This window comes from Bidens hawaiensis, unplaced genomic scaffold (genome assembly GCF_021521415.1).
Source record: "Bidens hawaiensis isolate Kalapana, Puna unplaced genomic scaffold, B.hawaiensis_p1.1 tig00006296_1, whole genome shotgun sequence".
In the NCBI taxonomy this organism is placed as follows: domain Eukaryota; kingdom Viridiplantae; phylum Streptophyta; class Magnoliopsida; order Asterales; family Asteraceae; genus Bidens; species Bidens hawaiensis.
In genome coordinates, this window is record NW_027504967.1 from 24,021 (window position 1) to 87,937 (window position 63,917).

The 63,917-nt window shown below is 34.5% G+C and overlaps 6 protein-coding genes across 6 annotated transcripts; 1 reads left to right on the forward strand and 5 right to left on the reverse strand.

Moving 5' to 3' along the window:
- Nucleotides 1-10,573: 10,573 nt before the first annotated feature.
- On the reverse strand, nucleotides 10,574-13,620 carry LOC143609609 (F-box protein PP2-B13-like). Its single transcript, XM_077084318.1, has 6 exons — nucleotides 13,159-13,620; nucleotides 12,788-12,928; nucleotides 12,491-12,603; nucleotides 11,463-12,037; nucleotides 11,245-11,357; nucleotides 10,574-11,144 (listed from the first exon to the last, which is right to left on the reverse strand). Exons 1-4 carry the CDS (start codon nucleotides 13,507-13,509, stop codon nucleotides 11,650-11,652), a joined length of 993 nt encoding a protein of 330 aa, XP_076940433.1. The 5' UTR covers nucleotides 13,510-13,620; the 3' UTR covers nucleotides 10,574-11,144; nucleotides 11,245-11,357; nucleotides 11,463-11,649.
- LOC143609602 (F-box protein At2g02240-like) lies at nucleotides 10,730-11,191 on the reverse strand. The gene has a single exon (XM_077084312.1). The coding sequence runs from the start codon at nucleotides 11,189-11,191 to the stop codon at nucleotides 10,730-10,732; it is 462 nt and encodes a 153-aa protein (XP_076940427.1).
- A 10-nt stretch (nucleotides 13,621-13,630) lies between the features above and the next one.
- LOC143609603 (cysteine-rich receptor-like protein kinase 5) lies at nucleotides 13,631-14,546 on the reverse strand. Its single transcript, XM_077084313.1, has 2 exons — nucleotides 14,502-14,546; nucleotides 13,631-14,017 (listed from the first exon to the last, which is right to left on the reverse strand). The coding sequence occupies exons 1-2, from the start codon at nucleotides 14,544-14,546 to the stop codon at nucleotides 13,631-13,633; spliced, it is 432 nt and encodes a 143-aa protein (XP_076940428.1).
- Nucleotides 14,547-36,790: 22,244 nt separating this feature from the next.
- On the reverse strand, nucleotides 36,791-44,044 carry LOC143609604 (uncharacterized). Its single transcript, XM_077084314.1, has 8 exons — nucleotides 41,730-44,044; nucleotides 40,484-41,359; nucleotides 40,252-40,401; nucleotides 39,997-40,103; nucleotides 39,558-39,922; nucleotides 39,420-39,460; nucleotides 39,208-39,320; nucleotides 36,791-37,199 (listed from the first exon to the last, which is right to left on the reverse strand). Exons 1-8 carry the CDS (start codon nucleotides 42,720-42,722, stop codon nucleotides 36,791-36,793), a joined length of 3,054 nt encoding a protein of 1,017 aa, XP_076940429.1. The 5' UTR covers nucleotides 42,723-44,044.
- LOC143609605 (uncharacterized) lies at nucleotides 43,232-47,930 on the reverse strand. The gene is made up of 5 exons (XM_077084315.1): nucleotides 47,016-47,930; nucleotides 46,887-46,940; nucleotides 44,861-45,664; nucleotides 44,687-44,734; nucleotides 43,232-44,272 (listed from the first exon to the last, which is right to left on the reverse strand). The coding sequence occupies exons 1-5, from the start codon at nucleotides 47,928-47,930 to the stop codon at nucleotides 43,232-43,234; spliced, it is 2,862 nt and encodes a 953-aa protein (XP_076940430.1).
- Nucleotides 47,931-49,718: 1,788 nt separating this feature from the next.
- LOC143609607 (CHD3-type chromatin-remodeling factor PICKLE-like) lies at nucleotides 49,719-59,536 on the forward strand. The gene is made up of 30 exons (XM_077084316.1): nucleotides 49,719-49,836; nucleotides 50,365-50,510; nucleotides 50,592-50,729; nucleotides 50,817-50,971; nucleotides 51,062-51,223; nucleotides 51,308-51,552; nucleotides 51,622-51,717; nucleotides 51,794-51,930; nucleotides 52,024-52,230; nucleotides 52,306-52,413; nucleotides 52,502-52,552; nucleotides 53,146-53,245; nucleotides 53,338-53,480; nucleotides 53,572-53,669; nucleotides 54,228-54,366; nucleotides 54,440-54,676; nucleotides 55,605-55,727; nucleotides 55,805-55,914; nucleotides 56,266-56,347; nucleotides 56,448-56,645; nucleotides 56,738-56,882; nucleotides 56,986-57,091; nucleotides 57,164-57,238; nucleotides 57,341-57,402; nucleotides 57,482-57,558; nucleotides 57,638-57,768; nucleotides 57,859-58,174; nucleotides 58,251-58,383; nucleotides 59,011-59,084; nucleotides 59,162-59,536. Exons 2-30 carry the CDS (start codon nucleotides 50,367-50,369, stop codon nucleotides 59,420-59,422), a joined length of 4,053 nt encoding a protein of 1,350 aa, XP_076940431.1. The 5' UTR covers nucleotides 49,719-49,836; nucleotides 50,365-50,366; the 3' UTR covers nucleotides 59,423-59,536.
- Nucleotides 59,537-63,917: the final 4,381 nt, after the last annotated feature.

A 63,917-nucleotide genomic window follows, 5' to 3' on the forward strand; every position in this document is an offset into this window, starting at 1 on the left:
CAATCTTTTGAGATGAACACGTTGCCTACACATATTCAATAATTATTTATTCAAATATTAATATGTTTTCCTTCTTACAATTTATACTAGTGACTGATGCATGTGTTTAAATTCTGGCGAAGAAATGCATTCTTCACATCTAACTGATATATAGGCCAAGATTTGGAAACCGTAATGCAAAGAACGCTCCGTGTTGTAAATATATGTTTCACCACAATCCAGACCAACCAGCCAGGATCGGCCGTCAAAAACTAAACAAACCTTGTACTATTTTAAAGAGCCATCTAAAACACGTCTTCTGACGGAAAAATTCACATACTTCTAACAATATTCAGTGTGTACACAATTATACATCATTTGCATCTCGTTTTTAATTGTTTCTACAAGGATTCGAGTGGATTTTGTATTTGTTAGGTTTACTTTGAATTTTCTGGAACAAATAACCTCTGGATGATCAAATGAAGAAATAAACAACCAAGATTGAAGAAGATTCTTGTGACATAGGCCAAGCACGGGTCATGCCCCATCATACCACGCCCCTGTGCCCCATCACTAGAGGACAAAAAATCATTTCCACTCACACTGTCATGTCTGAAGTTCAGTAGGCCTACATCACAACCTCTATCCATAGATTGTGCACCGATTGACGAAAAGTGCTCACTTTCTCGTTTGAGAAGTTAGCATAACTATTTATCCACGAAATTGTGGCAAGGCACGGGGTGCCATTGTCCATTGAGTCAGATCGGGATACACGTTTTACTTCAGGATCTGGAAGAAGTTCTATGATTTAATGGGAACAATACTAAACCCTGCATATCATCCTCAAAGAGACTAGACCGGTAGTCTAAAAGGACCATCCAAACCCATGAGGATATACTTCGTGCCTGTATATTAGACTTCCATGGTAGTTGGGATGATCACTTGAGTTTTCATACAATAGCAGCTACCATGCAAGTATTGGTATTTCGTCGTTTGAAATGTTATACGGTTAGTTCCATAGAACTCATTTTTGTTGAGGAGAAATTGGTCAGAAAGAGCTAGCTTAGAAGCTTAGAAGTCGTTCAGGAGACAACAAGGTTTTATCAGATTAAGGCCAAGGTTAGAATGAAAGCAGCTCAACACCAGCAAAAGTCTTACGTTGATAAACAACGACGACTGGTCAAGTTTAGCATTGGTGACATCGTGATGCTGAAGGTTTTGCCATGGAAAGGAACCATTCAATTCAGAAAACTAGGAAAGCTGACCGTTCAAGATGGTGGAACGTACATGTGAGGTGACTTACCAGTTAGAGCTACCTGCAGAGTTGGATGGGATCCACTCTACCTTTCACATTTCTCACTTACGAATATGTCTTGCCGATGACACAACCCATGTGCCGTTAGAGGACATCGAGGTCAATGAAAAATTGAACTATGTAGAATTTTTTTATTACATATAGTGTTAAAGAAAGAATTATGTAGTTAAGTATGGGCTTAATATGGGCTTAATGGAGTTTATGAGTACAAATACCCATGCACATATATATAATCAATGTGTGTGTATATAATAATAAAGTGAAAATTATTTTTTAAGATACATATAATTTTTAATTTTTAAAAGATATATAAATTTTATTTTATTTTTTAATTCCGCCTCAGGCTTACGCCTAATTTCGCCTTGAGGCTTACACCTCGTGAGGCTAAGGGAAACGTCTCGAGGCGCAATTCCGTTCTTTTAACCTTGACCCTAATAACCCTTTTATCACCCCTAATTACACCATAATTTTCACACACAAACACTCTCAATCCAAGATCCAAGATAACAAGACTATATCTCATTTCATTTGTGCTAGAAATCCATCAAAAGAAGCTACATCTACAACTCTTAAACCGGTTGTAGATCTAGAACGCCAAAAGGTAAGAAATGGATTAAAGGTTGTGTTTTGGGATTGATCTTTGGCTTGTTAAGCCTTAGAATGGTAGATCGGATAAAACCGATGGCTCAGTTTTATATTTTGCTATCAAATGAAAACCAATTTTAAGTAGTTTATAGGAAATTAATAAACTGTATACCCATTTTTTGGTCAATTTTTTATAAGAAATTAATAATCTGTGTACCCATTTTTTGGTCCCAAATGTGTAATATCAGTTAAACTATATATTAACATAAATAACTATAGTTTCAAGTGTAAGCTCATTATTTTGGGCCCAAAATTTTCAAGACCAGACGGTAAAGGCGAAAAAACTTGAAACCGAGCCGACCCAATTGTGAAAATCGAAAACCAATAACTGAACAAACCGTAACCAATTAAGCGGTTTTCAAACAACCAAATATTTAGTTTTTGAATCATATTTTGCTAAGGGTTTGGGTCGAGATGAGTTGACTTTTGACCAACAAACTATTTTTTTCGATTTTAAGAAAAGGTCAATTTCACAGTATCATGTTTACGCGTCATTTCAAACAGACAATTGGAAATATCATATCTATTCTTCATAGTAAAATAAAATTAAACCAGATAATTATAACTTGTATGACTACAAGAGTTTGTTATACTGAACATACAAATAGGGGAAAATATGTTTCTATTAGTTTATTCAGCAAAACACGATTTTACTAAGTAAACAATTTTAATATTTAGTGTTCTTATTTCTTAAAGAGAAAATGTGTTATTATGAAGCCGTGGGCTTGTAAAAGGGTATATATGAAACTTGCGCTTTAAAAAAAATTAATAACTAATGTGTTAACTACTACTACGAAACAATAATAAGTAAATTTTGAATAAAAACTTGTATCTATTAGAAAAATATATTTTGGTCAACTTTCAACTACCTTTACAACTAAACTATTTATACGTACTATTAGACAATTAAGTTTATTATATGCATGTATTATATTAGAGGGGCTAGAGTGTAAATGTATTCAGTATTTATACTCCTATTGTAATCAGTTATTGACATACAATATACAAATACGTTTACCAAGTTTATCTTGTAAGTTGTTTGGCTAAGCTTTTTGTTTTTGCTTTTTTGCTTTTGGAGGGGTAAAATGTCTAAAATGCCTCTTCAAAAAGCAAAAAAGCTTTAATTTGGTGCTTTTGGAGGGGCATTTTGGACATTTTACCCCTATAAAAGCAAAAAAGCAAAAAGAAAAAGCTTAGCCAAACACCCCCTTGGTATCAAAGCCTCCTAGGTTCTAACCCTAATTCTGCCGCACCACCCCTCCTCTTTGCCAGAAATCAAACCACCAGCCATAAATCGATCCAATGGCTCTTCTTTGCTGCCTTTACTACCACCGAGAAAACTTCACACAATTCCCCACAAATTCAGTTTTACCTTGTCTCCTACAAACTATGGATATTGGAAGGCTATGATTCAGCCTTTTCTTGTTACAAATAATTTATTTGGCTATATAGACGGAACCATTCCTTGTCCATCAAAACTATCCAGCAAACAACTCAAAAAGCCAAGGAGGGCACTTCTGCAGAGCCGCAGCCAAACCCTAACTATACAACATGGGTGGCTAATGATGATCATGTCCGATACTGTTGATATCAACCATCTCAGAAGCTTCGTTTCAACACGTTCAAGGTACTACCTCTCGAGATTTATGGCATTCTCTTGAGAATGCTTATGCACCCCACACTTCCTCAAGGGAGTTTACCCTTAAAACACAACTCCTTAAGATTGCCATGAAGGGTGATGAGACTATGTCAGCCTATCTTGCTAGGGCACATGAGTATGCAGATGCCCTAGACAATATTGGTGAACCAATGAAAGAAAAAGATTTGGTCATGCTTGTTATCCCAGGTTTTCGGGACGAATACAACAGTTTAAAAACCAATATCCTTGCAAGGCAATTTCCCACAACCTTTCTTGAACTTCAGGGATTGCGATTGCTATCTGATCTTGACTTCATGGTCAAGAAGAATATTCCAGATATTTCACCCGTTCAAGCATTCACAGATGTTACAACCAGCAATAGCTCCACTGCTACCTCTGGTTCAATAGTTCCTCCACCTGAAACAATGCAGGCTCTTCAACAATTGGTTTCTCAACTCGGACTCCAACTTCAGCCCGCTTCACAGAACTCCCCACAGGCCTTTTATTAAAATCGGCCAAGTAATACTCATGGGCGGGGGCAAAACAACCGTCGTGGAGGACATGGTAACTACAACAATAATCGTAATCAAGGAGGAAACAGAAGTCAATTTAGTTGGGCCTCAAACCAAAACACCATTTATGGAACGTGCAACAGATGTGGTATTGGTCACCTTAAATAACTTACAGTTTCAAAGAACTTAATGCCATATTCATTAGCAAGTGCTTGCCCCTTGGCAGTAGGTACAACCTATAAATAAAAGATATTATTTAAGTGTCATAAATTCCAATTTCACAGTTTAAAAACTAATAATAATAATAATTATTATTATTATTATTACTATAATAAATATACCCGTTTGCTTTCATCCATATCAGCCTTGTTTCCCACCAAAATCTTGTTAACATCGTAAGAAGCATGCTGTACGACGTTATGAATCCAGTTTCTTATGTCTGATTAAAGAGACGGGGAATAATGAGATCGTCAAACTAAATCACTTTATCCAAAATATTAAATCGTTATAGTAATAACAAATTTATTGTGTTTATATTAAGAAGAAATCATTAATAGCTTTATTTAATGAGGAAACAGCAGCCGTAATGATAAACGAACGAACAAGAAACAGTTAAATGAATAGATTTTCTTATTCATGTTTGTGACTCTGTTCTTTAAGAAAACGAACGTGTTCGTTAATATTCTAAACAAACGGTTCACAAACATACACGAACACATATGAACATAAATGAACGAATACCTAGCAAAAGTAAACGTATTCCCAAATTAATTAAAGTCTAAAATAGTGGGGTAATTACATCCAAACTTTTAAAAGTAAACAAGGATATCTGATAAAGGTTCCTATAATATGAACTTCCAATTGATTTAAATTAGTATTAGTAACAAAAAAATTCGAATAAATATTTAAACCAACATAAACAAACAACTATAAATAAACGAATGTTTACAAATGTAAATGAACGAGCAGAACCTGTGCCATGTCCGTACATTAATGTAAATGAGCAAAAATAGGTGTTCAAGTTCGTTCGTTTGTTTACAGGCCTGCCTTTATCCATCAGTGATGATTAATAACAAATTGAAGAATTAGTTATAAAGCAAATAGGAGCAGAAGGAGGAAAAGCTTACTACTGAAAGATGACTCGTCTGTAACATCATACACCAACAATATACCCATGACTCCTTTGTAGTAAGCTAAAATTCCCAACAAAAAATGTGTAAATTGCATACTACTTAAATACTAAACACATGACATTAAAAATTAAAGATACTATAAGCACAAGATAAAACAATATCTGCGGGGTAGAAGTGTAGAAACTTCTTTACAGCCAGTTTACTTATTTTCAGTCGTTTCAAGATATGTTTTCCATCTGACGGGTCAAGCAAAAATAGTTTAAAAGGGAAAGGTTGGTAAGTCATCCAAGGTGTGTTTTTAAGCATAAACCTCCTGAATCAAATTTACTGAAAAAGCTGGATTATTATCAAAATAATAAGCTTGTTTAACAAGCAAGCCCAAGCTAGAGCCGGCTGTCGACCCTAAACGAGTCTATTGTTTATATACTTTTATTTAACATATTAACTATATATTTATCTAATAATTATTCTTATATATAGAATCATGATAAAAACAAACAAATTATAGATATTATGTTATATATAAATATTATAAATAAATAAAAACCTATAAATAATATAAATTAACTAACAAGTAGAAACAAGCCAAGTCCAAGCCATGCTCGAGCTTGAAAAACCACTCACGAGTCAAGCTCGAGCTTTAGAACTAGAGCTCAAACTGAGCCCATCTTGAGCTAGAGCTCTCATAAGTTAAACGAGCTCAGGCTCAACTCGTTTACACCCCACGGCTGCACCCATTCCCCAACCCACCTAACTAGTAGTGAAAGAACCATCAGCAAAACGCAGAAGAAAACAGCTCTTTCCCACACCTGCAAGGAAATCAAAATATGCTCGTGAAATAAAGAAATAGAATAGAAATGCAAATCGGTAAAAAATTACTAATTAAGATTTCAAAAATTGAAAGCGATACGTCAATGTCTAACCGTTTTTATGGTGATTGCCTTACATGATGCTGTAACGTGAACTTAACGTAAAAGATTTGACATAACGTTAATATTATTAGAAAAAGAGCCATACACGGTGATGCAATAATGTTAATCTATATACGTTATAAATTTTAAATGATAAAGACTTTATCATATTACCATCTTGTCGTTTGTCAAAACTAGTATTAGACAAGTATCAACTCCTAATCCACGCACCATAACTACATAAATGTTGGAAAATGTTTGCAATGTTCATGCCAATGTGGAATCTTTAATAATATTTCAAAACTAAAGAAGTCGCGCTCCGGTTTCTAAAATGAAATATCATAGTGAACAACATATATATTTATGTAAACACAATTACACATCAAAACAATTGGCATATACTTTGTACTGCAAATATTTGTGAAACGTGAGCTTGTCATCAACCATTTATTAGAATGATATGCATGATTTCATTCCATTTCCAAATACTAATATGCTAGCTAGAATGGCCACTTTTGTTGTACAAGTTCAACCTTTTTAATTTTCGATGAAAAATATAAGACTCCCTCTTTTAACATCATTTTCTTATGAATTGCATATAAACAATGAGAGTATCATAAACACTATCTTTCACTAAAGAATCAGCCACTGGTTCTAAGTTCTAACATTAAGAAGACATACATCAGACTAAACATTCCATTATTTGCTTAAACACAGTAAACAACAATCAAACACACAACAAATTAAACAATAAACTAGATTCATACCGAAACCACAATCTAAAGCCCTAACACTTGTAAACATTAACAAAAATTTTGTGTAGACAATCATCATACACCTCTGAATTCATTAAATTCAAATCTACAACATCAACAAGGTCGTCTCCAAGAAACACTAAAAATTTTTGGGCAGAATGCGATTATAAATTCGGGCCTTTAAGTAAAATATAAATTCGAGAACTTACATATCAAAAGTAAATGATACGATATTGATAATTGGGCAATAAAGTTGATGATTTGAGCTTAATGCAGTTTTTTTTTAATATAAACGAGTTAATAGGTTTACTAGCAATTTTTTAAAAAACTTTAGGGCCTCTGAAATGATTGAGTCGACCTCCCTGTCTCCCCATCCCAGGCGGCCCTGCATGAATAACACGCGATCCATATAACAACAATTAACACTAAACAAAACACTTACTGATATCGCCAATCAAAAACAACTTAATCGTAATTTGCTGATCCAGCCCTATTCGGTGGTGGAGCGGCCATTGATTAATCGAACAAAAGGCCCTAAAAATACACACACTTACACCTGTTCACATATCAAAATGAAAGTCACAAGTTTAATTAACGGATGTATGTAACTGATCGGAAGTAATAGAAGATAAAGAGAAAGATATTATTATTATTATTATTATTATTATTATTATTATTATTATTACCGTTAGGGATGTATGTAACTGATCGGAAGTAATAAGATGCCTGTGGTTTGTTAGTGGAACGAATGAGTGTTGACGCCCGCGCAGAGTCAAAGATTAACTGGTAATTAAGACTTTTGTTTGTCGGTTTCTGAAGAAGGAAAACAAGTGGCGGACCGTAGGAAGTGGCGGGTGGACCAGGGAGATATTGATTTGATTTGATTGGATATTGTTTTATGTAAACATTTTATTTATAAATTTACATGTCTTTTTATTTTTATTTTTATTTTTAGGCCGATCAGTATAGTTCAGTGGGGATCACGGACTAGTTCTATATGGAACACCGCCCCGGGTGATAGGAGGCGCATTTCTCTCAAATGTTTTATGAAAATGGAGGAAAATGAAAAATTGAAGGTTGAAGGTGATTGATGATGATAATGAAGATGTGGGTCAAGTTATTTTATAGAGGGGAAAATGAAAAAGATGAGAAGTATTTGTAGCCACACAAAAAAAACCTTTAAAAAATTTGAATAAAAAAATCATAACTCAAAATTTAATAAAAAAACGAAAATAGTAAAAACATTTTTTTACTATATTTTGTTTGGCACTATGTTAAAATTTGCAATCTATTGTGTCTTTTTTTAGTTATAATTATGTCTTTTGATCATTTTCGTCATTGTGTCTTTTCTTCAATTTTTTTTTATTTTTTTGTATTTTTTTTAACCGGAATGATGTCGGAGACATTTTAGTTTTTTAACTTTTTTCGATTTTTATTTATAATTGATTTTTTTATGTATTTACCATTGTGTCTTACGTTTCTTGCCATTGTGTTATATGTATTTGCCATTGTGTCTTACGTTTCAGGTCATTGTGTTATATTATTTACCATCGTGTCTTACGTTTTTAGCCATTGTGTTATATGTGTTTACCATTGTGTCTTATGTTTCAGGTCATTGTGTTGTTATATGTATTCATTATTGTGTTTTACATTTCAGGTTATTGTGTAATATGCATTCATCATTGTGTTTTATGCATTAGATAATTTATTGGTATTTTTCATTATATATATATATACTATTACACAACGGTGTTATTAGTATTTAAAAAAAACACAATGATTAGATGAAAGACACAATGGCGAAAAAACACAATAACAAACAGAAAGACACAATGGTACACAAAAAGACACAATGACGTAAATTACTTTTTATTATTATATAACAAAATTATACTCATATTAAAGGTAAAAAAACGATTGTTATTATGGTGAATTTTTTTTTTAAATATCATATGAAAAAGTTATAGACGTTTAAAAATGATGGGGGAATCAACATGTGACTTGCATGTGGAGAGAGAAAATGTGTAATATTACTTTTATACCATTTTTCTTTTATCCCTACTTGACACATGTCAATAAATTATGGCTTCTCATCCTTCTCATTTTTGTTCCCCTTTGTAGAATAACTTGACCCTACTTTTATATACTTAAAACATACTTTGAATTAAGTTTGAAAAATTTTATTGTCTTTTTAGTGTTTTCAAAAAGCCAATAAGTTAAAATGTGTGGCAATCACAATTTTTTTTTTATCTTTTTGAAAATGGTTAAAAAACAGTTTTATAAAAACCGCAAATACTGGTTTTTCAAAATGGCTTTTTAAAAAAGTCAATAAGACAATAAGCATTTTTCAAGCTCAATCTCAAACGTAACCTTAATCATGAGTTGAAATTATGTTGCCTTAACTATTTGAAGCAATTAATTTTACTTGTTTTTTTTATCCTTTATCCATACTGGTTTGTTCTAACCAAATTGTTGTTTCAAAAGAAGTATTTCAAATGGTGGTCTTAAATTTAATTGCCAATGTGCCATATATGTGAATAAGAAAACAAGCCAAAATTCGTGATGAATACTTATTCTCCGACTTCATAAAATGGGAGATGAATATAAGAATATGATGGTGTACGTATGCCGGTCAGTTACGAAGCTTGAATGCATTTTAATTAACATTTACATTTGCTTGAATGCATTTTAATTTTAACATTTTCCTTTGCGGTAGTAGGACAAATTTCCATTTCTCCCTTTATCACCACTCACACATTTTTATGGTTTTGTATTAAAAAGGGGTAACAAAAAGAAGTAATTATAGTTTTTTACTGTTCATCCAGATTGAAATTATCCGTAGTAATTTTTCTATCGTGTTATTAGTGTTGATTGGTTAGGAAGAGTCTCTTTAAAAGTTACTCATACAGTGTTAATTAAAATATGATCAACAATCTTTAATTATATTTGACATGATGTTTTGACTTTTTACAATAATCCTTGATCCAATTTTGCTTATATGAACAATGATGAGGTTTAGTTCTTTCCAACGAGTTATCCAAAAGACCAATATTATACGAACATGCGTGACTTCAAATTAACGGACGCAACCACTAAGAAGAGGTCTAAGGGTGCGCATGGCTAACCATTGGCACCATTGGCAAACACCAAACTTACTACCATGTTGTTTATTTATTTAGAAAATCATGAATTGTATATTTATTTACCCATGTTATATTGAATTTACTGTTATATATATCATTTTTCCCATTTATTACTTTGTATTTCTTAATATTAGTGGTATGAATCAAAATTTGTAATGTTATATATTTTTTTGTTACCATCTCGTATGATAGATGGGTTCTAACCTATGGGAGTTATATATGACGGGTGTTTCTGCATGTCTAGTCAAGTAATATAAATATATTTCTGTTAATAAAACAATGTTAAATATAATTTGTATTTATCTATCGTAAGTTATTTTTAATTTCAAAATATTTGATACCCAACCCCGTTCACTACAAGGGTTAAAACCTAGTTATTCTAATAGTTCAAACCTTAAGTGAGATATGGTTAGTTAGATAAGCAAATTAACTCAGAGGACTAATATTGCCAATATTCAATGTCAGAGCGTGCTAGTAGCTGTTACGGATAAAGAAAACCTGAATTAGGGTTTAATATGTTTTCTTTCAATTCGTTCACAAATCTTGCTATAATCATTTCATTAGTTCAATTCATAATAACATGAGTTAATCGTTTGATTCAGTCATCTTAATTCAATTCATTGGTGTTCAGTTCATAACAATTCAAACACTGATACAATACAAAAACAACATATTAATTAGTTTGTTACATATTCCTCTACGTTGGTCGAAACTCTAAGCCACATATAATAAGCCCTGACATAGTTCCCTCGTAGGTTATGAGTTTCAAATTCATAGGAATAACATCCTTTCCGAGATTATTATTATCAAACTTTGAGTTGAACTTCCAGATCCTAACCTCCATCCATCCATCTTTCCGCTGCTCCGGAACCCAAAAGGGATCATGATGATTCACACGGGTTGGAGATCTAAAATAAACAATTTGGTTTACTTTATTTTTACGACATAGTAGATCTCGTACTTTCACTGGACAATGCAGCCCTTGACATTTTTCGGAAAGCTTGAACACAAGGTAACATGTGTATTCCATGAATGGTGACAACATTTGAGTTTCAATTTTGTACTTGATTCTAAATACTTGTTGCGGTAGAAGCTCCATCACATTTTGAAATCTGCATTTACGATATTGGTTACATACTTCTTGAAGACAAAGTACCATCTTTTTAATCAGACTTTACAATTTAATCAATTGAGCTTAATTAAAAGGCAAACCTTGAGTCTGCTGACGATTTAGAACGAAAAAACTCCCATTTTTTAGAGTTGTACAAAATCTCCGTGGCAGACAGCATAAGATGTTTCTTCCCGTTCAATTCCCTTAGAAACAACTGTTCGACAAATGACAGAATTTAGTACCAAGATCACAAGGAATATTTTGAGTCTTCAAAAAATAATATTCATTATTAATTATATGCATATAAGCCAAAAAGAACCTTTTCATTGTTAACTAGTTCATGTTTCAAGTCCTCCAAGTTAGGTTTTGATTTTTGAACTTGTTGGGCCTCCTTTAGATTCTTGTTATCTTCATGTGCCACCTGTGTATACAAATTGTAACATCATATTCTCTACATGCAGTAATGTACGGTATAAAAAATAAAAGCATTATAATCCAGAATGAGATCAAAAGAGTATTTTTTGACTTGCTTTTTTAATGGCTCGAAACTCAATGCCTTCAACATAGATGGCACCATTTGTGCAATAGTATCTTGAAAAGCTCTCTAGTAGAAATGTAAATGAAACACCTTCCTTGTGATTCGAAAAACGGTGCAATTCAATCATCATCCACTCTTCGTCCCTCCATGTTGCAAAATATGAATTCAAAGTATCAGTCCCGTTCTTGTACTTTAGGTTCACGTACAAACGTTGTTTATGAGAAAATATTCTTGGATCAGAAAATTTGAAGATCAAATAAATCCCATATATGAAATCCGGAGATAAAAAACGGTTGTCTATTGTAACTTGGATCTTTAAATTTGAAATATCCAACATCTTTGCCACTTTCCAAAACCTGTACATGTTACGAGTGGTCAGTCTAGAAAATTCAAACATATATAGTTATTCATAAAGCTATGTAGTCCGCACTCCAATTCACTAACCTTGTTCGGTCAAACAATGTACTACTTGTTTTGATTTTAAAGTAGACAATATTATATTTGGTTAGGTTTATTACTTTTTTTTTTCACAGTGAACACACATCCTTAAAAGTTTACTCCTACAATCCTCACGAGTCACGCCTACATAGTTTTATTAGTTGCATGAAGAAATCCTAGAAAACCAAATAACTTTGTTAATTAAAGGGTGTCCACTAGCTAGCAGACCGTTTCGGATCATCCATAAACAATGATTAACCAATCAACATTGATCATAAATTATTGCAGTTGAAGATAAACAGTTAGTATTTGCTACAAAAATTTCAAAGTGAAAATGTGTGTGTGTGACTGAGGGAGAGACAGGAGAGAACCTTGATATATGAATAGATCTGCACTTATGTGATTCTCGGTTTTTATAAGAAAAGTTTGCTGCTGTCGCTGATACCATTTTATTTAATTCTCCATTATCACTTAGTATGAACCACTGATACACAAAACAAACAAAACAAATCAAATAAGTCTGATTTCTCTTAAGTTGATTATTTTCAAATGAGCAATTTAATCACAAGGAAAAGTTGAATGAAAAGAGATAAATGAATAGTCCTAAATAGTATATATGTATTAAATAGCAAAAATACATGAAGTTATGATAGAAACAAGCTAATTACCATTTTGTCCTTTGGAAGGTGGATTCCTTCAGAGAGCTTGACGTAAATGTCCTTTTTATTGTAGATTTCAGAGGTTCCCGACAACCGTATTATTTCTTTGTAGGCTCTAGGTAGTTTGGGCTCCCATATTTCAGAGTCCTCCTACATACTCGTACAAATTAAACAGTTAAATAAAAAATAATAACAAATTCGTTTTCAGTTTCTCATGATCTATTTTTATAGTTAAAAGTAATACAAAAATTCTCACCTAAATATGTTTCCTAGATATTAATGGTTATATATTCTCTTTTTATTAATAAGTACTTGTTTATGCACTTTCATGATACATGCATTGAAAGGAGGCCAACATTTGTATAAACATGAAAGCTTACTTGAAATTCCAATGCTTTCTTTAGTTGTATCACCACCTCACTAGCCTGGGGCCGCATATGCTCATCTTCGTCTAAGCATTGATAGGCAATATCCGCAAATGTAGTCAATGATTGTTCCACAATTTGTTTCTTCATATCCTCAAACACCATTTGATCAAGTTTTCCTTGATCGTAGTGTTGTTTAGCCAAAGAACCTAAAAATTGACTGTTATCTTCATGCCCCTCTACACGTGCCAATCTTCCGCTCAAGATTTCAACTAAAACCACACCAAGCGAATATATATCTGATTTTTCAGTTAAACCTTGTTTGTACTGTGGGTCAAGGTAAGCATCATCGGTAATATGTTCCATCTCCTGGTTTGATGAATCAAATGTGGACAACTCAAAATTAGAAATTTTAGCATCCCAGTTATCATTTAGTAATATTCCATGGCTTTTGATATCCCTATGTACCACCTTCTTCAGTGTTACATCACCTCCGAAGGAACTCCAACGCACTTGCAACATCAATGCATATCTTGAGTCGTTTAATCCATCTAAGATTAGAATCTTTTAAATATATATTAAGACTTCCTTTAGACATGTGCTCGTAAACAATGATCTTTTCATTGGTCTCATTACAGAAGCCTACAAGACTGATAATATTCTTATGCTTACGCTTGAAAAGGATATCAAGTTCTGTCCGAAATCGATCATTAAACTTGCTATCCCACCGGTTTGCAACAATGACAGCATGTGGTAGCTTTCCTTTATATGCCTTCCAGTATCTCCCACTTCCACAGTAATTCTTTTGACTGAATTTTTCTGTGGCCAATTCAATGTCTTTTAGAGAAATTTGGAGGCTTTTCATGAGATTTTCCTGTGAATCATAAAGCATTATATCGATATAGTAACTCAAAATAATACACAAAAGCATTGAAAATACTGATAATTAAATCGTAACTCATGATCATTGATCGACTCAGTTTTCCACATCTGATATGTCCAATATCAGAAGAAATTCACGAAATAAAGCTAAATCTATTGATGGGTATATAACATTTATGCATTGTTTAAATGTTTGAACTCATGTCATTAGCTTTTTTGTTATAATAGGCCATTTTTTTAATAAATCCACAAACTTAAAATTCAAAGGTACGTGTAGCGAGCTTTTAATTAATTTACTTAACGCAATATACATGATAAATCTAAGGTTCTAGCTAGTTTGCGCTTAATGTATTCCAATTTAACTTGAAAATAAATCCCATGTTTCCGTTTGACTGATAATGGTTAAGCATGATACTTTATATGATTGGCCAAGTATATGAAGAAAACAAGTATATACTTCGAAAATACAGACTTACTTGAAAGTTTAATGCTGTCTCAAGTTCCAGGATGACGATTTCCATTGTTGGACGCTTTGTTTGAGCTTCTTCCAAACATTGATATGCAATTTTTAAAAATGCACCAAAGAATCTTGATTTGGTCCTCTATTTGAAGTAAAAATGTCATCATTCGTTACTTCCTTTAGCTTAGGATCTAGCAATATCTTTATTTTTCCATCATTGAAGTGGTTGCGTGCAACATGTGGAAGCCCTTTTTGATTATTATCTATGTAAACGGGATCATATGCTAACCTTCCACAAAAGATCTCAGATAGTATAACTCCAAAAGAGTAAATGTCCGACTCTTTCTTCATTACACGTGTTTTTTCAAATTCGGGATCCCTATAGACTTGCGTGCTAATGAGGGTGCTTGCCTCTTGATTTGGTAAGTGGAATCTCGAGATCCCAAAGTAAGCAATCTTTGGCTCCAAGTTCTTCTCTAACATAATGTTGGCACTCGTTATATCTCCATGTATTATCCCTTCTTGGCTATTCATCTTGGTGTGAAGGTGATTGAGTCCACGTGCAATACCAAGGCACATGTGTAGACGTTGCGTCCATGTAAGATTATCCAAGCCATCAACATTTTTCAAATAGTCATCGAGGCTTTTGTTATTAGCATGCTCGTAAACAAGGATAATCTCATCACGTTCATCACAAAAGCCTAGAATAGAGACTATATTGGGATGGTTATAACCGGCACGCATTTCAATTTCTTTAAAGAACCTTTGTTTCACATCCCTGCTACTAGAAATGTGCTTTATAGCTACAGTGATGCGCGTCTTTGGCCATGTCTTTGGCCATTCACTATCACTTTTCTCTTTAAATGCCAACAAACTTTTGTTCTCAAAATCATCAATTTCTGCTTCATACACCTTAACAGACTCATGCAACCCAATACAACATGTTTCAGAGAAGTTTTCAGTAGCCAGCAATATATCATTGAGCCGAAACCTTGAGAGTACCACGGTTCCCCCCTGTACCATTGTTAATTAGTAATGAAGGTTAGTGTCTTTGTAGTAAATATACATGCTTTTTTTTTACTATGATAATGATATTACAAGGAAACTGTCCTATATCCTCTCTTTGTGTCAATTCTTAATTCAAAATTGTATGTGTCACTAAAAAGTAGACTTCTTGAGCATGTGAGATTTGAATGCATCTACATATGATATTCTCACATTACTTACCACATTATTAGTTCTTTTACATACAGTTTAACTTGTGATGCTTCAATAAATAAACAAAAAGATGGGTATTACGCATATATCTTACGTACCCAAACTTGCCCTATATCATTTTCTTAATCCCCACTCTCTCGTATGAAATTCAGAGTTTGTGCCTTCTCTATTTTGAAATAGACAGATATAAACTTTTCTTTAGCGGAAAAAGTCATCATGATTCACATTCATAAATCGTATATTTCTTTAAAATATTAATGATGAACATAGTAATTACTAAAAGGGATATAAAAAAATTATTAATATTTGTAAAGAGTTCTTACTTGCAAGTTCAAAGCATTCTCAAGTTCCTTGATGATAGTTTCCATTTTTGGATGCTTGGCTTGAGTTTCCGCCAAACATTGATATGCGATTCCTGAAAATGCGTCAAAAGACTCTTGATTGGGTCCTCTATTTAAAGTAACAATGTGTTCACCAACTTCATCTATCATTTTAGGATCTATCAATTCCTTTAGTGTTTTCTCATTTGAAGCGCCGCCTTGCAATGGGTGCAAGCCCTTTGTCATTTTCCTCTATGCAAATTTGTTTATAGGCCAACCTTCCGGATAGCATCTCAAATAAAACCACTCCAAAGGAATAAATATCTGACTCCTTTTTATACTTTGCTGAAGTCACGTACTCTGGATCCACATAAAAGTTTGTGCCTGCAATATGTTTTGTATGAATAGTGCTTGCTTGTTGACTTCTGGAGTGAAATTTTGAAAGCCCAAAGTCAGCAATCTTTGCTTTTAGATTTTCATCCAACAAGATGTTCTCGCTTTTTATATCTCGATGTATTATCCTAGGTTTTCCCTCCATACTGGTGTGAAGGTAATTTATTCCACGTGCAATATCAAGGCAAATTTCTAATCTTTTTCCCCAAGTAAGATTAATATTTTTACGAGTGCTTCCCAAATAATCACTCAGGCTTCCTTTAGAAGCATACTCGTACACGAGAATTATGTCATTAGCTTCCATATACAAGCCAAGAAGAGAGATAACGTTTTGATGCTTACAACTTGTAAGCAATTCAATTTCTGTTAAAAACCCTTCTTTGCTGGCCACGTCTTGCCTATTCTTGATGCATTTTATAGCTACAGATGTTTTAGTTCTTTGTTTTTTCCGTTCATTTTCAATTGATGGTGAATTTTGGATACCTAAAAGATCAAGTTCTCCTTTATACACTAAGCCGAACCCGCCACCAGCTACAAAGTGTGCTTCATCAAAACCATTTGTTGCCGCTTTTATTTCACTTAGTGGAATCTTCAGTCGTTCCAACTACAAAATAACGGGTTAAGATATAAGGGGAGTGTCAGCTTGTATGTACATGATAGCACGGGTGATTAAGAGTTATAGAAGTTGTTAGGCAGTCAGACATTGGGATACTGACTAGCTATTAACATGGGTTAATCGAATTGGAAATTTATAAGTAATTATAAATCTCCAAATCGATTAACCCATGTTAATAGCTAGTCAGCATCCCACTGCTTGACTGCCTAGCGATTTTATATATGTACGAAGAATTACATATAAAAGCCGCATAAACAATTAGAAACATGATCAAATACATTTTATTCTTAACATAAAAACGATGAGAACCAATTTGCTGTTATTATTAGCTTTATTTTTATATGTGTTTGTCGTTATTTTTTGTTCGAATTTGCTAATTTTCCATTATGAGACGCTATAACTATTTGCTTATTTATATTTTGTTGTTATTATTAGATGTTTTCTTTTGTTGTTATAAGTATTTGTTGGTATTTGTTATTATTGTTTTGTTCTTAATTTTGATTTTGTTGTTGTAATTTTTAGGTTCTTTTCTTTGTTATTATAAATCATTGTTTATGTAGATTGATATTGTAGTTGGTATTGTTTCTTACGTTTTCATTTTTTTATAAATTGGTATTATTTCCTACGTTCTCATGTTAAGATGAAAATGTACATGAACCTTCCCCTAAACAATTAAACATAAACATAACAAATCATGAAAAGAAAACCTGAGTTCCGATTGCCTTTCAAAAAATAAATAAAATAAACTAAATCACTAAATAAGGTCAGATCTGGCCGACTACCGATTTATGGTCCGATTATGTGAACTAACGATTAGTAATTACTCACAATTTTCACAACAATTATTAGAAGTGAAAACTGGACCTTCATGCTACATATGTTCAAACCCATACCTATCTAAAATCACAAGGATATCTTAAAATAACAAACTGAAAAAAAATGTATAAAATACGAAAAGGCTAGACTATAAAGGGAAAAAAATGACTGTTTGTGTCCCTGTGGTTTTAAGGCGGAGGCACGATGAGTCCCCAAAAGAAAATTTGAACTGGTTAAGCCCCTGTTGTTTCAAAAATGAATAATTTGAGTCCCTGCCAGATCTGAAATCAATAGTTTACCCTTTTTTATGATCCATATGAGTCTTTTTGGTTAAGTAATTACTCAATTTTAGTCTCTCTTTAAAAATTACCTCCAAATTACATAATTAACCTCCAAACTATAACCAATCAAGCCATAATCAACTAACCAAAATATAATCAACCAAAAACAAATGAATCAAACATTTTTTTAACAAAAATAAAAAAAAAGTTAAAAAAAAAAACAAACTAAACTAATTTTTTTTAACAAAAATAGACGAACCAGACTTTTTTTAACAGAAATACGAACCGAACTATTTTTTAACAGAATTACGAACCGAACTACATTTTAATAAAAATAAACGAACCATACTACTTTTTAAGAAAATAAACGATCGAGGTACCTTTTTAGCGAAAATAAACTAACAATTTTTTTACTAATTTTTACTAAACTAAACGAACGTGTTTGGTTTGTTTATTTTTGTTAGAAATATAGTTTGATTCGTTTATTTTTGTTAAAAAACAAGTTTGGGTCGCTTATTTTTGTTAAAGAAGTTTGATTCGTTTATTTTTGTTAAACGAAATGAACTAGTTGCTAAAAAAAATGATTCGGTTCGTTTAGTTTGCTTAAAAAGTTAGTTTGGTCTGTTTATTTTTATTAAAAAGTAGTTCGATTTGTTAATTTTTGTTGAAAATGTGGTTTGGTTTGTTTATTTTTGTTAAAAAAAATTGGTCAGGTTTACTTATTTTTGTTAAAATGTGAAAGGGTCTCAAAATGACCAATTATGAAAGTTCAAAAACTTGACAATGTATATATATATATATATATATATATATATATATATATATATATATAAGTGAAATGTCAAATCTACCCTTGAAGCTAACATAGTTAAGTAATAGCAGGGACTCAAATAGTTCATTTTTTAAACCACAGGGACTCAACCAGTTCGAATTTTCTTTTGGGGACTCATTGTGCCTCCTTCTTAAAACCACAGTGACGCAAACAGTAATTTTCTCAAAAAATAAAAAGTGTGAGAATGATTTGTGGTAAAAAAAACTCATAAAAAAATTCAAAAGAAATAAAAAAATTCATAAATCAAAATATAATAATAAATGAAAAAAGTAAAAAAAAAAAATAACTAAATGTTACCCATACAATTATTGTTAAAAAAAATAAAGAGAGTGAGAAAGAATGTTGAGAAAAAAAAAACACAATGTCACATAATGATAAAAAAAAGGACATAATTTTGAGAAAATATAACACGATATTAAGAAAAAAAGACACTATGTTAAGAAAAAAAAAGACATAACCAATAATGAAAATAAATAAAAAAACATAATGATCTTTATTCCTCAATATTGTTTTTTTTTCTAGGTACAAGGAAGACAGAGAAAACATTTTTTTTACTTTTTCGTTTTTTTAATTGAGTTATGATTTTATTTATTACTTTTTTAAGATTTTTTTTTATTTTTATTTTTGCTACAAATCCTTCTCATTTTTTCCCTCTTTGTGGAATAACTAGATCCTTACAAAACATAGTGTGCCAAATAACAAAAAAATGTCAAAATTTACTAATTTTGTTGTTTAGTATATAAAGATAATCAAAATGAGAAGGATAAAAAAGTTTCAATGAATTGAGGTAAAATTTAAAAATATTAATGTATAGAAAAGCTGGCGTTGCATATTAGGTCGTGAATTATTGCATATCTATATTTATACCATATATAATACATAAGTAAAGGGCAAATTAAGACACTTTTTAAGGGATTTACAGCTTTTAAAGCATAAGATACATGTGAATAAAAGGGTAAAGTGGTTTTTTAAACACAATCAACCCACCTTCATTTGATTTCAACAAATATAATTACAACTATGATACCTCAACTTTACTCAAATTTTGTAATTCAAGAAATACCTGCTACCTTAACCCCTCATGTTTACCCATTTTTTAACTCAACTTTATCCTTTTTTTTATTTTAGTCTTATATGTTTTATAAAAATATGATTAAAAAAATTCGAGCATACCCATTTAAACGGGCTTATTTATGTCGACATTACAATATAATTTTTTTCCAAATAAGATGAACGGTTTAAAATGTATAAGCCTTTTAAATATAAATGTTTACATGTTATCCCATTAGTTACATATATAACCCTTTTTTCTATTTGATAAAAAAAACATAAATAAACTTCTTACAACTAAAATCTTTTTCACTTATCAATATATTATACTATTTAATGTACAACGTTGACCCCTCATGTATATTTTAAATATTACTCAACTTTATTATTTTTTTTTCCATTTTATATGTTTTACAAAAATATAATTAAGAGTACTCAAATTATATCAATATCAAAATAGCTAAGACGAACTCGAATTTAAGATTTCAGCTTTATTTTGGAGTTGAGCTGACTCAGCTTGGTGTAAAGTTCGAGTCGAGCTAGCATTGACTCGCTAACAGCCTTAAAATGTTATTCCCGCTACATCGTGCGGGTACTCGACTGGTTATATTTGAGAAACATCAAACAAACTAAAGAAAATCCACTTTATTTATTATGATGAAAAATCATTTTCATTTACCTTTAGGAGATCTGATGACATGCCTTCATCTTTATCTGCATCTGTTGAGCGTTCCTTTAATACCAATTACCACAATGTACAATAAATTAGCAACCATAAAAAAAATTATGACAGAAGGAAGAAAGAAAGCCAAAAGAAAAATAAAATAAATAAATAAATAAACTAAAAGTGGTCTTACAAGATTTTCATGTTTCCATTGAAGTTCAAACACGCCCTCAAGTTCTTTGACAACCTGGTCCATAGTCGGGCGTTGCACAGGGTGTTCATTTAAGCACTTGTCAATTATTTTTGTTAAAAAGTTCAGCGATTGTCTGTCCATCTGTTCCCGTAACTTAGGATTAATGATGCCTTGACGTTGTGTTTTCATCGGTTTCACCATGTAAAGGACTTCAAACAACAATACACCAAAGCAGTAAACATCATATTTGGGTGTCATATTTGTGTTGTCAAAGCCGTGAGATGAGAGAAGGCGATGCCTCCAACTTTGAGGATATTTTGTGGAAAGTTCAAACCCGGATATTTTGGGTTCCCAATCTTTATCCAAAAATATCTTAGAACTATTGATGTCACAATGCACGGCATCATAATGGATGGCACTCAACCCACGTGCAACGCCTAAACATATCTTCAGTCTTTGGAACCATGTGAGATATTCCGGGTCATTAAGATGTTGGTCTAGACTTCCGTGAACTGCATGCTCGTATATGAGGATCTTTTCATCATACTCGTCACAAAACCCAATAAAAGAGATGATGTTTTTATGCTCAAGACTAGAAAGAATTAAAATCTCAGTCCGGAACTCAAAGTCACCTTGCCCATATCCAGGTTTAAACCTCCATGCACAAATATCAATCAATTGTCCGGATGCTGTCAGCATTTGTCCCTTGTAATCATTTGCAAATTCGCCTTTCTTTATGAGATTTTCATCAGCAAAGTCGTTCGTGGCAGAAGCTATATCTTCAAATCGGTTTATTAGTGGATCAAGCTGTCTATTTTTCTAAGTCAAAGAATTAATACAAAACAAGGGGATGAAAGTGAGTGAAAACGGAGGACCAGTTAAGCCATGTATCACTTATTTAATACACTATTACACTTATTTTAAATCTTAGATCTGATTCACAAGATTTTGTCACTTTCATCATTCATGCATGTATGTTCGCGTGTCTATGTATATGCATCGTTTAGTATTTACTTACTATAACATTTTACTGTATTTTATTAGAATTTAGAATGCATGTCTCTATATGTATATAGACGTGGCACACACACCGGTTAACTTAATCGACCCGAAAATCAATACGAAATGAACCGGGTTGAAACTGAGTATGTTGAAATTAAACAGGTTTGGAACCGGTTTGTACTTTTCACCACATAAACCGGTTAACCAAACCGAAACTTGTCAAAACTAGACAAAAACGACGTAACCCAAACCAAAACCGATCGTAAACCAGTCAAGAAACCAGTTTTAACCCGAACTAAAACCGATCATAAACCGGTTTTGACGTTTGTTGATTAAATAGAACCGGTTTCAACTTTCAACCCAAACCGGTTTATGGTTTGAAACCGGTTTGTGAACTTCTCTGTCTATACATCATTTAGTATTTACTTACTATAACATAACTTTATTTTATTAACTACATATTTAGAATTTAGAATGCATGTTGTGTATACATCATTTAATATTCACTTACTACAACATTTTATTTTATATATTTATATATTCAGAACACAAGGATCCATATTCCATATATCATTTAAAATAACATAGAAAATACAACGATCAAGTTTTGGGTAAAATATTTTCAGTAACTTACGTGCTCTAAGATAAACATTTTAACAATTATAAATTTAGCACACACTACGTAATTTTAGATGTTTACATAACAGATCTAACCTTATTTTTAAGGGCAAATAATATTAAAAACCAACACACATTCTGTTTTTTACACATAAAAGTCCCTCGACATTTTTTTGCATATAAAAGTCCCTGTATATGCTAATTTTGAACAACAAAATGACGTAAATTATAAAAACAATTTTTTTTTCTTATGTGACAAAAGGTGACATACTATAGATGAGTTTTATTTAACAATGTAGTTTCATATGCGGTAAAAACTGGCATAAACTTCCAGGTATAATATAATGGTTTCATAAGCAAAAGACGAGATAAAAAAAATTAACATGAGTGGAGCGGAGTGGAGTGAAGCGGAGTGGAGTGGAGGACAGAACACGAAAATACACAATGGGATTTTGAAAACTCTAACTTATGATGGGAACTTTAATGAGTATAACTTATAGGTTAAGTTTCAGTTAAATTTGTTTTCTAGTATACGGAAGGTTTTTTTGAAACTTTTGGGCGTAGTTTTATTGTATATGAATAAACAGTTAATATATGTATAATAAAACAGTTAAAATATTCATATAATTTCAAGGTCTAGGGTTCGGTTCAGTCCAGTTTTAAACGACAAGTTTTGTGTATAAATCGTAAAGCAAAACGTCTATTACGGTTTAAAAATTTTGAAACCGACCAACTCAAAGTTATGAAAAAAACGACCGCGAAACCAACGTTTGAACGGTTTCAGCTTTTTATACCGAACTGTGAACACCCTAATTAATGCCACATAAGAAACAAATGTGTTTTTATAAGTCACGTCATTTTTTTGTTCAAAATTAGTATGTGCAGAGACTTTTATGTGCAAAAAATTGTTGAAGAACTTTTATAAGTAAAAACAGAAAGTATATTAGTTTTTTTATATGATTGGCTCTATTTTTAAATAGAGAGATCTTCATATTGTGTCCCTCGAAAATTTTTGGAACCGGTTGACTTTTGTGTTCTTTTGGTGGGACCCAATTTACTTTAATTACACTTATTTTATAAAGTCTTTATATGATTCACAACCCGGTTTCAAACCCTAAACTTGCTCAAGGTTGAAACCATTTCGGTTAACAAAGGTCGAAATATGTTTATCGGAATTAGTTTGGGTTGAATAAGAACAGTTTATGATCGGTTTTTACCTGTTTTGGCTGGTTTTCGGTTCGGTTAAGCGGTTTGAAGGCGGTTTCGATAGAGAGAATTACAAACCGGTTCCAAACCTGTGGTTTCAATTGGTTCCTAGCCGGTATTTCGACGATTTTGAGATCAATTCCATTAGCCATCCCCCCCCCCCCCCCACCCCACCCACACCTGTATGTGATGTTCACTAAAATAAACATACCCTTACTATTGAAAGATTAATTTATGTTAATGTCATCAAATGGACACAAAAACTATGATAATTTTTTTATAAATGGCGGTAAAACTACGATAACTGCTTAAAATAATGTTTGATGAATAAAAATGATGTTGAAAAAATATATACAGATTGGTGAGTGGACATTTTTTTGGGTAAAAAAACATGGTAATGGAGACGGTAAAGAAACTATATAATAACAATGAAGTGACTCGGTGATACCATAGACCTCAAATATTGAACAATATGATTTAAATATACGTGATAATTAAATGGCCCTAATGTAAATATGCTTACGACTAAGTTTTCTAAAAGCTATACATGATAAATATCATCAATTCAACAAAGCCATAAAACATAGTGTTTACGAGTTGAGTCAGAGTGGTTTCAAACTCAAGCTCGAAATTAAACGAGACAACTCAGCTAGGCTCGAGCTCGATATTTAAGTTAAACGAGCCTAAGATCGAGTCAACGAGCCGAGCCATGATCCGAGCCGAGCTTGGGTCGAATTTGGCTGTTACAAAAATGAGTCAGCTCAGCTCAGCTCAGCTCAGCTCAGGTTGTTTCAAATCAAGTTTATTTAGCTAGTTTTGTTCGAGCTTTTATCGAACAAGCCGCGAGCTTTTTGAACAACCCTTGTAGGATTTATATTTAATCAACTAGAATAAAAATAGTAAACGTGATAATTTGAAAAAAAGACTTTTAAAAGTGGAAAGGATTTTTAACAATCTATATCATAGAATAATAACCAAGTTTTAAAATTGTTCCAAGTAGGTTATTTATGTAAATTTTTCTTAAATCGGGTCACTGAATCTTCAAATCGAGCCTCACCTGATTTTTTTTGTGCGTCAAGAAAGCAATGGAGAAGAAGACGTGGCAGTCGAGAATGACAATATATGTACTTAGATTTAAAAACATTTGAAAAACATTAATTTTATTAAACTTTAAAAATAAAAAATAAGATTCATGTCACCATTCCACGTCAACACAAAAAAATAAGATAAAAAGATTTCCTATATGAAACAAATAAGAAAAATGCTAAAGAAACATGTTAAAAACATATAATTATAATAAAATATGAAGTCGAGTGGCTTAAGACCCAATTTTAACATTTTTGAAATTTGGTTACTATTTTATGAAATTGCTTCATTCTTTTTAAAGTTACAGTGAATCGTTACACTAGTGGCTTTTAGGAATCAATAATATAAAGTAATTAAAGAATTGACTTACTTCAAATATTAATGCTTTCTCAAGTTCCCTGACAACCATTTTCATTGAAGGACGTTGGTCTTGAGCTTCTGCCACACACTCATTTGCAACTTTCAAAAATGTGTGCAAAGAATCTCCGTTTTTATTGGTTACATCTTTTATTATAGGATCTATCATGTCCACTATTGTTCCCGTGCTCAATTTTCGTCTTGCAATTGGAGCTAGCCCTTTCTCATTCATTTTAAGGTAAACTGGGTCATAGCCTCTCCTCCCACATAGAATTTCAAACATAATTACTCCAAAACTATAAACATCTGATTGTTTTCTAAGTACGCCGATTCTATCATATTCTGGATCTGTGTAACACGATTTACCAATCTGATTGAGATAGAGAGCTTGACGTTCTTGATTTAGAGACTCGAATGCAAAACCTCCAATATCAACAATTATAGTCCAACGCAATGTTTCCGCTATGTATACCATGGTTTCTCTTGCGATATTCAATCGCAGAGTGAAGGTGAGCCAATGCGTGTGCGACATCAATGCAGATTTTCAAACGTTTTTCCCATGTGAAAATACGCATGCGATTGAAATTACCCAAATAATCAACAAGGAATCCATTTGAAACATTCTCAGTGACAAGGATCTTCTCAGAACCTTCAACACAAAATCCTATTAGATGGACTATGTTGGGATGTCTAACCATTGCAAGCATTGTAACTGCTGTAAGAAACTCCTCTTCTCTGTACTCGTCATGTCCAGAATGGTACCGCTTTATGATTACACTTATGTGTCCCTTGAGATGTCCGCCTTTATCTTCCCCAGTTTCAGATGAGGGAATTTCTTCATCAAAACTATTGAGTTCAGCTCTGTACAAAGTATGTCCATCCTTAGATGCAATTACATATGTCTCTGAGAAATTATCTGTTGCTAATTTAATATTACTGAGAGGAATCTTCAAGTGTGCCAAGTTGTTATCCTGCAAATACATGACAAAGAGTAAAAGAGAATTATAGCCTATCCGTTGCTAAAGAAAAATGAGAACAAACGATTAATTCAGTTGCAATTGGCTTCTACTGTATGATTCAAACAAACAAAACTAGTACCTTAAAGTAAAGCTTCAACATACAGAGTAAAATAACCTTAAAATATGAATAATAAAAATTTAACGATGTCTGATACAACCACTTATACGTTGTTAGAAAGAACCCCAACTATAACAACTATGAAACATCTTTCACGAATCGTTTGTCTTTTGTGCTCGTATTTAATAAAGGGACATTTTAATAATCCAAACTTTGGTCTTTTGGCCGTCACTAATCCCAACTTAATAAATTCCCTACGTTAGTCCCAACTTTCACCATGTTGGTCTCCACCAAGCCTTTTTCCAACTGTGACTAACCCAGTTAATTTTTGGACAAAATATGTCATTTCTTCAAGTTGATGGGATAAAAACTTCTATTTATTATAAACCAGTTTATTTTTCTTCTCCAACTAGGGTTGCAAATGAGCCGATACGAGCTCGATCTTGGCTCGTTTAACTTACACAGAGCTTGAGCTCAGCTCGGTTGCTTCTATCTTTATTTCTAAAGCTCGAGTTCGGCTCATAAGTAGTTTATTAGGCTCGAGATCAACTCGTTTACTATTTATTGATCAACTTTTATATTTATAGTTATTTTTATATATAGTAATAAAAAAAATAATACATGTCAGCCCTAAAAATTGATTAATAATAATAACATAAATTTATAAAACTCTCATTATAAACTTATAATCTGCATGGTGGTGGCGGAACCAGTGATGGTGGCGACGACGGCGGCGGCGTTGGGGTGTCTGCGGGGGTGGTGGCGACGGTGGAGGTGTTGGAGGCGGCGGTGGCAGCGACGGGGGTTCCGTCGGCGGTGACAACGGCAGCGGTGGTGGGTTTTGAAGTTTAGTTACATTTTTCATTTGCCCCCAACTTAGAGAACTGACATTGTTTACCATAAACTAACCGGGTTAGTCTTTGTTAGGGAAAAACTCGGTGAAGGCCAATAGGGTGAAAGTTGGGATTAACCTAGAGAATTTCTCTTGGGATTAATACCGGCCAATAAGCAAAGTTAGGATTATTAAAATCCAATATCCCCTTTATAAAGTTCAAGTATTTAGCTCATCATCTACATTTATTTGTAATGAATTAATAATAACATATGCGCAATTACATGATTCTATGTTTATTTCATCATATAAATGTTTAATCATATGACACGCTGAACTTAAACGCCTAGATAATATTTTATAACATGCGCAATTACATGATTCTATGTTTATTTCATCAATATCCCCAGATTTCTTTGATTTTTAGTCCTTTATTGTGTTTTTATGTTCTTGAGTTTTCTCTTGAATCTTCATAGTTCATATACTCTCATCATGAACATCATAAATTGTTAATTAGAACCTTACTATTTGTTATGATCATGTTATTCCAGAAAATTGCAATTATTTTCTCAAAGTCTTTGATCAAATCTATAGTTTTTTCATGAGCAAATATGAATATTCTTATAATCCATCATTATGATCTTCAAAAACTCATAATATTATCATAATTAAAATATTTACGTAAGTGGTCCCTATATTTTCACAAATGTCAATAAACATCATAAACTTAAATATTTACACTTTAATCCTTATACTTTCATAAATTAAATAAACACCCTGAATATGTATGATATTACACTTTTAACCTCGTATCTTCTTATTTATCAAAACCATTCTTAAACATTTTGAGTTAGTATACAAGTAGAGTATAAACCGGGTATGCATGTATCTGACAAGCAAATGGCTCTGTCTAATGCAAGAGTGGCGTAAATAATCCTATTGGACCCGTGACTCTTACCTGGGGATTAATTTGCTGGAAGTTGCGACACTCTAACTAACTTTAAAATCAAAACTTAATACAGGGCATCCAATGACCAATTTAACAACTTATTGTGCGTGCTCGTGTTCATCCAACAAGCAAGGTGAGTTCATAGCCCATTTTTAAATGTTTTTAATTATTGGGTGGAAAACATGCAAACTTATACATGCTATTTTATTCAAGCTTTATTTCATGATATTCATGATATGTGATCATTACAAGTGTATACGTATTCGCATTGATGACCATTAACTTGCAAATCTCGTGGTAGTATTGTAACATTTTGGATTTTTCGTATTAATAAAATCCTGCATGTTTTATATTAGTATATTGTCATGCACTTATTAAATAATCCTCAGAATCGTTACGCCTTATTATCACTCCCTGGGGACACGCTACAACGCCTAGTTCAACAAAATCGATTTTAGTTTTCGTTTAATGCCAAATCCTTCCTAATTCGATCTAAATCACGAAAATTGAGGTACAAGAAGTCATATAATGTTATAGCATGTCCAAATTTGTTTTCTTGTTATAACCGAAATCTTTAAGTTAATTGACTCAATTCCATCATCAATTGCTTATTTCGTTTACAAATTGATTTGGTTACCAGATAAACTTGGTAAATGATTGTATATTGATTGTATGTTCAATTGAGATACAATATGGTCCTATATATAGATCTATACAAGACATCATTAGGGCCGGCTATTAGTGTCTAGGGATTGGCCCATGTTATACAAGTGATATCGATCAATACTCCCCCTCAAGCTAAGGCCGGGGACCAATTCTTAGCTTGGACTTCAAAAAGAGAAAACGTTCTGATGGTAGTGGCTTTGTGAAAATGTCAGCAATCTGATCATGTGTGGAAATAAACTGAACAAATAACTTCCTTTGAGCAACCTTCTCTCGAACAAAATGAAAGTCTACTTCCACATGCTTTGTTCTGGCATGGAAGACTGGATTGGCAGATAGGTATGTGGCTCCTAGATTATCACACCATAGGATTGGAGCAATCTGCATTGGGACACGTAGTTCTCTCAACAATGTTTCAAGCCAAGTTAATTCAGCAACCGTGTCAGCCAAGGCCTTGTATTCAGATTCCGTGGATGACCGAGATACAGTTTTTTGTTTTCTAGCTGACCATGAGATTAGATTCGACCCAAGATATATTGCATATCCCCCCGTGGATCGACGGTCATCCGGACACCCAGCCCAGTCGGCATCAGAAAATGCAGTTAAATTTTGAGCGTCTGTATAGGCATGTAGAACAGGAGAAGATCTGCTAGAGAGTAAAAGACCATGATCTGCTGTCCCGTGTAGAGAGCGTAAGATACGTTTAACAGCGGACCAATGATTTTCAGTGGGGGAATGCATGAACTGACAAACTTTGTTAACCGCAAAGGTGATGTCAGGTCGTGATAGGGTGACATACTGTAATGCCCCAACCATTTGTCTATACTTAATAGGATCATCAAATGGAGAACTGTCACCAAGATGAAGAGAAGCATTGGTGGTGCAAGGTGACGGCACCGGTTTGGATTGTGATAATTTTGCACGTTCCAACAATTCAGTAATGTATTTCCTTTGAGAAAGGATGATATCAGACCCTGATCGGACCACTTCAATGCCCAAAAAATAAGATAGAGGACCCATATCTTGTATAGCAAATGATTGACTAAGACGGTGCACAATGTGATCAATGGCCTGGGTGTTATTGCCTGTCAAAATAATGTCATCAACATATACCAGCATTTATAGTATCGTCCCATTTTGTGAATATATAAATAAAGACGGATCGGTTTTAGATCCCTTGAAACCGAGAGCAATCAAGGCAGAAGAGAGACGTTCGAACCATGCTCTAGGTGCCTGTTTGAGACCATACAAGGATTTATGTAATAGACACACGTGATTCGGTTTACCGGGGTCGATGAATCCTTGTGGTTGTTTCAGATAGACTGTTTCTTTTAGATCCCCATGTAAAAATGCATTTTGAACATCAAGTTGTCGGAGAGTCCACCGGTTTGTAACGGTTAAGGAAAGAACAACTCTGATGGTGGTGGGTTTCACCACTGGGCTAAAGGTTTCAGTGTAGTCAATGCCAGCTTGCTGATGGAAACCTTTTGCAACTAGACGCGCCTTGTATCGCTTAACTGCCCCATGTTGATCGCGTTTTACTTTATAAACCCATTTGCAATCAACCACATTAGTGTTTGGAACACGGGGAACCAAAGACCATGTACCATTACGGAGAAGTGCGGAGTATTCATCCGCCATAGCCTTACGCCAGTGAGCCTCTTTATTGGCAACGGCAAAGGAGGTGGGTTCGATGTTAGGTGGACTAGTGGAGGTATGGTATGAGGTGGGATTAAAGTATTGGTTTTGTTTGGGGTTAGGTCTTAGGTTAGCTGGTCGTTGGCGAGGTGGAGTGGGTGGAGTAGGTACGGTGGGAGTGGCAGAAGGATATGTGGTGCTGGTCTGTTGTGATGATTGTGGTTGTTGAGATGGGGTAGAGTAACGGTCGAAGGCAGAGATTGGAGTGGTTTGTGGGGCTGTACGACGAGAATAGGTATTAGTGGGCTGAGTAGTGGTGGTTTGGTCTGGTTGTGAGGATGTATCATTGGTTGTGTGAGAGGTTGGAATTTGGGCTGAAGGTGATGGTATGGTATGGGCCGGTTCTGGTGAGATAGTGGTGGCAGATTCGGGTGGGTCGGTGTGGACTGGTTCTGGTGGAATGGTGTGTGCCGGTTGTGAAGTGGTATGGTCTGCTGGTGTATCAGTTGGCATAGGAAAGGGACCGGTTGGATAAGAGGAAACATAGGGATTGATAGGTGTAGGGGGTGACTAGTCGGTAGAATTAAGTAGAAAAGGGAAGGTGTTTTCATGGAACCGAACATGACGGGCAATGTAAATGCGTTCGGAGACGGGGTCAAAACAACGATAACCATGATGAGAAGTGTTATATCCAAGGAAAACACACGGTGAAGAGCGGAAATCCATTTTATGTGGATTATAAGGACGAAGATATGGAAAGCATTGGCAGCCAAAGACACGAAGGAAGGAGAAATCAGGTGGGTGTTTGAACAAGTGCTCGAAAGGAGATATTGTGGAGTTTGTGCGAGAAGGCATGCGATTTATCAAGTAGACGGCTGTTTCAAAGGCAAAATGCCAAAAACGTTGAGGGACGGAGGCCTGTGACATTAATGTTAGACCGGTTTCAACAACGTGCCGGTGACGTCGCTCAACAATACCGTTCTGTTCGCTAGTATGGGGACAAGAGAGACGATGAGTAATGCCTATTGTGGCAAAGAAAGAGGAGAGATTTCGGAATTCTCCTCCCCAATCAGACTGTACAGTTTTAAGTTTAGTAGAAAATTGTCGTTCAGCCATAGTCACAAATTGTTTAAAAACTGCAAAGACATCAGATTTGCGTTTCAAGGGAAACAACCACATGAATTTGGAGAAATGATCAACACATAATAGAAAATAATTGTGGCCATCAAAGGAAGGTACAGGGGCTGGCCCCCAAACATCTAATGAAACATCAGCCACCATCTATGTATCACGAATTCCCTCTCCTCCCTTGGCATTTGGCAATTTCTTCAAGATCTTTAAGCTTTAGTTTGACTTTAGTGTTCAAGACCCCTTTGACCTCGATTATCTACTAGTTCTAATCATCATTCACGTAAGTTGTCTTCTATATTGTTGTGTGTTTTCTTTCACTTAACAAAAACTCTCAATCAATTTTAGTCATTGAGGGAGTTTCGGTAGTCAATTTGATCCCAACCCGTTAAGGGGCATAAAAGTTAACTTTTGCGATTTTTCAATTTGGGCTAGAAGACCTTTTTGTTTGTCATGAGATTCTGAGTGACCAAGACATTATCATATTAATCATATTACAATTAGAAAACTAAATCATCTTGACCAACTTATTAACTTAGGTAAGATACAGGATTGAAGGGTAAGATTTGTGAAGAAGAAGAAGAAGAAGAAGACGAAAAGGGTTGTCCAGGGTCAAGATACAGGATCGATCAACACTTTATTATTGATATCAACTTTGGGTACCTCAAGCTTAGACCACAATTACACATATCACTTCAAGGCATGCACGTGATCGATCAACACTTTATTATTGTAAGAGAAACTGACTCAAAAACTCGTTACAATAATTCTCTATTGATTTTACATCTAAAACCTCTAACGAGGCCCTATATTTATAATCTAACCCTAACTTGGTGACCAAGACATTATCATATTAATCATATTACAATTAGAAAACTAAATCAACTTGACCAACTTATTAACTTAGGATTTTCCATATTCACCGACTTATGAATACGGTCACGAATTACCAACATAGGGGGTGTTTGTATTGGGTTTCTTAATTTCTAGTTTTAAATTTGGAAATATAAAAGTTTGTCTTTCATTTTGGAACGAATAGGAAGCGCTATTGGTATCTAATTTTGTAAGGTATCATGATGTTATGTCTTAGCTACTACCCCTGAAATGAGGATGGCCAAAGCGATGTTTGTGAAAGACGATTTCTCAAAGAAAAAGAAGTTCAAAACAATGAGATGTTACAAATGAATGCAAATAATATATGTATGAGAGCATTCACAACAGGATTCCCATTGCTATCCTTATCCCCATAATTTGAGAGAAATCACAAAGCATATCTATTTTCTCTTATGCATCAGGTTCCCATCTCAGTTAAAACAATGGAAAATAAAGAAATAGAAGAAAAATAATGATAAAAACAAAAAGGGGTTCTTACGAGATTTCGGTGCTTTCTCAACTTCATCGACTGTTGATGCCATTATTATCAAGTAGTACAAATTAAGGAGTTGAAGAACAACCACAATGGATATCAAATGAATGAGAAGGTAAGATCTAAGATGTATGAGCAACCACACATATATTACATAAACCACGGTGATTTTTGTTGGTCGGAAAGACGGAAAGTCGAGTTGGTGGTGTGGTGGCCGACGGTAACACGAGAAGCCAGAGATGATGAAGCTGGGTTATGTAGTGGGATGGTGGTGAGGGATACCGACAACAAACCAAGGTTATGAGGGTGATGGCAAATTAGAGGGAGATGGAACTAGGCTCTGTGACGGTGATCGGAGGTGGTGTGTTGACGGCCGTTGGCTGATGGATTGAAGATGAAATAGTTATTTTGAAGGACCAAAATACCCCTTATTTAATAATAATAATAATAATAATAATAATAATATAAATGGTTAAAAGACCAAAATACCCCTCAATAAATGTTAAAAAACTAACGAAGTTAGTGATTTGGACGACATTGACAGCAATTGTGAAACCTTAATGACCTAATTGCAAAAAATAAACTTTTTAGACGAAAGTCACAAAAATGATCAAACCTTAGACCACCCGTAGTGGTGGCTTTGGCCCTAGCGTTGTGAAGCAAAATGCGGGGGGTACACCCCCCCCCCCCCCCCCCCGCGTTATGTTGATTTCCATTTTGTGTGCGTTGTATACAAAACGCTGAGGAATGGCACGTAAATCAAAATTTGACCGTTTTTTTTGAAACCATATGACCGTTGGATAATTAAAAAAAAAAATTACTTCCTATATATTAAACCATTTCATTCCCAATCAAACCTCATCAAATTTATAAAAATTCTCTTTCAATTCTATAAAAATTCCTTTACACCAAATTCACTATATATGGATCCTCCATCTATATATAAACAGTTTTTCGGGCCCGACCAACAAGCCGAGGACGTGGAGGAGGAACAGGCGGTTACGAATGCGATTATGCTCGCGACACAGTATATGAGTTCCGTTACGGGTGCGATTAGCTCTCCACCCCCCGTTTCAACAAGAGCATATATCGAACGAGATCATGCCGAAGCCAACAACCGGTTGATGGCGGATTACTTCTGCGACACGCCGAGATACAAGAACCCGAAGACCTTTAGGCGCCGTTTTCGGATGTCTAAAAATTTATTTATGCGCATCACCAATGATTTGGAGCGTGAGTTTGATTACTTTAAGCAAAAGCCTGACGCTCGAGGGACGCTAGGATTCACGGCTATTCAGAAGGTTACGTCAGCCGTGCGCGTGCTCGCCTACGGAAACACGACCGACATCAACGACGATTATTTAAAGATGGCCCAAAAAACAACCCGGGACACCTTGGAGTATTTTTGTTACGGTACGTTTTGTTTTTTTTTTAAATAGTTTATCACTTGTTTACTGTGATCATTTATTTTATAAAAATTTTGTAAAATATAGGAATATTTAAACTATATGGACCACATTATCTGAGAGAGCCCAACGTTAACGATCTACAACGTCTTTACGAGGCACATACAAGGGTACATGGTTTCCCCGGCATGATAGGAAGTGTAGATTGCATGCATTGGGAATGGGCTAATTGTCCAACTGCATGGCGAGGTCAATTCACACGAGGTGACCAAAAGGGACCAACGGTCAGCCTTCAAGCGATCGCTTCATACGACCTTTGGATTTGGTCGGCATTCTTTGGTGTTCCCGGTTCCAACAATGACATAACCGTCTTAGAGCAGTCTCCTGTGATGGAGAGTTACATATCTGGGACCGTTCCCGTCGCTTCGTTTTGGGCTAACGATAACTTCTACGATCATGGGTACTATCTGGGTGATGGAATATATTCAGAGTTCGCGATAATTGTTAAAACATTCAGAGACCCGATGGATGAAAAAAGACAGTATTTTAAGAAAGTGCAAGAGTCTGCGAGAAAGGATATCGAGAGGTGTTTTGGTGTTCTTCAACAACGATGGCATTATGTTAAAAATCCTTGTCGTCTGTGGTCTTTAGAAAGAATGAGATGTGCTATGTATGCGTGTATCATAATGCATAACATGATCATCGAGGACGAGGGAAGAGCAATATGTCCAACTTTCATACCGGACCCGGATCCACCACGGACTCCTGCAAGTATTGAGCAACGACTCGAAAACTCGGATTCCGTGCGGTCAAGAGAGATACATAACGCACTAAAGGAGGATTTGGTCCAACATCTTTGGATGTAGCGGGCTTTGCCTGGTGAAAACGATGATCAAAACGAGTGTAACAATGAAGACGATGATGAAGACAACGACGACGATGGCGAAGACGATGAAAACGACGACGAAGAGGGCGAAGACGACGACGACGACAACGACGACGAATAGTTTTTTTTTTATTTTCTTGTAATATTTATTTAATAAAATATTATTTTTATTTGATTATTCTTATTAAAAATTAAAAAAAAAAACAAAACTGTAAAAGTGACTGTGCGCCACGTGGCGCATAACCCCTGGATGTGAAGAGTTATGACTACAGCCTATTTTTGTACAAAACCATAACTCTGACCGGGCGCCACGTGGCGCATAACCCTTGAATGTGGAACTTTATTACTACACATGGTCTTAGGGACGAAAATGGCACTTTACTCTATTTAAAGTAATGAATCTTTTGTTTAATATACAGCCTAAACAATTTCTTTTATTTTCATCTTATTTCATAATTTTATCATCTATGGGTATATTCAAATAAATATTTTTCAAAAAGTGAGGGAAAAGGGTGGCGGCAATGGGCGGGAACATGGAAGCAGGTACCGATAGGTAGAGTGGGAACACCGCCCCACCCCCTGTGGTACCTAGAGAAATGAAACCGCCGCAGAGAGTAGTTGTCAGATGCCATGCCGAACTAAGAAGAAAATGGAGTAGCGGGAAGGAAGACCGGGATGGAAGTTGGATTTTTGGTCGGGAAAGAGGAGAAACACCAGCCCGCCCATCTAGATACTGAAAGAAAGATGAGCGGGGTGGTGGGACGGTTTCCAAGGCTCAAAAACGGGAAGATGTGAATGCGGGTGCATCATTCAATATATATTTTGTTTCAATATATGGTTTTAATTAATTATTGCTACAATTAAGCATCATGACTATATATTTGACATAACCTATGTTCACCAAGATTTTAATATGAACAAGTTGCCAGTGTAATTGATTAATTAAGCAATTATATTAGTTTTTTAATAAACAAAAGAGTTGTTAGATTGAAAAATGTTATAATATGATCGAATGATTAAGGAGATCAATAAGTTCATCTTTGTGTAAGCAATGGCTCTTACAACTGTTGGGCTCTGGATCTAAGGAGCGATGAGCTTATTGCAGAGTTGGGCTTCAAAGATATATCAAGTGGCGATAAAGTACCGCGTTGTCGTGGTACTGTGGTAGAAACTAGAAACATATGATTTTGATTGTGTTTGTGGTTGATGTTAATTTGATTGTTAAGAGGTTAAAAATTTGATCCTGTTTACATGAATGATGTTCAGTTTTTCAAGTTTTAGATCTTTGCAGAAAAAAGAAAGGAAAAAAAAACAAAACATAGATGTTTTTAGCACTAAAATAGTTTGAAGAGAGCTGGATGAAAATCTGAGTCTACTCTAATTAGATAACCTAATTAAGCAAATTCTAAACAAAAAATATATTTAAAAGACTTATATTCATAAAGGGCTAGCCTAGCGACACAATTTCTTACCCATTTGTCTTTTATTTTGTTATGAACTCTAACTTAACAGAGATTGAACATATTTTTCCAGTTCTTCAGTCCCTTAATGCCAAACTATTTTAGAAAAATATATAGTGTGAAAATCTATTTATAGGGGTTGATAATAGAGATTGATTTCAAGTTCAATATGTCCCGCTAACATTATAAAAAAAACTGGAAATAACTACATTATTGAAAACTGAAAATGCAACCTCTAATATACTTCCCTACATTGGTCGAAACTCCAAGCCACAAATAATAAGTCCGGACATAGTTCCTTCATAAGTTATCAGTTTTAAATTCATGGGAATATAATTGTTTCCAAGCTTATTATACCTTGAGTTGAGCTTCCACACCATAACCTCCATCCACCCATCTTTCCTCAGCGCTGGAACCCAAAAAGAATCATGTTGATTCGACGGGGCTGGAGATCTAAAATGAATAATTTTGTCCTCTTCGTTTTTCCTAATGAGTAGATCCCGTACTTTCACAGGACAATGCAGCCCCTGACACCTTTCCGAAACCTTAAACACAAGGTAACATGTGTATTCAGTGGATGGTGACAACCTTTGAATTTCAATCTCGTATTTCATTCTAAATACTTGTTGGGGTAGAAGCTCCACCACATCTGGAAATCTGTATGAAAATGATTGCATACTTCTAATTATCACAAAAAGATTGCAACATTGATGCTTTATTAAATGCCAACTGAATAAACAAAAATTATATATTTTTTTTTCGATTTTAGGAAGCAACTTTAAATTAGGCCTAAAGCATAGACCTGCTTACAATGCATTGTCAAACTTTAGCCACCAACCTCATTTTAATAGATTTTACATAGTAACTAGTGGGATTCCCCCGCGAGATGCAATGAGAATTCGGTTTTGGTCGGTATTGGTGTGATTGGTTACATCACAGGTACAATACATGTATTTGGGTATAGCTTATGATACCAAATTTAAATACAACTCCAACCGAAAGAGAAAAAAAATAACTCGTATTTATATTGAAATAATGAGAGAGAAATTTAACACGCCTACTTATTCGGTTTTGTTCTTAAGTTAACGAACATTAAAGACAAATAAAATGAAATGAAAACTAAATGGATTAAACGCGTATGTTGTTTAAAGTATAAGGCTGAAATTGAAACTCAAAATAATTATTATTAATCTAAGAGTAACTATTTATGGGGGTCAAGTTATTCTACAAAGGGTAACAAAAATGAGAAGTGTGAGAAGCCATAAATAATTAACATGTGTCAAGTGGGGACCAAAAGAAAAAGAGTATAAAGATAATTGTACACATTTTATCTCTCCACATGCAAGGCACATGTTAATACCCCCATCATTTTAGAACGTTTATAACTTTTTCGTATGATATTTTTAAAAAAAAATTCATCATAATAACAAGCGTTTTTTTATCTTTAATATGAGTATGATTTTTGTTAAATAAAATTTAAAACAAAATTCACGTCATTGTGTCTTTTCGCACACCACTGTGTCTTTTTCGCTTATCATTGTGTTTTTTTCGTCATTGTGTCTTTTCGCACACCATTGTGTCTTTTCGCTTATAATTGTGTCTTTTTTCGCACACCATTGTGTTTTTTCGTTTATCATTGTGTCTTTTTTCGTCATTGTGTCTTTTCACACACCATTGTGTCTTTTCACTTATCATTGTGTCTTTTTTCGTCATTGTGTCTTTTCGCACACCATTGTGTCTTTTCGCTTATAATTGTGTCTTTCTTCGTCATTGTGTCGTTTCGCTTATAATTGTGTCTTTTTTCGTCATTGTGTCTTTTCACACACCATTGTGTTTTTTCGCACACAATTGTGTCTTTTCGCTTATCATTGTGTTTTATTCGTCATTGTGTCTTTTTTCTTCATTGTGTCTTTTCGCACACCATTGTGTCTTTTCGCTTATCATTGTGTCTTTTTCGTCATTGTGTCTTTTTTCTTCATTGTGTCTTTTCGCACACCATTGTGTCGTTTCGCTTATCATTGTGTTTTTTTTCGTTTTTGTGTCTTTTCGCACACCATTATGTCTTTTTTCGCCATTGTGTCTTTTCGCACACCATTGTGTCTTTTTTCGCCATTAATAACTTGAAACGTAAAACACAATAGTGAATACGTATAAAACAATGACCTAAAACGTAAAACACAATGACCTAAAATGTAACACACAATGGTGAATATATATAACATAATGACTTGAAATGTAAAACACAATGGAAACAACATATTACACAATGACACAATGAACAACTAAAAAACACAATTAAAAAACCCATTATTTTTTTTTATTTTTATATAACAATATGATACTCATATTAAAGATAAAAATACGCTTATTATTATGGTGAATTTTTTTTAAAAAAATAATGTCGTATGAAAAAGTTATGGATATTTTAAAATGATGGGGGAATTGGCATGTGCCTTGCATGTGGAGAGAGAAATTCAACAAATATGGGTTATTACCTTAATGTATTTTCATCAATTTTTATTTATTGAATTAATCTGAGCCATTCAAATATAAGATCAATGGACTGGAATCCTTCTCACCCTTCTCATTTTTGTTTTCTTTGTATTTTAACTTTACCCCTACTTATGGTTCTTTCAAATTAATGAAGTTTAATCCAAAATCAAACCTTGAGCCAGTCGAGGACTTAAAACGAAAAGGCTTCAGTTCCGAAGAATTGTACAAAACCTCCGTTGCAGAAAGCACAAGATGTTTCTTTCCATTCAATTCGCTTAGTAAGAACTGTTTGTCGAATGATCGAAAGAATTTAGTACGAATATCACAAGGAATATTTAGATTCTTTAAAGATAAAATTTACTAGATTAAAATTAGAAAAATGACCTTTTCACTCCTGTCATCATGATTCTTGATATCTTCATGTGCTACCTGTGAGTTCAAATTGTAACATCATATGATAAACGTGTATCATACAACATATTAACATAACATAAAATGAGAACCAAAGTGTAATATTCAAACTTGCATTTTTAATTGCTCTAAACTCAATGCCTTCAATATAGACAGCATCACTTTTGCAATAGTATCTTGAAAAGCTCTCTAGTAGAAACTTGAAAGTAACATCGTTCTTGTGATTCAAGAAACGGTGCAATTCAATCATCATCCACTCATCGTCTCTCCATGTTGCAAAATATGAATGTAAAGTTTTGGTCTCGTTTGTGTACTTCAGGTTAACGTACATGCTTTTACATGAAAGTTTTCTAGGATCACAAAATTTGAAGACCAAATAAATCCCGTATACAACATCAGGAGATAAAAATCGGGTGTTTATCGTAATTTTGATCATTAAATTTGAAATATCCAACATCTTTGCCACTGTCCGAAACCTGTACATGTTTTGAGCAATTAGTCTAAAACATTCTTTGCATTAGTCGAAAACTGTATGTGCGAGAGAAAGGACCTTGATTTATGAATAGATCGCCACTTATGTGATTTATGATTTTCATAAGAAAACGTTGTTGCCGATATCATTTTATTTGCTTCTCCGTTATCGCTTAGTATGTACCACTGATAAATAAATTAAAGCACAACTTCTATAATGTATAATTACTTGTATGAATTTTGTATTCACTTTGAGGATACTATGTAAGTGAATACTCATTAAGATTAAAAGATATTAAGAATACTGATATAAAAAAAAACTAAATAGCTTTACCACTTTCTCCTTTGGAAGGAAGATCCCATTAGAAAGCTTCTTGTAGAGATCCTTTTTCTTTTCAGTTTGGTAAATTTCAGGGGTTTCTGACAAGCCTATTATTTCTTGGTAGTCTCTAGGTAGTTTGGCCTCCCATATTTCAAACTCCTCCTATGTATAAATTAAACATTTTAATGAATAATAATAAATACATGTGATTAGACTGACATGTTGACTAGATATGAAAACTTACTTGAAATTCCAATGCTTTCTTAAGTTGTGTTGTCACCTTGTTTGCTTGTGGCCTTTCAAAGTCATCTTCATGCAGGCATTGAAAGGCAATATCTGCAAATATGGCCAATGATTTTGGCACAATTTGTTCCTTTATATCCTCAAACACAATTTCATCAAGTTTTCCATGTGCATAACAGTGTTTAGCCAAAGGGCCTAAAAATTGGCTCTTATCTTCACACCCCTCCACCCATGCCAATCGTCCGCACAAGATTTCAAATAAAACCACGCCAAACGAATATATATCTGATTTTTCGGTTAAAAAACCTCGATTATATTGTGGGTCAAGGTAAGCATCATGGATGATATGTTCCATGTCCTGGTTCGACAGATATAATGATGACAACTCAAAATTAGAAATCTTTGCATCCCAATCATCATTTAATAAAATGCTACGGCTTTTGATGTTCCTATGTACCACCTTCTTCAGTGTTACATCACCTCCATGAAGGAATTCCAATGCACTTGCAACATCAATGCATATCTGGAGCCTTTTCATCCATTTAAGAGTAGAATCTTTTAAGTGTCTATCAAGACTTCCTTTAGACATGTGCTCGTGAACAATGATCTTTTCATTCGTCTTGTTACAATAGCCTATAATACCAACGATGTTCGTATGCTTACGCTTCAAAAGAATATCAAGTTCTGTCTGGAACTGACCATCAAATTTGCTATTCCACCGCTTTGCCAATATGGTAGTGTTAGTGTCCGCGTGTGGTAGTTTTCCTGTATATGCCTCCCAGCATCTTCCACTTCCATACCAATTCTTTTGACTGAACTTTTCTGTGGCCGCCTCAATGTCTTTGAGTGAAAGTTGGAGGCTTTTCATGAGATTTTCCTGTGAGTTATGATTATTTGACATCAAATAAACTTCATAATCAAAACAATTACACTGCGCAAAACCCGTAATGAGAGAGAAGATCACTTATTATGTTAATGTTGATTAGTATTTAATATCATTAGGAGAGGGAGTTCACCTCTCGAAAGTAAGCCCAAGGATCAACATCAATCTAGCTATTTTACAAGCTAACGTTGTTTGTATTTTATACAAGTGTCAAGTCGGGTCTTAGCAGTATTCCATTTAACAAGAATCTCACATTTTCATATGATTGATCATGATCAACTGATCAAGCATACTACTTCCTACTACTGATCAAGAATATGAAGAGAGAAAGAATGTATAGACTAGAGTGAAAATATTAACGTACTTGAAAGTTTAACGCTATCTCAAGTTCCTTGATGACGACTTTCATTGTAACTTCTGGTTCTACCAAACATTGATATGCGATTTTCAAATACGTGGCCAAAGAATCTTGATTAGGTCCTCTGTTTGAGGTAAGAATGTCTTCATTACTTACTTCGTTTAGTTTAGGATCCATCATACTCTTTATTGTTCCTTCATAAACGTGGTGGCATGCAATAGCTGCAAGACCTTGGTCATTTTCAGCTATGTAAATTGGATCGTACGCCAACCTCCAGCATAAGACCTCAAATAGTATAACTCCAAAAGAAAAAACATATGGTTGTTTTCTCATTGCACGCAGATTGTTTAACTCTGGATCCGAGTAAACTCTTTTGCTAATGGGAATGCTCCCTTCTTGATTTGTCAAGTAATATGCTGGGATCCCATAGTAAGCGATCTTCGGCTCCCAGTTCTTGCCTATCAGAATGTTGGCACTCCTTATTTCACCGAGTTTTACCATTTGTTGGTTGTGTATCTTGGTGTGAAGGTGATCAAGCCCACGTGCAACCGCAAGGCACATGTGTAGACGTTCCGTCCATGTAAGATTATTCATTTTATCAACATTTTTCAAATAGTCGTCAAGGCTTTTGTTAGAAGAATGCTCATAAACAAGAATCATTTCATCATCCTCATCACAAAAGCCAAGAAGAGAGACAATGTTGGGATGCGCATAACTAGTCCACGTTTCAATTTCCGAAAAGAACTCCTCTTTTCCTTGTACGCTTAGTTTACTAACAATGCGTTTTATAGCTGCAGTGATGCGTGTCTTTGGCGATTCACGATCATTCTTCTCTTCAAAGGCAAATGAAGTTTTGTTGTCAAAAGCGTTAATTTCTGCTTTGTACACCTTACCATATGGAAACGATCCAATGCAGCATGTTTCAGAGAATTTTTGGGTGGCCAATTCTATATCACTGAGCCGAAACCTTGAGAGAACCATGGACTCCCCCTGCAACATTATTTGTTAATACAAAGGAGAATGTTGTAGCTTATATATATGCTAGTGCGCTAATGAAAGTAAAAGGAAATTGCCATTTGTCCATGCCTAATTATCAGAATTGCATGAAATTTGTAGATGTCATGGACTTATGGTTAATAAAAAAAGACAGATTCTTTGAACTCACATAAAAAATAGAAACTACCAATAAAATATGAAAGTGTATGTGTGTGTAGATGCATGGGAATCAGAAAAGAGCATCCGCAACAACAAAAACACCCATCAGATTGCAAACTTCTTTCAAGTATATGAGACAAAGCTTGATTCTTAGACAAGCCATTTAATGGGTGAGAATTAATTATGTATTTTGTTCATAAAGTTAGGTGCAACTATTTATGTGTTAGCCGAGTTAGGTTGCATCAAGAGTGTCGTTATTATATTAGGGTAATGGAATTGTATTTCCGTAGTATAATAAAAATGAGTTTACTCTAAAATTAGGTGTTCGTTTTATTTTTTGTTTTGATATCAATTCAACATGAGAAAAATATTGCAATCTTTGTAACAATCTGACTTACCTGCACTTTCAATGCATTATGAAGTTCCTTGATGACGACTTCCATTGTCGGGCGTTTGGCTTGAGTTTCTGCCAAACATTGATATGCGATTCTTGAAAATGCTTCAAAAGATTCTTGATTGGGTCCTTTATTTACCGTGATAAGATGTTCGGCATCTTCTTCTATCATTTTAGGATCTATCAATTCCTTTAGTGTCCCCTCATTGAAACGTCGCCTTGCAATGGGCGCAAGCCCATTGTCATTTTCCCACACGTAAGTTGAATCATACGCTAACCTTCCGGATAGAATCTCAAATAAAACCACTCCAAATGAGTATATATCAGATTCTTTTTTATATTTACATGTAGTCAAATATTCCGGGTCCATATAAAACTCTGTGCCTGCAATACGTTTTGTATATATGGTGCTTGCTTGTTGACCCGTAGGGTGAAATTTGGAGAGCCCAAAATCAGCAACCTTTGCATTTAGATTAGCATCTAGTAAAATATTCTCGCTCTTTATATCGCGATGTATTATCCTTGGTTTGCCTTCCATATTGGTGTGAAGGTAATTAATTCCATGTGCAATATCAAGACAAATTTGTAGTCTTTTCTCCCAAGGAAGATCAATAGTTTTAGAAGTGTTTCCCAAATAATCACTTAGACTTCCTTTAGTAGCATACTCATACACAAGAATCATGTCACGAGCTTCTGTACAAAAGCCTAGAAGAGAGACTATGTTTGGATGCTTACAACTTGAAAGCAGCTCAATTTCCGTTAAAAACCCTCGTTTACTATTCTCGTCTTCCCTATCAATGATGCATTTTATGGCTACAGTTCTTCTCATAGGCAGTTTATCTTTACTTTTACCTTCCAACGATGAAAAATTTTCGACATCTAAAACATCTAGTTCTGCTTTGTATACTCTACCGTACCCGCCAGCCCCTACATAGTATGCTTCATCAAAACCACTTGTAGCTGACTTTATTTCGCTTAAAGGAATCTTCAACAATTCCATCTACAAAATCATGTGTTAGCAAAAGGGAGTATATTAGGGAATCTAAATAAATAAAGTTACAACTGTTTGAAGTTTGACTTATTTATACTCCCTCCGTCGCATTAAAAGTGTCATGGTTTGAAAAACACAAAGTTCAAGGTAGATTGAATGATTACTTTTTTTTTTGCTTACGAAATAACAATAATGTCTTTGAAAATTGGGTCAATTAATATTGTTTATTAATGTTAGTTGTGTGTTTAAGGAGTACTTGTTAAGCTGTTAGTTGTTTGTGATTCGGCTTTATGCTCTTCCTGGAAAACTTGTGATGGAGGTTAGAATAGATGAAGAAGATGTGTATTATGTTTGCTATTTGATTAATTTAATATTAATATGTATGGTTGGGTATTATTGAATAACTCTAAAATAAAATATTACCTTCAACAGATTTGATGATGTACCTTCATCTGCAAATCTTGACTGCTCCTTTAAAACCAATTATCACAAAGAAAAGTCAACTAGCAAACATATATATATAATAATGATAATATCTAAAGGATGTAAGAAAGCATGACCAAAATTTATTAAAAAAAAGGTGAATGGTGATCTTACAAGATATTCATATGACCATTGAAGTTCCAACATGTCTTCGAGTTCTTTGACAATGTGATCCATAGTTGGACGTTTCACAAGTTGTTCATTTAAGCAGCTATAAGTCATTTTTATCAAGTCACTCCATGACTGTGTGTCCATTTGTTTCCTTAAATTTGGATCAATGATGTCATCAAGTTCTTTCTTAACGCCATGCTCTCCGCTCGTTGGTTTCCTCCCACAAACGACTTCAAACAGCAACACACCAAACGAGTAAACATCGTATTTGGGTGTCATATTTGTGTTGTCAAAGTAGCGAGAGAAGAGAAGGCGATGCCTCAAACTTTGAGGATATTTTGTGGAAAGTTCAAAACCAAATATTTTTGGTTCCCAATCTTTATCCAAAAATATTTTAGAGCTATTGATGTCACAATGTATGATATCATAATGGAGGTAATTCAACGCACGCGCAACACCTAAACATATCTTCAGTCTTCTATACCATGTGAGATTTGGATCGTTTAGATGCTGATCTAGAATCCCATTAACTACATGCTCATAAATGATGATCTTTTCATCGTTCTCGTCACAAAACCCAACAAAAGAGATGATATTTTTATGCTCGAGACTAGAAAGCATTGAAATCTCCGTCTTTAATGCATCTCCTTGCCCATACTTAGAATCAAACCTCCGTACAACAATATCCATCATTTTCGATTTCCCATGCACCATGAGTCGTCCTTTGTACACCTTTCCTAATCCACCTATGAGATTTTCCTCAGAAAAATTGTTGGTGGCTAATGATATCTCTTGAAATCGGTATGCCTAAGTAAAACAAAGAGAAAAACAAAAGGTTTCTAATTATTTAAGCTAAAAAAAATCCTTATTTAGCATTCCATTTCCCATCTCAAGGAAATTTGGAAGGTTAACGAGTTTGGAAGTGAGCTAGAGACTGCGAAAACAGATGCCTTGCAATAACAGACACGCCTGGCTAATGTCTCTGGATGAAAGTGGGAACCCTTGTTAATAAATCAAAAAACAAAGTGTGGGAAAAGAATTTACGAGCATAATTCATCCATGGATAGTCGGTGGATCACCGATGGAGTCACCGGACGGGGAAAACACGAGATTAACTAACATAACAAACAATTGTGTATAGAGAAAACACTCTTTGTAATATTGATTCTCCAAATAACTTAACTACAATACAAAACTAACTTGCTCACTTTAAGCAACAGATTAACTAACATAACAAACAATTATGTATTTTTGCCCTTTCTACCCTCTGACTTCTTACATTTTGATTTTGACCATTGACTTTAGACTTTATCCAACTTTCTCTTCTGGTCATGAAGAGTGGTTGATAATATTTTATAAAAATAAAAGCATATCTTAGCTGAAAATATAAATACATACACATACACAATACCACATTTTCTATGTTCATTATATTAGAAATATAAATGAGGTTAAACGTCATTTTGATACATCAAATTTTATTTTTAATAAATATTCCTCTTTGATGATGCACCACAACCACTTTAATTATTATGAAAATACCTTTATGTGCAAGGGCTGAATGTCAAGTCAAGGATCGATCATCGATTAAACAAAACAAAAACGATGTGGAATGACTCTCCAGTTTTATTGAGAAAATGAACTCAAAACTCAATACATCAACTCGTCCAAACCGACCATGACTCGATCAGGACTATATATATGCCATAACTCGGCTACAAATCATAAGCCGTCTACGTACGACTCTAATTCTAGCTATAAATGGTAATCAAACTTGTTTTTAATTGTACGTCTATGCTAAATTTCTAATCCATCAACTTATAGATTAGGTTAATTAATAAACCGATGATATAAATGAAATCGGCCCTACCCAACCCAAACCGACTTCTAGAGTCCCGGTCCAACAGAATGTCCTTTAATGTAATAATAATCGTAATAATAGGAATCAAGTTAACAAATTTATAGCCCATTATATATGCTAAAAAGGATGAAAGGTAGAAAAGAGTAGTCAAAGGATTGATGGTCTTACCAAGTGGATGGATGATGATGCACCTTCAATTGCAGCAGCAACTATTGATTGATCCTTTATTATGAATAATCACAATAATGAGAATTAACTAATAGATGAAAGGTAGAGAAGAGAAGTTAAAATGATTACATGTTTGTGTTGAAGTTCCAATGTTTTCTCAAGTTTAGCGAGAAGTTGATTCGCATCTGGACGTTCTGACGGACGCACCTTTAAGCAACAATATGCCGTTTCAGCGAAGATATTTAGTGATTGCGAGTTCATTTGTCTTCGAAGATCCGGATCGATCAAATCATCTAGTTTTCCCTCTTCATAATGTGATCTTGCCAGTCGAGCAAAATACCAATTATCATTGTTTTGGATGGATGCTTCTTTACCAAACAAGACTTCAAACAACAAGACACCAAAGGAGAAGATGTCTGATTTGTTAGTCACATAATTATGCGTGTTTTCATGTGCTGGGTCCAAATATTGTAACGCACGAAGATATTTACTAGTACTCTTAGGACCATCATGCTCATCCGCAACAGCAAATGCAAAACCATGTAACTTGGGTTCCCAGTTATGATCTAGTAAAATTTTGGAGCTCTTGATGTTACCATGTATGATGTTATAATCATAATGAAGGGATTTTAATGCACGTGCAACACCGACACATATGTGCAATCTTCGCATCCAAGTGAGGGTTAGGCCACTTAGATGTTTGTTAAGACTTTCATTAACCTCATACTTTTGTATGATTAAAGTCTCGTTTTCGGTGCTAGCAATCTTTAAAACCGAGCCGATATTTTTATGCTTAAGCCCTTTGTAAAACATCAGCTCGTTGAAAGTAAGGAATTGTTGTCGAGATTTGCGTACAACAATATTGATCAGTTCCTCAGATTGTAAGAGTTGTCCTTTGTAAACCTTACAATAGGTACCTTGTGTAAGGAGATTTTCATCAGCAAAGTTGTTGGTGGCGGATTCTATCTCGGCATATGGGATATATAATAAATCCATATATTCATCCCAGGTCATGACGGCTTCGTCTTTGGAAGATGAAGACATGATGTCTGTGGTGATCAAAGAACGAAACAATATATTTTGTAGGTTTCTCCGAAAACTATCGTTCCTTTTTGATTTTCAGTAAATCAAAACACTTGGTTTTATTTCATGTGCTTCAAGTGTAAGAAGGGTTGTGGAAGAATGTGAGAAAGGTGCAAAAGTTCCTAAATATGCGAGCACGTATATAAACAATGCTTCTAAGACTTAGTATCATAATTCATTATTATATGTGGCCGATCGAAGAAGAACTTAATATCATAGTATGTAACTGATTATTGACTTTCTATATAAAATTAGGCAACTTGCAGTGGGATGTCAACATTCATTGCGCAAGCCACCTGCATGTGTCATGAAATGTTAATTGTTTTAATGGATAGCTCTTAGTATACTTATATTTAGTATGCATTTGATTATTAAGACTTGAAATCCGAAACAATCGTTTGGTGGAATATTGTATATAAAACTTAAATGCTGCTTAGGTTTTTTTTAAACATCAATTTTTACACCTACATACACCACCATCTAAACTTTTGAACTCATGAATTAATTAAATGTTTGTTGGTAGTTAGTAACTTTGATTATGTGTATCATCCAACTACACGGGATGCCAACTTGGCTATGTTAGGCTGTTAGCTAAGTGGTGGTGAGGTTTAAGGAGGAGTAAGACATAATTTGGCGAAAGGTTATCCGGTCTTTTCATCGTTCTTCTAAGTCCGGGCAATTCATCCAGGACAAGATCTCAGTTTTAGGCTCTTGTAAACATACATTCAATATGGTCATGACTTAGTGAAAAAGGGGATAAATCTTGGTAGTGTGATAAAACAATAAGTAAGAGATGATAGAGGTTTTATGTTCAAGCTAAAGTGTTGGACTCGGGTGAACCCTTATGTAACCGACTTACTCCTTTCTGCTCACGAGACTAGAAAAGTCATGTAAAGTGGCGAACAGGTTGTTGATGTATTCCCTGGTAATTTCTGGTCAATGGGGCTGGTATAGAGAGCCATCATGGGGTCCAGAAATAGATGAATTTCGGCAGCTATTGTTGTTATGTCAACCATTTTTGTTGGATTAATTGCACAAGCCACCTGCATTTATGTAATTTCCCTTAGATCTTTCCTCTAACAACGATCCACTATTGGACATTCCTAGATCAGGACACGAGTTATGATTCGTTCTTCCATTTCCCGTCTTAACCTCATTTATCCCAACCGTGGTTTCTATAATTCATATGGTTAAAGGGACGCTCTCCTACTATATCCGTCATTGTTGAGGAGATCTATGTCCTCTTTTCACATGATTTGGCTCAATCAAACAATTCTTCAACATCAAGTCTTATGTCCAAACCCCTTTTATGATGGCTAGTTCCAGTCGTGCCATCTGTATGGCGGATATCCTTTGTGGACATAGTCCAATGTCTCTTCCGGATCCTTCCCATAGTCATATCTCATCACCGACTAGGTGACTATAGAACTTAAATTAAATAATACATAAATGTAATCATTTATTGTAAGTAATAAATTAAATCCTATATTTAGAACAATCATTTAATAACAATTTTTTTACATTAATTATTTCAACAAAAACACACCATAATAATATCTTTAAAAAATAGAAAGAAAATTGTCACATAATAGTAATCAAATTTCAAAAATATTTTAATTATGCCACTCATACATTTTTTTTCCAAATCAGATTACTAAATTTTCAGAGTCTCATCGGGTTTTTTATGCCTAAAAAAAAAAAGCCGTCTCATTTTCTCATTATATAAACAACCTTAGTAAAAATCAAAACAAAACAAAATAGAAAAAAAGGTTTTGAGAAAACAACCTGAGTTTCCCAAATTCATCATCCACTTCCTAACTGCATAACCAAAATTCAGACACAATAATTAACCAGTAGGCATCATCAGGTTCGTTACATCATTATATTAACTATCTTAATTTCAATTTCACTTATCATCATTTCATGTAATCAGTTTCACATTTCATCAAACCCTGACCCCCAATTTCACGTTTCATCAAACCCTAATTCTCCGTCACCTTCATTCCAATTTCATCAGAACTTAACCTCTATTGATTCAGGCAAGCTTCGTTAACCGTTATATGTATATACACGATCAGTCGATTCAAATTAGCGTCAATTTGCGTACTAATTTGAGTTACTTAGGGTTTGTAATTGTGAAATCGAGCTAGCTACATTTCACTTATTATAAACTTATATTTAGCACTTAATTAATTGTTGTATATACTTAATACCTGTTAAATCTGTGCTAAATTAGGATTTAGTAACTACTTGCTATCTTAATAATGTTTATACACTATCGATCGATTCAATTTAATGTTAAATTAGGTTTTAGTAACTACTTGTTATCTTAATTAATGTTGTATATACAGAATATATGTTAAATTAGGTTTAGTAACGGCTTGTTATGTTGCAGAGATGAGTAGTTTAGCTGAGAGGCTTCGTGTTAGATCGGATTCGAGGCCTCGATACAGTATGGATGATTCCGATGATGAATCGGATCTTCCGCTCGGTAAATCCAAAAAATCAGAGAAGTTTCAGAAGTTAGTCAGAGATGACGCGGTAATTTCCTTTTTTATATAGATTCTGCACGACACGTATGACGTATCTATTGCAAAATAATATTTAGTTGAATGTTTACAGGTGGAGGATTTGTGTCACGCGTGTGGTGAATCTGGGAATCTACTTGTTTGTGAGACGTGCACGTATGAGTACCATCCCAAGTGTTTAATGCCGCCTTTGAAAGCTCCGCTTCCTGCCACCTGGTGGTGTCCAAAATGTGTATGTTATGAAATGAAATGATTTGATATTGTTGTGTTTCACGCTTAAGGATTACGTTTTGATTATTGTGATGTGCTGTACTTGCAGGTTAATCCGTTGAATGATATAGAAAAGATTTTGGACTGTGAAATGAGGCCTACGGTTGCTGATGATAGTGATGCTTCTAAACTTGGTTCAAAGCAGATATTTGTGAAACAGTATCTTGTTAAGTGGAAAGGTTTATCTTATCTCCATTGCACATGGTATAATATCTTTTCATAGTTAATCTTAAAACACGAAGTTACTTTTAATTTTTTTAGTTAACCCGGACTCTCTTTTTTTGGTGTATTTAGGGTACCAGAAAAGGAGTTTATAAAAGCCTACAAGGAATTGCCTCGTTTAAGGACAAAAGTAAACAATTTTTGCAAGCAAATGCCGGTGGGCAACACCTCAGAAGATGATTTTGTCGCAATTAGGCCCGAATATACAATGGTTGATCGGATTCTTGCTTGCAGGTGAAATAATTTGAAATCTCAACCTATGATTTTTAGATAAAGTTGTTAATATGCCTTTTAAGTGATATCTGGTGAATGAATTAGGCAAGAAGAGGATGAGGAAAAGGAATATTTAGTAAAATGGGTGGGACTTAGTTATGATGAATGCTATTGGGAATCAGAATCAGATATCGCGTCATTTCAGCAACAAATTGAGAATTTTAATAGGTTGCGGTCTAGATATAGAAAGTTAAGGAAGCAAAAAGGCAATATTCGTGACGCAGTTGACTCCAAAATGAAGTCAAAAGAATTTCTGCAATTTGAAAAAAGCCCCGAATTTCTTCCTGGAGGTATGCAAATTTTTATTATTGATTATTGTATACAGTTCTGTTAGATATTTCAAATTGGTGTAATTGTAGGTGAGCTCCACCCATATCAGCTTGAAGGATTGAATTTCTTGCGGTTTTCATGGTCTAAACAAACACACGTGATACTTGCAGACGAAATGGGACTTGGTATGCTTTCTCGAGTCTCTTATTCTTGCTTTGATACATAAAGTTACAATTTTAATTAATCTTTTTAAAATTTTAGGAAAAACGATACAAAGTATAGCTTTTTTGGCATCTTTATACGAAGAGAACGTGTCCCCACATTTAGTAGTAGCACCGCTTTCCACATTGAGAAACTGGGAACGCGAGTTTGCCACATGGGCACCTCATATGAATGTTGTAAGTTGCAAATTCTCTTGACAGTTTAAAACATATGTTTGATTTAGGCTTGAGGTTTAGTTTCCAGAATAATAAGGTAACCAACAACTGCAGGTAATGTATGTTGGAACGGCTGCTGCGCGTGCTGTCATAAGAGAACACGAGTTTTATTACCCGAGATCTCATAAAAAAGACAAGAAAAAGAAACATGGGATTGGTGAAAGTAAGCAAGCAAGGATAAAATTTGATGTGCTATTGACATCTTATGAAATGATTAATATAGATAACGGGTCATTGAAGGCGATAGATTGGGAGACCATGGTACGCTTTTTTGACCGTTTAATACAATTTTTTGATAATTTACATTTATTATTTAATGAATTTTTTATTGTGTAGATAGTGGACGAAGGTCATCGCCTTAAAAATAAAGATTCAAAGTTGTTTTCTATGTTAAAGCAGTTTAACACTCGACACCGTACATTATTGACTGGAACTCCTCTTCAGGTTTTCTAACATTTTTTGGATAAAATATTTTAGTATATATGTTGTGTTGTAGTTTTTCACTTTCTTTGTTATTATAAATGTCTTTCAGAACAACTTGGATGAGCTTTTCATGCTTATGCACTTTCTTGATGCTGGAAAGGTTAGTTTTACAGCTGTACAGTTTTACTGCAACTGTTAGCTATAACTTTTTACGGGTGTGAATTTATGACATGAACCTAACACGATATTCACGGGTTCCTGTGTACTGTTTAGTATAAATGGGTTCGGGTGAAACCTGTGAACCCTTATAGCTAAATGGGCCATGTTCGTTTTAACCCGGCGGCTTTGCGGGTTGCCCCGTTTAACCCATTTGTTTTTTTTTTTAAATTGTGAGTTATGTCATAAGTTATAGTGGTTGGGTGTCTTCTGCCGAAATATTAAAACTTAAAAGAGAAATTAGCGTAAGATTTAATTATTAAAATGTAACTGTTTCATATACATATGTTTATTTTGTTGTAATGATTTAAATTTTTAATATTATTGAGTGAAAAAATAGAAAATAAATTCGGTTAAACAGGCCGTGTTCATGTCAACTTGAAAAATCTCATGTCGTGTTTGGGCACATACATATGTCTAACACGATTTCGGGTCAACCCCCAAACACAATTAGCACCTCTATAACTGTTTGTAATTTGACATAATGAAATATAAATATCTGAAAAATATGGTTTATTTAACTTAAAATGTTTGCAGTTTGCAAGTTTGGAGGAGTTTCAGGAAGAGTTCAAGGATATTAATCAAGAAGAGCAGGTTTCAAGGCTACATAAGATGTTGGCCCCACATCTTCTAAGAAGTAAACATCTCAAATTTGTACTTGTTGTGTTTCAGTTATTTTTATCAATTTTATAATAACATTGATGATCTTTTTGTGTACATAAATGGCAGGACTTAAGAAAGATGTAATGAAGAAACTACCACCTAAAAAAGAACTCATGATACGTGTGGAGTTAAGTAGCAAACAGAAAGAGTATTATAAAGCAATTCTAACGCGTAATTATCAGTTATTAACTCGTCGAGGTGGAGCTCAGGTGAACTTTTAACTTTATGGATGTGCTACTTCAGGTATTATTTTTTAAAAGTTAAAATCTGACATGTGATGGTTATTGCTGTATTAATCAGATTTCGCTTATTAATGTGGTTATGGAACTGCGTAAGCTTTGTTGTCACCCATTCATGCTTGAGGGAGTTGAACCAGAAGACACTGATGAGTTCTACAAGTAATATAATTTATCTTTTTTTCCTTCAAGTTTGTAAACGAACCGAATGAACACGAACGGTGCATGTTCATGTTCGTTCATTTAACTTTAGCTGCATAAACGATCGAACACGAACAATTTAGCAAAAGGAGTTTTCTTGTTCGTATTCGTGACTTCGTTCGTTAAGAGAATGGAAATGTTCATGTTCATCAGTTCATGTTCATTTATGTTTGTTAACAGTATAATGAATGGTTAATGTAAAGAACAATGTGTTGGGCCTAAAAAGTTATTAAAACTATACCAAGTTGTAATGGGCAATAAAGTTCTAAATGAATATATAATGAATGTAAACGAACGAACTTAAACAAATGTAAACTAAATGAACGAACGAGACAGGTGTTCATGTTTGCTCATTTAACTAAATGAACAAAAAAATATCTTCATGTTCGTACAACATAAACTAACTTCCCAGCGAATGGTTCACAAACTGTTCACTGAATGTTCAGTTTGTTTACAAGTATGCAAATAATCATTTTTGTTCATAAATTGAACTAATTTATTTCATATTCTGTTTGTCAGACAACTATTGGAAGCTTCCGGAAAATTGCAGCTTTTGGACAAAATGATGGTGAAGCTAAAAGAGCAAGGACATAGAGTTTTAATATACACACAATTTCAGCACATGCTGGATTTGTTGGAAGATTATTGCAATTACAAGGTAGGAACGGTTAACAAATTTGACTTTTGTTGTTGACTTTGATGTGAATATGTGTTCTTTAAATGCTATTCAGAAATGGCTATATGAACGGATTGATGGGAAAGTTAATGGCGGTGAAAGACAAGTTCGGATTGATAGGTTCAATGCGGCCGGTTCTTCTAGATTTTGCTTTTTGTTGTCTACCAGAGCCGGTGGTCTTGGAATAAACCTTGCCACTGCAGACACGGTTATTATATATGACAGTGATTGGAACCCACATGCTGATTTACAAGCTATGGCCCGTGCTCATCGTCTTGGACAGAAAAACAAGGTTAGAAGTTGGTTAGATTGGTAATCTGTCAAAACAGGTTTAGGTTCAAGTGGGATGTTTTTAGTATGTGCTGAACCTGGTCAAGTCAGGTCGAGTGAAAACGTTTTTTTTGTGCTTCAGTAATTAGTGGGTGTGCATAGATCGGTTTTTGGGTTTTATAATTTTTTTAATTCGGTTTTCATAATGGGTTTAATTCAGTTTTGGTTTTGCAAATTTGGGTTTACATTTTTGGACCGATTTTTTTTTTGACCAAAAATAATGAAACATCGGTCTGAAACTTTAGGCCTAAATTTGTTCTTTTGTTAATTAATAATTAATTGTTTATTACACATCTGGGACTATAATTTCTTGGGTACACCATTTATTATTTATAATTTACGTAACATTCAAAAAAAAATTTATATTCCATTAGTTCAATGACAAAAGTCGGTTTTTCGGTTTGTACGTTTTTGGTTCGGTAATGGTTGGTTCGGTCCGCTTTTTTTGGTTTCGGTACATGCAAAACCGAAATTGATACGAAAATTTGGATTTTGAAAAAAAACATAAAACCAAGCCGTCGGTTTTGGGTTGGGTTTAGTTGTTTTAATTATTTCGGTTACTGGTCGGTTAATTTGTTATAATAATTAATGTATTAAATGCTTAAAAAAGCTATATTTAATTGTAATAATCTAAATCATTCATAATATGATTTAGGAGGTTGACCAGATTGTTCATTTTGAAATTCTTTATATATAATTAACGTGTTAATGATGCATTGATGCTTATAAAAACAAAACAAAAAATGTCTACAATAATAATTCAAAATCCTTGTTAATTGCATAAAAACAAGACTTTAGTTGACTTTCAAGTTTCAACCCCCTTTGAGGTAGCCTTTTTTGTTTACTTTAGTTGACTCTCTTTAGTAATGTGGTTATTTGTCATTTTGCAGGTGATGATATTTAGACTCATAACGAGAGGAACGATTGAAGAAAGAATGATGGAGATGACCAAAAAGAAGATGGTTTTAGAGCATTTGGTTGTTGGCAAGCTTAAAAATCAAAACATCAACCAGGTACATTTTACTGCCGGAAATGATTTGAAACAAGTTGATTTATTTTCTGTGTTTATTTATTACAATTTACAATGTAGGAAGAGCTCGATGACATTATAAGATATGGTTCAAAGGAATTGTTTGCTGATGAAAATGACGAGGCAACAAAATCAAGGCAAATTCATTATGATGATGCTGCAATAGATAGGTAAATGATTATATACACGAATTATTCGTAGTATAAAAAAACCGGCTGTCAAAAGTGATAATATTCATATAAGAATGTTAAGTTTTGGGTAGTATAATGAACATGTGTGCGCTCAGAAAGTCTATTGGTATTTTCAACAATTGTATTTAAATTATGTATAAAATATGTTATGTTTACCTATTACTAATTGATCCAAACAGTACAAAAAATTGATTTCTAAATGGGACAAGTTGAAAAAGTATGTTGATATTGTATATAAGCTGCCTTGATAAAAGTTCATATTATTTTTTTTTCTTTGGTATATTTGACCAAATACGCACTATGGTTTCTTCGTTTCTTAAACTTTGATAGATTACTTAACCGTGACTACACCGAGGAAGAAAATGCTGCAACAGATGATGCAGAAGAAGACGGCTTTTTGAAAGCATTTAAGGTTTGTGGGGACTGGTTGTGTTTGGTACTGCTTCTAGATGGGATTTTATGTTTGGAAATTGAATTAAAGTTAGGTTTTTTTTATAACTTAATATAATTAGGTGGCAAATTTTGAGTATATTGATGAGACTGAGTCAAGAATGGAAGAGGAAATAGAAGAGCCATTGGCAGAGAACAAAAGTGCAGCAAATAATGTAGAAAGGTCGAGTTATTGGGAGGAATTGTTAAAAGATAGATATGAAGTGCACAAAATTGAAGAATTTAATTCTATGGGAAAGGGAAAAAGAAGCCGTAAGCAGGTATTTATGATATTTAAGAGGACATTTATTAATTTCAATTTAATTGTGTTTTCATAAATCACACATCTGTTTGTTATTTTGGCAATTATCAGATGGTGTCCGTTGAAGATGATGATCTTGCGGGATTGGAAGATGTAAGCTCTGACGCTGATGATAATTATGAGGCAGAATTATCTGATGGCGATAATTCAACCGGAATCGCACCCGCAAGAAAGCCTTACCGAAAGAAAACACGTGGTAAATGTTTCAGTAATTTTTTTATGTTTTATTTTTTTAAAATTTTATAGGTTGTATAAGTATCATAGTTTGATTTTGAAAAATTTTCTTTTCTGTTTTCCAGTTGACAATGCTGAACAACCTCCCCTTATGGAAGGTGAAGGGAGAGCCTTTAGAGTACTTGGGTTTAATCAAAGTCAAAGGGCCCAATTTGTGCAAACCTTAATGAGGTATTGTTACTATAAGTTATTATAATTTTAATAGTTGTAATGGACATTAAAATGTGTATAAGTATATTGCAGATTTGGGGTTGGAGACTTTGATTGGGCAGAATTTACTTCACGATTAAAGCAAAAGAGTTATGAAGAAATTAAAGCGTAAGTGTCTCAGTTATTTTATTCTCTTTTATTATCTCAAAATTATTACTGTGATATTAAAAATGTCTACTTTTTATTTTTTGGTTTATTATCGACCTGCAGTTATGGAAAGCTCTTCTTGGCACACATTTCAGAAGATATGACAGACGCTGTCACTTTCTCAGGTGACTTTCTTGTCTCTAATATCTTCTATTTATGTGTGTAATTAGTTCTTTTTTTTAATGTGTAATTATATAATTGCAGATGGTGTACCGAAAGAGGGGCTAAGAATTGAAGACGTACTTGTCAGAATTGCAGTTTTGCTTCTTGTAAGAGATAAGGTGAGTTCCATCCTTCGTATAATAATTATTTTTTAATGTGATTATTTTATCTAATCATTTACCATCTTAAATTGTTCAGGTGAAATCTTCTCCAGAGAATCCACCAGCTCCACTATTTACAGATGACATCATATATCGTTATCCTGGATTACGAGGTCTGAAATTCTGGAAGGACGAGCATGATCGAACCCTACTCCGTGCTGTGTTAAAGTAACCCTTTTTATAATTTTTGTTGTTATATCATATTTTCCTTGTTATGATAGATATTATTTCTTATTTACTCTTTGTTTTTTAATTTAGGCACGGTTATGGAAGATGGCAAGCTATTGTTGATGACAAGGACTTGCGGATTGTAGAAGTTATCTGTCAAGAACTGCGTCTTCCAAGTGCAAATCTGAGCGCTCCTGGAGCGGCTCAGCCTTCTTATACTGCCCCTGCTGGCAGCAGTCTTGACGGTCAAACTGTGGCCTCTGGTGGTCAACCACAAGACACTGCTGCTTCAAATAATGCATTGTATCAGTTTAGAGAAATGCAAAGAAGAGTCGTTGAGTTTGTTAAAAAACGGGTCCTACTTCTTGAAAAAGGACTTAATGCCGAATACCAAAAAGAGTACTTTGTAAGTCGGTTTTATTACACGTTTTATTAATTTATATGATTCTCTCGTTTATGCAATATTATATGTTTATTTACAGGGTGATGAAAAGCCTAACGAGATACAAAGTGACAATATGGAGACCGAACAAAAGGTTGTAGACAAACCAACCGCAAGTCAAAATGGAAGTGTGACTCAGGTGTCCGGTCAACTGCCTCAAATTGAAGTTATCTGTAAGTGTCTAAATTATTTGATGGCAATTAGTTACATGTTATTTAGGCCTATAATTAACCAAACGCTAAGTGAACCGTTTGTGTATTGTTCGGCGGGAAGTTTGTTTTTGTTCATTTAATTAAACGAACGAAAATGGACACATGTCTCGTTTGTTCATTTATGTTCATGGGCGTTTGTTTAAGTTCATTTGTTTACATTCATTTATGTTAGTTTACGTTTGTTTAAGTTCGCATATTTGCGCTCGTTAGTATATTGTTTGTATGTACTTCTAACTGGTTTTGTCTTGGTTATGTTTGTTTGTGAACCATTTATTAATATTGTTCACGAACATAAACGAACACGAACATGTTCATTTCCTAACGAATGAACATGAACTAGAAAACCTCGTCCGTGTTCGATCGTTTGTTCGGTTAAGGTTAAATTAACGGCCACGAACATGCTCCGTTTGTGTTCATTCGGTTCATTTACAAGGCCTAACTTTATTCTTTATTTTGTCTTTATTGAAAGAAATCTAGGTATTTTATAATAGTCAACAGTTTATCGAAACCATGTGTCTAGTCAAAGTCAAAGTTTGCTTTTAAATTTAAGTCTTCCAATGAACATGACCTATTTTTTATTCTCAACAGCTGCAGAAGAAATAACAGCAGCTGCTTGTGATGATAAACCGGATCGTTTAGCAATGCCCCATCTATATAACGAGGTAACCAATTAATATTGTCGTATTAGTATCAGTATATTTTAATATATTAGTTATAACATTAAACATGTGATTTGTAGATGTGCACACTTGTAGAGGAAAATGCAAGTTTGGAGCTTAAAAAGAATCTTCAACCACTAGAAACCATACATGAAAAAATCACTAAAATCATCTCTCCAGTGACTGAAACCGAGAAGAGTAACGGTGACGTTGCTAGTTCAAGTCCACATCAGCATGAATCGGGTCCCGTCAATGGGGATGTGAAAATGGAAGACGCGGATGGTCATCAAGACAAGTCTAGTGAAGAAAAACCAGGGCCGGGTGTCATTGTTTTGGAGTAGAGACTTCAAACATGAAACATGTTGCTTGTTGTGGACTTTTGAAAGTTGTGAAGATCAACTGTTTGACTTTTAGTTATACTAAAGTGGGGTTGGATCTTTATTACTAATTAAGGAATGTGAGAACTAATTAGGTGCTAAAGTTTGTGTAAGTTAAGTACACACCAATGTTAATTTGAAAGTGGGCTTTGCTTTTGATCATAGGAACTACAACTAGAACTACAACTATATTTCATCTAATACACACCAATGTATTGGTGTTATGTTGAGTTTGTTTTATAAACATTGATTCTCAAGGTGAGGCATTTGTCCGTGGATTGTTTTGGATGAAATTTGAGATTTGCATTATTTGGTTTGTTTTTATGGCATATATACTGATGTTTACGCTTCAGCTTTGACTCGCTTACGAACGTCATCAAGGAAGAAATTCATCATTGTAGGAAACCCTATTGAGTAAGGTTTCGAACATGATGTTGGTGGGCGTTGAGAATGAAGATGATGAAGACATAGATGGCGGGCCCACGTGAATTATTATTTTATTGTTTATTTTTCATTCTTTTCAATGTTTTAATTTAATTATATTTCATTAAAGGGTATAATAGTAATTTTAACTAATAAACTTAACGGCTATCCAAATGTTACATTATTAACTCAAAATTAAAATGAAAATAGTTATAGCCTAAATGTAGTTGGGCTCTACAAGTAACTAGTTAAAGAAACATTAGATTTCAAGTCCGCAAGTTGAATAATAAATGACTTTTACCACCAGGCATTGGATGGTTCTTCATGACAAATGGATAGAGTGAGTTAACATTGTAGTAGTATAGGTCCTCACCATAAGGTTTGTATGTATCAGTATGTCCTCCGTAGTATGCTTTTCTAATAAAGTTGTCGTTCCTTCTGAGCCAGGATCAAACTCTTCTTTTGACTATGATTTGGCCCTACAGTGGTAGAACCTGGTGAACCGGGCGTACAACTTCTCAACCTTCTGTGAACTTTTCTTCTCTTATGATTTTTGCTACAAGCTACCTTTAGCTAGGAGCCTCTTTTCCTTCTGGCCAGCTCCCCGAAAACAACGTTCGACTTGCATGTGTTAAGCATATAGCTAGCATTCCTTCTGAGCCAGGATCAAACTCTTCTTTTGACTATGATTTGGCCCTACAGTGGTACTCTCATCTTTCCAACATGTGAGTTTGTAGGTGTCTACTATAGCGAGGAATTGAAGTTTGCAAGAGACCTTGGTTACACTGTGCTCCCACTCTCTGGCTACCTCTATGAGAGAATGGAAAGCCCTTTCATAGAATCCGCCTTAGCCTCAGGTAGTTGATACTTTCAGGGGAGCAGGATCATCATTTCCACTAAAGTCGTGGAACCGGCTTCCATCTAAAAAAAAGATGATTAGTTTCATCTATATAAATGGATCATTCTTAAATGGCCGAAGGCAAACGACCTAATGAACGATCGGTTCGAGTCTGCTGCTGCAATTGGCAATCAATTGGATAAGCGGTGGCCTTCTTTTCTTTTCAAAACTAATACCACCTCTTTTTAAGAAATATCTTAAGAGAAGAAGGCATTCTATCCCCATCTCAGGAGTAGTCAAAGGAAGTACGGCGGGTCCGAGTAGGAAAAAATGAACTAAGAATTAGAGCATAGAACAATGGATCAATTCATTCAACAAGATCCGTTCGGATCAGACCAGGATGAATGGGATTGGTTTGACCTCTCGCTCTGGATGACCGAAGAACCGAAAGAGATGCTGGTATAATATGGGGTCTCCCCCTCCAGCGGGATCAGAAAAGGTTGTATTAAAGTTTCGATCGGTTAATAACATGGTAATTGCCCCTGCCAGTACCGGAAGTGATAATAAAAGTGGGAATGCTGTCACTAGAATGGACCACACAAATAGGGGTGATCTATGCATAGTCATTCCAGGTCCACGCATGTTGTCTAATCTACTAATCTAAAGCCGCTTTGAATCTCTTGGAGTAATAAGGGCAATAGGTCTTTCTTGGAAAAGATCCTTCTCTCCAGAGCGTAAGCAAGGATTTCTGATGGAGGGGCCCTTCTTCAACTGCTAAGAATAATAGTTTTTCTTCCTATATTCCTAGTAGGACACTTGGTAGGACCCATCTATGTTGAGTTTGGTACATTTTTTTTGGGGGGGGGGGGGGGTTTGATCCATATCCCGCTTTGATTTCCCTTCGGGCTCCTTATTCCGAGGCTACTCTTCTTTCTTTTTTCTTTTTACTTGGTTGGCAGGGTCAGGGCCTTTCTCGCTGGGCGAGCACATCCGATTCTAAAGTCCTTTCCTAAACCACTTCCCGTTCAGTTGCTGAAAGATAGAGAAGGCTTTCTAAATGAGAGTCGTGAATGAGAAAGATAAGTACTATTGAAACCTCTAACGCAAAAAGTAGAAAAAGGATACAATAAAGAATTAGGGAGTCAAATTGGGGATAATGTAAGCTATAATTAGTGAGACTGTCATTATCCATTTTGAACTTGAAATTGTTCAGATTATCTCGATAAGCAAGAAGACAGTGTTCAATTTGAGCATGTGCTTCCTCCTGGGCTTGATCCTTAATCAAAGCGATCTCCTTTTGCTTTCAGCTTTTCTTTCAGATGGGACAGAAAGGCATCGACTCCTTTCATAGCTCTTTCCGCCCATTACCGCTGGTTCGAATCCACTTCGAGAGATGGCCATCTTGGTCATATAGATGTCTTGACACCCTTCTTTTCTTTTCTTTGCTGATTCCTCTCAATGAAATTTTCCATGTTGCACTAAGTTACTTCGCGGATCGAAGGGAGAAGACCTATTCAATAAAAAAGTGCAAGCAAAAAGCATTCTATGAACGAATTCCTTCATAGCCTTCATAGATAGAGTAGAGAGAAAAGGGAGTAAGCCTCTAACCGAAGCTATTGCATCGTTTGCCCCAATGATGGCCTTTCTGATCTCATCCGTATTCCGATCAAAGAATCAAAGAAAGAAGGTTGGAGTCAGCTGTCTGCGCGAGTCATCTTCTTCTAGGCTCCGCTGGACGACACGACATTCTCGTTTAAATAAATAGATGTCGGCCATACTTGTGATGGTTCCCAAGGATCCAATATGACCACTTCACTTAGGTCTACGTTGCCACGATATTGTTCTATGGAAGCAGGCGGGCTGTTAGAAGTTCGGCCCGCTTTGATCTTTGAGAAGATCACAAGGTGCTGAACAAGATAGGGGGGTCTGTAGGTTTTTGTGAAAGGGATGCTCTTCTCATGTTATTGCTGAAAAGAAAAAGCGAATTCCTCTAAGGCTTACTCCCTTTTCTCTCTACTCTATCTATGAAGGCTATGAAGGAATTCGTTCATAGAATGCTTTTTGCTTGCACTTTTTTATTGAATAGGTCTTCTCCCTTCGATCCGCGAAGTAGGCAAGCAGGAATCTCTCCCCCTTTCTGTTTATGGATAGAAAGAATATCTCTTATCTTTGTGATAACATGATCATATCTTACATGGCAGACATGCTAATTTAAATTAATTTATGAAAATGATAATGTGATAATTTATATTATAATATTACTTATTCAATAAATTTGATTGATTTATACGAGTTGATTTTCTGTTACGATAAATTGATGAATACTAGAGCCAGTGAAACAGTAGCTACTAAAGCGTAAACTGCTCGTTTTTCCTTCCCCGCGAATATAGCATGATGAGCCCAAGTTACGGCAGCTCCGGATGAAAAGGGAATAAGAGTATTAAGAAAAGGGCCGTCTGAGTCAGAGCAACCCCACCGGGGCGATCCAGTTACCCGGAATTTGAACTATTATTCTACAAGCAACCGTACTAGCTTCGTTACAGACTTGATACTGAACAGTTCACCATCCGAACATTAGCTAGCTGGCAACACAACTTTTACCACCCAAAAAAAGATCTCAATCGACAGCAACTCCGTCCTAGCGAATCCATATCACTAGGGTCTCTTTCTCTTAGGTTGGTTTCAGCAGGAAATACAAAGAAAAGTAAGGGGGTCCAGTCAAAAGAGCATTTGTACTATATGTGCAAATCAAAATCGGGCGGATCTTTACCCGGAGTAGAGCATAAACCTAAAAAGATTAAAGAGGCCCATTTAAGAACAAGAAAATGACATCGTGATTTGGATTGGATCTCGATGAAACAATCCATCAATGAGAAGTTAATTGGATAAGTTTAATGAATTCTTTTTTTTGAAAAGGTAAAAAGATGAAAACTTCTCTACCATTTAGATCGGAGAATTTATGGAGGAAATCCGGTTTTAAATTCCCAGAAACCACACGATCATATAGCCAAAGGGAATACGCCGCGCCTAAAATCATCCCAAGCGCCGCTAATGTGGCTACTAAGCTATTTCATTGGAAAGCTCCTACTAAGATGCTCCGCGCCTAGGTTCTTTTGTCGTTGGGGCTTACACCTTGTGACTCATTCATTTGGCAGAGCGTTCCTCGGGCGTCGATCAATCCTGAATCACATGCCGCTC

Excerpts from the sequence above, each read along its gene's own strand:
- LOC143609607 (XM_077084316.1), top strand. The coding sequence starts at position 50,367 with ATGAGTAGTTTAGCTGAGAGGCTTCGTGTTAGATCGGATTCGAGGCCT. Across the intron at positions 52,231-52,305 it reads CGATAGATTGGGAGACCATG|ATAGTGGACGAAGGTCATCG; the intron begins GTACGCTTTTTT and ends TTTATTGTGTAG. Across the intron at positions 55,915-56,265 it reads GATGATGCTGCAATAGATAG|ATTACTTAACCGTGACTACA; the intron begins GTAAATGATTAT and ends AAACTTTGATAG.
- LOC143609609 (XM_077084318.1), bottom strand. The coding sequence starts at position 13,509 with ATGGAACATATTACCGATGATGCTTACCTTGACCCACAGTACAAACAA. Across the intron at positions 12,929-13,158 it reads AGAAAGCATTGGAATTTCAA|GAGGACTCTGAAATATGGGA; the intron begins GTAAGCTTTCAT and ends ACGAGTATGTAG. Across the intron at positions 12,604-12,787 it reads ACCTTCCAAAGGACAAAATG|TGGTTCATACTAAGTGATAA; the intron begins GTAATTAGCTTG and ends TTTGTGTATCAG.
- LOC143609603 (XM_077084313.1), bottom strand. The coding sequence starts at position 14,546 with ATGGAAATCGTCATCCTGGAACTTGAGACAGCATTAAACTTTCAA. Across the intron at positions 14,018-14,501 it reads AGACAGCATTAAACTTTCAA|GAAAATCTCATGAAAAGCCT; the intron begins GTAAGTCTGTAT and ends TATGATTCACAG.
- LOC143609605 (XM_077084315.1), bottom strand. The coding sequence starts at position 47,930 with ATGTCTTCATCTTCCAAAGACGAAGCCGTCATGACCTGGGATGAATAT. Across the intron at positions 46,941-47,015 it reads TGGAACTTCAACACAAACAT|GATCAATCAATAGTTGCTGC; the intron begins GTAATCATTTTA and ends TTCATAATAAAG. Across the intron at positions 44,735-44,860 it reads AATGGTCATATGAATATCTT|GAGCAGTCAAGATTTGCAGA; the intron begins GTAAGATCACCA and ends TTGGTTTTAAAG.
- LOC143609602 (XM_077084312.1), bottom strand. The coding sequence starts at position 11,191 with ATGGTACTTTGTCTTCAAGAAGTATGTAACCAATATCGTAAATGCAGA.
- LOC143609604 (XM_077084314.1), bottom strand. The coding sequence starts at position 42,722 with ATGTTGCAGGGGGAGTCCATGGTTCTCTCAAGGTTTCGGCTCAGTGAT. Across the intron at positions 39,321-39,419 it reads ATGATGACAGGAGTGAAAAG|TTCTTACTAAGCGAATTGAA; the intron begins GTCATTTTTCTA and ends TTCGACAAACAG. Across the intron at positions 37,200-39,207 it reads AAGTCCTCGACTGGCTCAAG|ATTTCCAGATGTGGTGGAGC; the intron begins GTTTGATTTTGG and ends ATTTTCATACAG.